At 32.3% G+C, this 72,089-nt stretch overlaps 1 long non-coding RNA gene across 3 annotated transcripts; it reads left to right on the top strand.

The window, feature by feature from the left end:
* Positions 1 to 25,317: 25,317 nt before the first annotated feature.
* On the top strand, positions 25,318 to 48,735 carry LOC140450076 (uncharacterized). Of its 3 annotated transcripts, none has more exons than XR_011951951.1 (4): positions 25,318 to 25,572; positions 40,412 to 40,478; positions 40,532 to 41,471; positions 47,111 to 48,735. It is a non-coding gene; the product is annotated as an uncharacterized lncRNA (long non-coding RNA). The 3 variants fall into 3 exon arrangements; XR_011951950.1 differs by lacking the exon at positions 25,318 to 25,572 and adding an exon at positions 34,883 to 35,047; XR_011951949.1 differs by lacking the exon at positions 25,318 to 25,572 and adding an exon at positions 37,034 to 37,294.
* Positions 48,736 to 72,089: the final 23,354 nt, after the last annotated feature.

Below are 72,089 nucleotides of genomic sequence, written 5' to 3' on the forward strand. Positions count from 1 at the left end.
TATTTCTGGAATTTAAGCTGGGGAGAAAAAAAAGTATTTGTAGATAATACTGTAAAATCGACTGCTATAAATAGACCGAGAGATAGAAAAGACCCAGAAAAATCTAAACGAAAACAATCGTTAATGTATTATCTTCGAAGCAACGACACAGATATTAGAGTATGCCGCAAAATGTATGTAAATACGACAGGTATTGGCAGATGGACATTATTAAATTGGAAAAATAACTTTTCATTACCATTGGAATCCAGTGATTATGCATCTAAGCAAAAGCCCAACGTTTATAGACAAAACAGAAGTCGTAAAAATCCATTTGAAAGCGAACATACGGCATTAACAGATTTTTTTAATTCTCTACCGTGTATGGAGTCACATTATTGTAGATCTTCTACGAGCAAAAAGTATCTTTTACCAGAGTGGTCTTCAAAACAAGACCTATATAAACTTTACGTTAACGATTGGTGTCGTGCAAAGAATATAGCTCCATTATCTATGTTTACGTTCAATAACGTGTTTAATACACAAAATCTGTCTCTTTTCCGGCCTAAAAAGGATGAGTGTGGGCTATGTGCTGCTTACAAGAATAATCATGTTTCTGAAACTGAGTACAACTTACATATTATTAAAAAAAAAGAGGCAAGGATTGAAAAACACAATGATTTCAATAATAAACGTCATGTATATGCAATGGACCTTCAAGCAGTCCTGCTGGCGCCAAAATCTAATATAAGTAGTTTATATTATAAGACCAAATTGTGTGTACAACCTCTGTTTTTTAATCTACAAACAAAAGATGGCTACTGTTATATATGGAATGAGAGTGAGGGAGGATTATCTGCCGAAGAATTTGAATCCTGCTTTCATCATTTTATGGAAAACTATGCAATACCACTTATAAATCCAAGCGAGCAAAATCCAGAAATCATTATGTATAGCGATGGTTGTACATATCAAAACCGTAACGCTGTACTGTCCAACGCAGCTGTGAATTTGGCAAAAATATATAACATAAGTATTATACAGAAATACCTAGAGGTTGGGCACACGCAAATGGAGGTAGATGCAATGCATTCTACCATTGAGCGTTGCGTAAAGAATAAGATAATTAATGTACCTGCAGATTATGCACACTTTTCCAAAATTGCGAGGAAGAAACCTGGACCATACACAGTCGAGTATTTGGATCATTTGTTCTTCAAATCTTTTAAAAAGGTTGAATTAGTTAAAAGTATTAGACCTGGCAAGAGGAAGGGAGACCCTAAAGTAAGTTATATCCTCGCCACTATTTACTTTACATGTTATTTAATATTTTCTATTTTAGGTAACCGATATTCGCAGTCTGAAGTATACTGCAAATGGACTAATTTTTTTTTAAACTGCGCTTTAATGACGAATGGGAGATTCTACCACAGCGTATACCAAAGCCTATGGAGACTTGTTCTTGGCGTGAACTTGATAGTCTGCATGTAAACCGTCTAAAAATAAAAACTAAAAAGTATAAAGATTTACAAGAACTAAAATGTACTTTACCGGTAGACTACCATGAATATTATGACAATATTCCTCACGAATAACGGTAGATGTAGTAACTATTACAATTTTTAGTTTAAATTTTACAAGTTTTGCTTTTTTGTAGTGTCAACTAGTATAAATTTTGTAACGATACTGATTGTTGTATTAAAGCTATGTTATATTCTAGCGTAAATACATAAATAAAAATAAAACCGTTTCTTAACCTTTCATGAAAAATTACTGCCAACTCCAGATGGTGTTCAACATATATTTTCGAAAATCTGCCAACTCCATTTTTTAGTTCCGTAAACTAAATGTACGAACATCATTTGAAGAAAAGTAGTTAAATAACTCATATACTATAGTTAATAAATAGTTGTGACAAAAAAATTTCGACAACATTAGTTTTGGATAAATTAACAGGTTTTTTTTTGTCTCCTGAAAACTTTACCATTCTGGAGTTAACAGGTTAACACTCTTAACCGACGATATATATATATATATATATATATATATATATATATATATATATATATATATATATATATAGGGATGTGTATTTTAGATATTTCCAAAACCATTTTATATGACTTTCATTATAATTATGTGACAAGAAAATTTAAAGATCAAGCAAAATTATTATACACCGATACAGATAGTTTAATATTATATCAGTTTTTTGTTGACGACATATATAATCATATTAAAAAAGATATTGACAAATTTGACACATCAGACTACAAAGAGAATAATGTATATAATATTCCATTAAAGAATAAAAAAGTATTAGGTCTGATGAAAGATGAGAACCAAGGGGAATTGATGACACATTTTATAGGATTACGTTCGAAAATGTACACTATGAAAATTTTAAATAAGCATGCAGAAATTAAAAAAGCTAAAGGAATAAAAAAATCTGCATTAAAGGAACTGTCGTATGATGATTATTATACAAGTTTCTTTAATAAAGTAATAGTAGAAATTTCCCAAAATTCAATAATTTCGAAAAAACATGATGTTTATACCTACAATCTTCTGGGAAAACAAATTGTATGGAACAATACCATGTTTTGATTGTAAGAATTTTTTTTGTTTCTGTGAAAGATCCTTGGAAGATCACAAGCACACTAAACCTACATTGTATTGTTATGAAACTATGCCTGATTCATAAAAATGTACAGTGGTATTCATTATTGATTCATTTTTTTTTTATTTTAGCCCTTAATCCACCTAACTTTACCGGCTTCTGGTATGGGAGTATTAAAAATTAAAGAAGATATTCTGTCTGATGAAGACTTTAATTACACAAGCAACTACAATGCCCAAATAGCAGATGACCATCCACTAGACAGAGATGCATTAATTTGGGCAAGGTATATTGATCAAGTGACGTGGTCGTATTGGATGGTGGTTAAAAGAAACATGGAACGACTTAACTATTTATCAGTATTATTTTTTAAAGACCAAAAACGATTTGTAAACTTAAGATTTAAGACGGAAAAAATCATAATACCTCAAACTCTACCTACAATCTTCTGGGAAAACAAATTGTATGGAACAATACCATGTTTTGATTGTAAGAATTTTTTTTGTTTCTGTGAAAGATCCTTGGAAGATCACAAGGACACTAAACCTACATTGTATTGTTATGAAACTATGCCTGATTCATAAAAAGGTACAGTGGTATTCATTTATTATTGATTCATTTTTTTTTATTTTAGCCCTTAATCCTCCTAACGTTACCGGCTTCTGGTATGAGTATTAAAAATTAAAGAAGATATTCTGTCTGATGAAGACTTTAATTACACAAGCAATTATAATGCCCAAATAGCAGATGACCATCCACTAGACAGAGATGCATTAATTTGGGCAAGGTATATTGATCAAGTGACGTGGTCGTATTGGATGGTGGTTAAAAGAAACATGGAACGACTTAACTATTTATCAGTATTATTTTTTAAAGACCAAAAACGATTTGTAAACTTAAGATTTAAGACGGAAAAAATCATAATACCTCAAACTCTACCTACAATCTTCTGGGAAAACAAATTGTATGGAACAATACCATGTTTTGATTGTAAGAATTTTTTTGTTTCTGTGAAAGATCCTTGGAAGATCACAAGGACACTAAACCTACATTGTATTGTTATGAAACTATGCCTGATTCATAAAAAGGTACAGTGGTATTCATTTATTATTGATTCATTTTTTTTTTATTTTAGCCCTTAATCCTCCTAACGTTACCGGCTTCTGGTATGGGAGTATTAAAAATTAAAGAAGATATTCTGTCTGATGAAGACTTTAATTACACAAGCAATTACAATGCCCAAAACTGTTTGATTTAGTACTTTGTTTTTTCTTTAAGCTCCTTAAATAAATGTAAAACATGTAGAGATAATATTGTTCTGAAGCTATTTTCTTGTGGCATTTTAAATTAATTAATATTTAAATGGGAATAAGCCACAATTAAAGGTTAAAATACATTTATTGACGTTTCAATTTCCACTTCGGAAATCGTTCTCAAAATACAAACATTAGTAAATTCTTATTAAACAATCAATTTACTAATGTTTGTATTTTGAGAATGATTTCCGAAGTGGAAATTGAAACGTCAATAAATGTATTTTAACCTTTAATTGTGGCTTATTCCCATTTAAATATTAATTAATGTAGAGATAAATATGAAATGATACAACACTTTGAAAAATATATAGCTAAATGAAACCTGTCGGATTACAATTTCTACATGTTTCAAGAGTAAAAATAAGATCGGCTAAATAAGATTAAAAGGCTAGACAGATATGTCTAAGCTAGTCCTTACAATTTATTTTTTGACTCGCCAATACAAAACAAATTTTCAAACCTCAATACACATTTATTTCGATCACCCTGTACAAATTTAACGAAAAGAAGAGGAGATGAAGCGATGAGTTTTGCACTCGACATACAAGGTGGTCCACTCAAAGACACCCCCTCTGGTCATTATCGACCGCTTCTTTTACTGCTTCAGGACAGGTAAGACAAAGAAGAGACAAGTGAGACAGGTGTAAAACATACAGGTAACGTAGGTGACAATTCTTCGGCTGAGAAGAAGAGATCAAGAGATAAGCAGCCACTTCTTACGACCCTCTGATCATTGTCGATCACTTCTTCGGGAAAGAAGAAGAAGAGATCAAGCGATAAGCGACCACTTCTTACAACCCTCTGGTCATTGTCGATCACTTCTTGTACTTCTTGTACATCCCCAAGGTCAAACTAGGCCATCGATACGTTCCATCGGAGACCCTGATCACCAGGTTACCAAAGTGAGTTTGAACCCCGCTTGCTCTACTACTATGGTGTTTCAAAAAGGTATGTCATAAATTAAATCACGCATTCCGAGGACACAAATAAATTGATTAAATCCAACTTACCTTAGTACAAAAGTGTACACAAAAAAAGTTAGTTCTTTGAACTTACAAAATAAAAATTGTTTTTTTGCATTATCTCCTAAACTACTTGACATTTTGTAAGGTAGTTTTGTAATAAATGGACAACAAATACTAAGCGCACAGAAAAATTTTAAGTTTAAAAACTAGTTTTTTTCCGAGTTGGTCATAAAATTACAATTAGTTTCTACGGATACAATAATTACAAGCAGTTACATCAATAATAGTCAATAATTTGAAGCTATCATTTATTATGTGAATAAGATTAATATTAAAAATTTTGATATTACAATGGCCTACACATTTCAGGAAATGGCAGATATGCATTTAACTTTGGGTAAGTTGGATCAGATTAAATTATGATTTCAATAAACTATCGGGAATATCGTAGGTGAATGTCAAGGAAATAGTGCATCCGTCGCAAAGCGTTATGCAGTAAAATACCCCAATCGAAGTACACCCGATAGACGATTATTTCGGACCATTTATCGTAGTTTACGGGATACGGGTACATTCCAACCGCAAGTTGCTGGCAATAGTGGTCGTCCAATAATGGATGCAACTGATCAAGGCATTTTAGAAATCATAATAATATATATAGTAATAGCTACTCAACTAAATGTTCCTCACGTAAGGGTTTGGAGGCGTTTGAAGGATCAGCTGCTTAAACCCTATCACTTAACAACGGTTCAAGAGTTATTGGTTGAAGATTATCCTAAAAGGATTGGATTTTGCGATTGGTTGTTAATGGAAAACACTCGAAATGTTAATTTTATTATAAATAGTTTGTTTACCGACGTGGCTACCTTCAGTGGAAATGGAATAACAAACCATCATAACGAGCACATTTGGGCCGACGAAAATCCTCACGCCAAAACAACGACTCATCACCAAAGGACTTTCAAAGTTAATGTTTGGGCAGGAATTGTGGATAACAATCTAATTGGCCGAGTATTTCGTACCAACAATTTAAATGGTGATAATCGTTTGCAGTTCTTGGCCAACGATTTACAAGACTGTTTGGAAGAAGTGAATATTACAATAAGGCAAAATATGTGGTTTCTACAAGATGGCACTACACCGCATTACAGTAATTAAGTCCGGGAATACCTTTGCAGGCAGTATCCTGGTCGGTGGATTGGAAGGGGTCGTGACGCACCTATTTCTTGGCCACCCAGAAGTCCAGGTCTTAACCCGAAGGACTTTTGCTTTTGGGGGTTTATGAAAGAGAAAGTGTATTCTGTAACAATAGAGGACGAACAATAATTGAGGGTTAGAATAATTGAAGCTGCAAATCAATTTCGCCAGAAAAATCTGATTTTTCAACGCATTCGGTTTATTTATTAAAACGATACCGAATGTGTATTGAAGAACATGGGAGTCATTTTGAACATTTATTGTAATATCATATTTATAGAGGTTATAGACATTTTTTGTACTTGTTAATTCATTTAAGCCATTTATTTAGTTGCACGTAATTTTTTAAAGGTTTAATAAAAAGGGCTGTAAAAAACTGTTTTGTGAAAAAAGTGATAAGAGGCAAAATTTTTTTAAAAATGTGTTAAACTAATGATGCCACAAAATTCATTTGATTTGAACGTACTCAAAAGTTTGGGGGATTTATTGCTGCACACCCCCCTTAAAATTGTTATGTGCTCTTAGATTTAGTTGTTTCTTTTTTATGAACAATGCTTTCAGAACAAGAAAGTAACGTGTCCATTTTTATTACAAAATGTCAAGTAGTTTAGGAGGTAATGCAAAGTAACTTCAAAGGTCTGTAACTTTTTTTGTATACAGGTTTGTACTAAGGTAAGTTGCATTCAATCAATTTATTTTTGTCCCCGGAATGCGTGATTTAATTTATAACATAACTTTTTGAAACGCCCTGTATACAATCTAATTTAAATACCCTTATATGAAAATCCTATTAACCTCGTTTTATATACAATATATTTTGCATTCCCTAATGTACTAGAAAAGTACGAACTTCTGGTTACACTTCAAAGGATCCTCTACCCAAGTCTATTGACTGGGATGGACTTTTAAAATGAAGTCTTCTGGTATCTCGCCTTGAGAAAGACAAGATACTTCTTATATAACAAATAAAACTATCCGAAGAAATAAGGACAAGACTCAGAAGCATCACCGAAGACAAATGGCACAACAACATCAGGAAAGCACAAGAAAACCACGAAAACGTATCGAATATGCTAAAATCCAAGAAGAGGACAAAACAGAAAATGCCATCCATATTCGACGAGGAAGGAACACACTACGAAACCCAACATAAAGTGAATGAAATCAAGAAAAAAGGGCAGCAACATACAGCAAAATCAAAATATGTCGGACGAAGCAACCAAACAAGAAGTCAACAACGAATTTTTAGTAGAGGAAGAAGACCACCTAAACCCAACAGAAGTTGCTAAAATCATCAGAAGATTAAAAAGAAACAGGGCACCAGGAAATGCGAAGTCGGTAAAAAAAAGCCAATTATGAAACAAAGAAAAGGTGTTTTCTTTTTCATTGTGTAACATTTTTTTATATAATATAAATATTAATTATTTTTATTCCTTTTACCCCCGTGATGATACGCTCATGTTCGGTTTACCGTCTTCAAAATTTTATTGAATGCCCGGAATTTCCCTGCGTCCGAAAGGTTTTTAATCCTTTCCGTCTTAATCCGGGGTATGAAAGGAACTAATGCTTTTCGGTGAAGGCCGGGTTCCTTTATGATAAAGTTGTTAGATATCGTCGGGGCACGTAGAAATGGCACGTAGAAATGTTTTTCTATAATAACCTAATGCAAGGGATTTTATATTTCATCACGATTGTAGGTAGAAGGATACCGTTATGTTCAATGTTAGTTAGAACTTTTTACCTTCTTAGAAATAGATACAGGCTGGCCTATCATTTTTGGGAGGGGGGAGATACCCTCATCTTTTCTTGGATAGTTTGGTAAAATTTTAGAGGAACCAAGTCACTTCTCGGTGGGCACTCGTAGAGAAAACAAGTTACTTTTGGTGGGACAGCCCTTGTGTAAGGACTAGATCTTACTGTATCTCTATTATCGTACCGTTATCTGTGCATTTTCTTTATAAGTGTGTATACACTTGTTTATTTGAGTTTTTTTAAATCTTACACTATATTAGATTAAATATAGTCATAAAGCACCTTTAAGGTTAATTAAATTCAGTGTTTAATACAGTATAGTATTAACTTCAGTGACTTAATGCAGCAGTCGTCAGGAATTACCGTAAGTTAGCATAATCTTAGTTCTCCACTTATCTGGGCGAGTAATATGGTATGGTATCATATCATCTTCCATTATCTGGACGTATCTAAAATTCATACATGTCTTCAAATGTAGTTGAGAGCAACTAATAAATTTTGCATTAAATTTAAAGAACAGTCAATATTTTGTTACGAACCAAATTCCATCAACTCAGTTTATCATTACATAATAGTGCGAGATAGCTAATCGACTTAACCAAGTGCGGTTTGGTTAAATTTTTATGTTTTGATTTCAGTAACCTTTCTGTATTTCTGTAAACTTAGATTTTATTAATTTTTGTTATCTTTTGTGTTTGTTATAATTTGTATTCAATTTTTTTTTTTGCTGTAATATCTCGAGATACGCCAAAACTTTATTTGTGCATGATTGTATTTTATATCTTTGTAGAGGTATTTTCTAATTATATTTCTGCTTATTTTTATATGTATACCACCATTTCATAGTTGTTGGTGTATTTTTATTACTTGTGTTGCATTCAGAAGCGTCATAATTTTGTTGTTGAATATATTGTTATTGTTTTATGTATGTATTTTATTTGTCGACTCCTAACAAAGTTCCCTGATATAACCATAACTCTGAATATTTGCTTTTTATCTTTAAATATAACTATACCTTTGACCAGTAGACAGATCAGGCTGATTAAGTTTCGTAGGTAAGTAAGTGTAATACCTGATATATTTATTTTTTGTTTGTTTATGTACAGTGTTGACCAAATTTATTTAGTAATTAACTGTGATATGTTTTCTTGGGTTTGATCTCTGAACCTAAATATCTTTCCTTATCTCTTTTCTTTTCTAAGGTTTCTTAATTTTCTCCGTAAACCCCAAAAAATTAAGTGGCGCCCTGTTCCCTATCTTATCTTATGGGTAATTTTACCCATCTATCTATTTGGTTATTTCTGTATCTTTTCCAATATCTCTTATCGTATCTTTACTTATTTTGTCCGTTGGACCCATTCCTAGTTCCAAAAGCTAGGTTCGAACCCAAGACTCGCTCTCCACCAACCATCTGGCTGCCGTCCGTAGTGTCTCCATTGGTGACCTTTCTAGCACCATCCAAAAACGGTTTCCGAGGTTACAATGGTTGACACTTTTTTTAAGTTGAGCGCAGATGTCGAAAGTTAAAACTAAACATTACTTGCTGACAGAACGAACCAATTGATTTTTAAACGTCCTGCGCGATCTCTTGGTAAGAGGAAAAGGTTCTGCGCCACCGTTTAATTCAATCGAACTATTTTTGGTCCCAGAATGTGATTTAATGTATGACTTTCCTTTTTGTTACACCTTGGTACACCCTTATCATAAATGATATAAATCATAAATGATATAAATAGTATGCACCCTTCGGCTCCAATTATTGTAACCGCAGCTGAGGTCGAAATATTATCAGAAATGTGTGACATTCTGATCCTCAAGCCATTACATACATCAACTGAGAAAATAAGTGGAGAAATTGTAGCACTTTCTTTTATAATTAAAATGGTAAATAATTTTTAATCAATTTACCCCTGTTGCTGATACACCCATGGCCGTATCATTAAATTAAATTAAATTTAATTAAATAGCATTTAACACCAAAAAATTGCACACACATTTAGTTTGCCATGTACCGTTGACCTGAGGATGCATAGAAAACTATAGAATGCGAATTCGATCGTCGGTGATGGTATAAATTGATTGCGAGTAAGTCTTATTCTTATTTCTGTTTACCTAAATTGTCTTGGACCCAGATAGGCAAAATATTCAATATTTAAAGAAATGTTTATTTTCAATACTCTAATACTTGTATATAAGAATTTTTCACATTACGTTATTTAGGGTAATGAATTTGTATATTTAGAGCAAATCTAGCTTATTTATAAAATAGATAATATGTTGTTAAATTTACTATTCTCTAGATTTGCCGTATTTGGAGGACAAAGCTGATAACATTGAACCAGAAAGTGATGACGAAAATATTGAGATAGATCCAAAGAGTGTAGCGGGAGTGACTGAAGTACAGACAACGAAAAGACAAATCGCAAGAAAAGGTTAGTTACACTTTGAAGAATTGAATTAATATTACGGCCTATCATTAAGTAATATTCTGTATATATGGTTACATGAAATTTTCCTGCTATTTTGGGACATACAGTATGCGTTTAAATTGTTTTCATTAATAAAGGTAATAATACTAATACTAAATCCAAAATTATATTTCAGTGTCACCTATAAGGAAGAATAGAAAAGAAAAGATGAATTGGTCAAAGGAGGAAAAGTCCGCAGTCCTCATATTTTTCAGAGTGAATCTAAAAAAAGGAATTGTTCCCAATAAAGAACAGTGTATGTAATGTATTGTCGAAAATAAAGCTATATTGGAAAGAATATTAAAGATTGCATCTATAATGAAATTAAAGCTTGTAAAAGGAAAAAACATTAAATTTTATATTATATCAACTGTCAATAAAAAGTACAAAATATGTTCTTTTTACTATGCGTAGAAGTAAATATCACACTATCGTGAACTAAGTAAAAAAAATCGAACCGCAGAAAGTATTATATGCACAACAGGTAAACTCCAATTTTGGAAAGTCGATACTATTTATTGGAATTGGAGGAAAACATAGTCTTTCTACCGTAACGTGTAACAAAATATTATTACTCCTATGTACAGTACTTGATTGACAAAAAATATTCATTATTCTTCGAAGTAGCAGTAGCTTGTGGAGTCAACAAGTCATAGAAAATTAGATTAAAAGTGAGTGATTTTTCTTGTTTTGTTTCTATTTTTTGTAGCCTACCAACATAAATACGTAATTAAACAGTCTGATGATCTGCTTCACATTATTAAAATGCTTCGTAAAATATTTTTTGATAAATTCACTGATAGTGAACGTAAAGTTTGGACAAGACGTTTAAATAATCAAATTTGGAGATTCATTAAAGTAATTAAAAACAATAAACTGCCCATTGGGACAGTTAGAAAATTGTTCTATTTCTAACATAGGTCATTTTAAGCATTTTAGGCAAATTATTTTAAATTTCAATAATAATAAGCATGTTGGGTTCGGGCTTAGTTCAAAATTACACAATAGAGTTAAATGGGAAAATGCCATATCGTGTTTTGCCAGTCGAATTAAAACCGGGGTAATAATAAATTTGATGCATACGGATGTAGGAAAATTTTTGAACGATGCATATACTGTGTTTTCAGAAAAAATACAAAATATTTTGAAAACCAATAGAATATTTAAAATCAATCCTGTATTTTGCGCTGAGTTCATTAAAAAATCGAGTGATAACGAAAGTTTGGATTTAAAATATAATACGAAAAATTCTATTATAGACACATCGACCGATTTACATCTTTGTCCGACCGATTTCATCAATATTAACAAAATGTAAAGGCTGGTCATACAGTATATAAGATCTGACAAGATATTACGATAACGAGTCAAGCGTTTGTGGATGGTTTATCAACAGGGTTACGAGGACCAACGGGTAAAGGGCAACGACTGATTGTCGCCCATATAGGTAGTGAGAGTGGCTTTTTAGACGATAGTGCACTAATTTTTTATCTAAGAAAACGGGGGATTATCATGAAGACATGGACGCCCAACGTTTCTAAAAATGATTTGAATCCCTTCTTTCACGAGTCGAGCCAAATTCGATAATGGTGATGGATAACGCTTCTTATTACAGCCGATTAGAACATCTGCCAACTATGGCTACCAGAAAAGCAGATATGCAGAGTTGGTTAGGACAAAAAGGAATTTCATTTTTTGAGGACATGGTTAAGGCTGAGCTTATAAGTGAAATTAGACAGTATCGTGACAGATATCGCCAGCATGTTGTAGATACAATGGCTTGTGCTAAAGGCATCACTATTTTGAGACTTCCTCTTTACCATTGCGAGTTAAAGCCGATAGAATTATTCTGGGGTCAAATAAAGGGTTACATAGCTCGTGAAAACGTGACATAAAATTTCTGATGTTCACAGTTTGTTAGAACTAGCAATGGAACGCATACGGAAAGAAGATTGGGCTAATATCGTAGCTCATGTGATCAAGGAAGAAGAGAAAATATGGACGGGATGGTAGACACTGTTTCCGACAAAATAATAATAAACTTCAGTGTGACTGAAGATTCCTCATCGGACGAGTCGCTGGATTCCGAAATTTCATAAGCATAACTTAGGTAATTATTTCTTTGCTTTGTAGTCATCTTTCTATATAAATGAAATATAATATTTATTTTGCAAAGTTTTCGGTTTTTTGAAGTATTGCATTAGGCACCCTATAGTAACAATAAAATTTTACTTAATTTTGTTAGACAGCTATAAGATAAAGTTAAAGCGACATACAAAGACAGCTTTGCCATTTAATGCTGATAACTTTATTATTAGTCGAACAAGTAAGAGAAGATACCTTTTACAACATCTTTATGTATAACATTTTACTGCTCTGTTGTGTCAATCGGACCTGCTTAACAGGTTATCGATTTATTTTATTGAAATAGGACGTACGGAATATATCGTATTCATACAGTGAATTTGTTATTTATTTATTTTTATTTTAATGATTTTTGTTAATTTTTGTGACGTATAATGTAAGTTTACCAACTAAACAAAGTTATGCATTTGCAAGAACATATTATTAAAAAAATAAGGTTCCATCCACACATATCATTGAAAAATGATTTATGTTATTGGATAAAGAAATATGTGCTACAGCAGCGATATCTGTGAATATCGTATTACCATCAAATTCGTATTTGTCATCATATATTACATTTTTGTTAATAGCTAAAAATGAAATGATCACTTGGATCTAGGGATCCCACCTTAAATTTTTACCTTTACCATGCGAGCTGCGCGATGCTCCATTACGCATATTATGATTTTAAAATTTTGACTTTTTTGTTCCTCCTAACCTATATCTTTTACCGGTTAAAAAAGAAGATCGATGAAAGTAGTTATGTCAACTTGACAACTTCATAATACATACTCATCATAGACTTATACACGATATTGTACGTATATTATCCTCCTACATAAAATAAATTATTTTCATTGTTATTGTCGTGGATTAAGATCTGCTGCTAAATTATTTAAATGGTTCAGTGCAATGAGCGCAAGAAAAACTTTTCCAACGATTATAATTTGAGAGCTCATGTAAAAAGAAAACATCCAGGTAAATGATTGATTAGATATTTATGTATTGATAATTTTGATAGGCCTATACTTACCACCCTCTTATCTATGGACCTATATTATTTGTTTTTAGATAAATTAGACATTATATGTCCAAGGAAAAGAAATCCCTTGGCCAGGTGTTAATGATTGCAAAGAGTCCATAAATTTTACCTGACTTGATAATTTGAGATCCCACATTAAACACAAACATTCAGGTGAGTTTGTTTTTATTATGTTTAATGTCAACTAAGTACACTAGTTCTTAATAATAGGTCGTTCGTTTGTTCGTGATTAGTTTTATGTACTAAGTTACTGTGTATACCCTTTTTCTAAGTACAACACTTGCACGTCACGATTTATACAAAATGACGTCACTTGTATTTTAAATTTCCAGAACATCAATCTTAGAATTCAACTTTTCCTAACACAGATAATAATAATACGACACCCATACGGAACTGCTCGATCTTTCATAGACGCCAACATGGTATTCTAATAAGAAAAATGTAACCGTGATTACATTCAGAATTTTAGAATTAAATTGAATAAATATACAAAAACATTTCTTATTATCAATAATTTAAATTTTATGCAACAATTGTTTGAAGTTAAATTATCAAAAAAAATCATATTAATTAAATATATTACACAATCGTACGCCATTGATGCGAAAATACTTCATTTTTCAATAATATAAAGGTGCATTGACAAGCATGAGACAGTCACAATGCAGTGTTGTCACTACTTTATAACCTTATACTAAGTCTGTTTTTGTTTACCTTTTTCTGTTTTGATCAATTTGGTACGCAAAAAATATATAACTTTAATAAATCGTCGGTTAAGAGTGTAAATCTAAAAATCTAAAATTTATTAATTCAAAATAGCGTTCGTTGGTGTAAAATACTGAAACGTGAGTATTTCTTTCATAAAATAAAATAATATGAATATTACTATGATTTGTTTTCTGTTATTTTACTGGTTTTGAACCACACGTGTTTGTGCATGGACTTGGCAGCTTTTATTATTTGTTAATTTCTCATGATCAGAAAATGCATGGACTTCGATAGTTCGTTTTCTATCTACTAGCTATACATTTTTTTTGAGTGAATCATAATAATATTGTTATAATAGTTTTAAAATAAATAAACAGAGTTTTCTTTTGGTTATAGATGTCTCGTGGAAAAAAATGGTCGATTTGGTTACTGCTCTTCAAAATGATATTGACATCAATGAAGAATTTTAAGCTCATTCTCCTCTATTGTCAAATTCTACATTTACTGTCGTAGAAAATGTTGTAATAGAAGAAGTTTGTAATGAGTTTTTAACTGCAAAATCGAGTAATGGCGAGGAGTTTTCTGACGAGACCTCAATAATAGAAGAAAACACATTAGTAGCTGATTCTAATGTTATCGGCAGTGACACGAGTTCATCGCATCAGGATACAACTGAGATTGAGAAAAACTTACGTATCAGTAACAGTGAAGATGAAAGTCCATTAAAACTGGTTCCATATTCAGATAGTTCTGATAGTGATTGCGTATTTGAAGGATATCCAACAAAAAGCCAAAAGAGAAGAAAAAGGTAGGTTTCAAGTAGATAAAGAAAATTGGGTTTCACAACAAAATCTTAAACTTACGGAACATGGATCTCCATACCTAGGTCGAAGTCTTAAAAACGGTAAATGGACGAAAGAGAACCACGTACCATGAAACCGAGGTGCTCCTGTAAAAAAAGTACTGGCCAAATGAAGTGCACATTAATTTCAGAAACAGCTCGAAGAAGTATTTTTGATCATTTCTGGAGTTTGGAATGGGGAGCCAAACACTAATTGATAGTGTTGTGTCATTTTTACCAATCAACAGACCAAGAAATAGAAAAAATCGTGACACTTCCAAAAGATCTCAATCAATTCAATATCATTTAAGAATCGATGACAATAACCTAAGAGTATGCAGGACCATCTTCCTTAACACTCACTCAATTGGTAGAATGACCATATTAAAATGGAAAAAGAAATCAAAAGAAGCTAAAGAAAACAGAGGAAAAACAGAAAGAAACGAAAAAAGTAAGCCATTTGAACAGGAGCGGTCAGCGCTAAAAAGTTTTATAGATTCAATTCCTAACATGGAATCTCATTATTGTAGATCAACTAGCACTAAACAATACCTTTTAGCAGAGTGGCAGTCTAAAACAAATTTATACAAATTTTATGTTGATGACTGGTGTAAAACAAAATCTATCAAACCACTTTCTATTACAACTTTCAATGAAGCATTAGATTCCGAAAAGATTTCTTTATTCCGACCAAAAAAAGACCAGTGCCAAAAATGCGCCGCATTCAAAGTAGGGCATATATCTGAGGACGAATACAATTTACATCATATTAAAAAGAATGAGGCACGTCAAGAAAAGGATCGTGATAAAGCTAATGAAACTCTTGTTTTCACTGTTGACTTACAAGCTGTACTAAATCAAGGCTCCTAAATCAAACGTTTCGAGCCTTTACTATAAAACAAAATTGTGTGTACACAATCTTTGTTTCTATAACTTAAGGGATAAAGATGGATTTTGTTACATTTGGAATGAGACGGAAGGTAATGTTTCTGCAGAAGAGTTTGCCACCATCTTTTCCGACTTTATCACCAACAAAATTTTGCCTACACTTGATCGAACTACTGATTACAGAGACACAAAAATAATTTTGTATAGCGATGGCTGTAACTACCAAAATAGAAACGTAACTGTTTCACTGTTAACGCCTTACTAAATACAGCTGTGAAGGAAAACATTACTATTGAGCACAAGTACTTAGAAGTTGGGCACACCCAAAGGAGGCAGACTCCATGCATTCCACAATTGAAAGGTGTTTAAAGAACAAAACAATCAACGTGCCAGCAGATTATTTGGGAATATGTCTATCTGCCCGAAAGATCCCCAAAAAATATAATGTAACTTATTTAAATCATACATTCTTTAAGTCAATGAAGAAACTTGAGTTCCTGAAAAGTATTCGTCCCGGTAAGAAAAAAGGTGACCCAAAAGTAAGTCTTCACAAGTATTTATTTTATGTAAATTCTTATTATGTAATTATTTTAGGTTGTAGATGTGCGTGCGTTAAGATATAATGCAAACGGTCAAATTGATTATAAATTACGGTTTGGCGATGATTGGAAATTATTACCTCAGAGGCTCAGCTCCGGAATTGTACCTTGTTCATTAGTTCAACTAGACCAACTCTATTCTGAAAGACTGAAGATTTCAAGTAGGAAGTATAATGAGCTACAGGATTTAAAACATATTTTACCTAATAACTATCATACTTTCTACGATGATTTACCTCATGAATAATATTATGTAAAACAATAACAACATAATTAAAATGATTTTAAGTCCAAAAGATTTAATATTACATATAAGGAAATTCTGCTAACTCCCAAAAAGTGTAAATAAAAATTAATTGCGTTGATAAAATCGGTTTATGGATGTATACATATATTACTTGGAACTATATTTGATGTTATAAATATTGCTAATTAATAGAACAATGATTTTTCATTGCTGCTACAGTTTTTATGCTCTCCTGTAAAATCAGTTATAATGGACTTAGCAGATTTACACTCTTAACCGACGAAATTGTATTTATAAATACAAAAATTAATATAGCTTGTAAAAACTAATTATTTTTGTGTGTGCCAAAATGCCTAAACCATTTTTAACATTGAATGCTGTGAGGGAGGTAATTTAAAGAATTTAAAATATCTAATTTTGTATTATATCGATACATTTTTGGCAAAGTAACGTAAGTGACATTTTTGGCGAAAATCATGTTTTTCCATTAACCTAACGCTATTATTGTTAAGAAGCTACTGCCAAAGTGTAGTAAGACTAGAATTACTTTAAACCATTGTTTTTGAACTATTTTAAAAACGTATGTCCGGAATTGTTTTAATCATAACCGCAAAAGAAACGCAACTTTAGCACTATTTCCATAATAATAATGTAAGCAAACGTTGTTTACCGCCATAATAACGTAAGTACCGGTCGGTTTCTGTTACTTACGTCAGTTTTTCGCAGTCAGTGTTTGGCTTACGACAGTGACAGATTCATGCTACAATCGACTAAATTATTAATTTGAGGTAAGTTATAACGAAAAACGTGATTTTTTAGTCATATTTAAAAAATATTGAAACCTTAACTAACATTATGTACATATAAAACTCCATTTCATACTTAATTTCGTTTATTTATTACAAATTATTGTGACAACCTAAGAAAAAATTCTGTTCAATTTTTTGTTAAAAATGTTTATGAATTTTAATATAAAATGTAAACTGTTTATGAAACAATAAGTAAAAAATTGTAAAATTATCAATCTGAACTCTTATATCTAGAAAACGGTTGAAGTTAGAGAAATACTGCTTGCATGTTTCTATACTGATTTTCATAGAAGCTATTAGACATTTTAAACATAAATGTTTGGTTACTTTCAGATTATGTCTATGCTTAGTTCAAGAACAAAAAGAATTTTGGCCGCTGTTAACCAAAATGATGAATGGAATAATGTTTATTTTGAGGAAGCAATCCAGTCTATGCCGATATCCATTATTTCAAGTGAGAACCTACATAACTCCGAAAATATTATTATAGAAACTAATTTAGTAAATGGAGACGTAATTCAAATAGATCAATCCATTTTATTGCCTTCTAACAGTTCGAGTCCTTATGAAAATGATCGTAACCATACTACCATGCAAGAAGAAACAAATGTACCAATAAGTAGTGATAGTACAAATGGGACAGTGGGTGTTCAATTCGAACAGGAATGCGGTTTAGAAGAACATTTTCAGCCTTTAATTAATTATTTTAACAATACCGGTACAAAGTTAAACCCTGAGACAAGAATCTGCAATGTTTTTCCAAAACTAGTAGATTATGACTCATATTAATTTAATATTGTTCGATTATACTAACCACCATTGTGTATGAATTGCGAATTATAATGCTTTTTGACTTTTTATCTATCTGGTCTTAAAATGGCATCTAGCACAAAGAAATACATTCCTGGCATGCTGGGAAGATTAAACGACTCAAGAACAATCCCTGCCGGAGGATACGGAGGTAGTGTCAAAAAAGTTAAAACTAAAACGTCTTGATGTTATTTACATCACTGAGACCATACCCTCTAGAGAGCAATCAAATTTAGTGTTTTCATATTTGGATTCTCAAATCTAGAAAATAACGAGCTATTAGGTGCGGTTGTGGGCATAATACTAAACTGCATAGACAAATCAGGAATCCCGAAGTTAACAGAATTAATTTGAAACCTAAAAAAAAAAAGGGGGGTGGTATATGGAGAAGGAGATGATAAATTAGAGAAGAACTAGCAAAGAAGTTATAATAAAAAGAATGGCTTAGCTCAAAAGAACACAGAGACACAAAACCTCAAGCACGAATTCGGGCTAGCCTCACTACACTAGAATTTGGCTTTGAGATAAGGGGAAAAGAGATCTTTTATCCAAAAGAATACAATATAATAATGCACCGGAAAATCTGGAACTATAAAAGGGGTAAGATAAGAGAATATACGGAGATGCCTAGGAAAATACTGAAATGGGCGCCAGCTAATTTCTGAAGGAAATTAACGAAAAAAATAAATGAAGTTATGAACAACAAGGAATAAAGTACTATTGATTTAATACCCTGTAATAATGTTTAAAAACCGAAAAGACACTATTGACCTTGTTCTGCTATATTATAACTGTAAGCAGGAACTGAAATAAAAGCAAAACTACTTGTAACAAATATATTTATAATATTAACAACTAACAAAACTCACCTATATCTATATATAGAAAATATAATTACAGTAGTGGGGCTACGGTATGCGAGGACCAAAAAGCCACGACAAAATGAAGGACCCCCAGTACTGGGCCAAACAAAAAGGTGTATTAGTAAATATATAATCTTTAAAAAAAAACCTGATACATAAATTTCTTCCCTTCCCTTTTAAAACCCGCTATACAAAAATCATGAACCCCTTCCCTATCAATGAATCTAGTTTAATTAATTAATAACTATTTACCTAACTTTTTATAGCTGATACAAAAACTGTAATAAGTACTAACCTTGGTATATGCATACACAAAGTTGTAAATTACAAGAAAAACCTTATTCCTGAGAAACTTGTTGTTAATGTCTGTCACAACACTACAGCTGTCCTGGTTAGGTCCCCTTAAGACTCTAACGGTCCTTGAGGCTCCGAAAAAAACGAATGACGAAGAACGCTGTGGTTCTGGAGACAATCGGTTCCTGGTTACCAATGGGTTGAAGTAGGTGTTTGGTTAAACTACTTCTAATATTAAACGTTATCCTAATCGGGTGAAATCTACAAAAAATAACATTTGGAGAAACATCAAGGCACCCAAAGATGACTGTCAACACATACTCTTACATCGAATTACCACAATAAACAAACATTTTATTTTATCAGCTGACTGTCATCCTGTCTATTTATTGCGTCTGCGCATTTAAAGAATATCTAGTAAATTAGGCATGAAAGTTTTTATACCGAGTAGGTATACAAAAAAACAGAAAAAACTAATTAGGTGTCCGATAAATTTATGATCTAGGCTCAAGGCCACATGATACATATGAGAAAACTCGGATTTTACACTTTTAATATTTCAAAAGACAATGAAAATATCAATAAAATGATAGGCCTATATAACTAAATGATTTAATTGCTCACCTGGGTTTTAAATAATTATTTCAGTAGATTTGGAAGCCGGGTTTTAAATATTCATTTCTGCAGATTTGGAAGCCGGTTTTTTTCAATCAAGATTTTTATCATTTGTTCCAATTTCTCCCTTGATGTTCGGGGAAAACATTAAATCCAATCCCAGATTTTCTACCCGATTTTAAGACAAAAAAAAATGCCGGTTAAGGCTTGGAGAACTACACCTCTCTGTGTGAGTTGTTGGCCAAAACTGCCTTTAGCCGAGCACCTCTTGATCACTTTAGTTTGCGCATCGTCTCGTCTATTGCCCATAAACGTTTCATAAACGGGATTCTGAGGGGTTTTAGGATTTTAATAATAAATTATATTAATTAATTATATGTTAGCAGTTGTGACTGCTACAAATTGAAGCTTTTAAGTTGGCTAATATCCATCTGGTATTACGTACAATGTCGTTCGCAGATTTCAATGATGAGATTATAGAGAAGGATGCAAGGGCTATCAACTTTCTTGACCTCTGGGATAAAGACATCACATTTATCATTGAAAAATCGCAACTGATGCTTGCGTTGTCGTGCGTAATCCTGGTTGCTATGGTCAAAAACCTAACAGAGGCTAATTATGACAAATGGTTCCAAGCTAGAATTAACGCCTTCTCTAAGGTCCTTGCAGACAACTGGGCCCCGGATTAAATCACTAAACCTAAGTACCCAGAAAGAACACTGTTACAAGGTTTACATTAGCCATCACTGCCAATTATAATATTACAAAACAACTCTTCAAGATGATTGTGAGTATCGGGAAGAGGGAGGACGGTTTTTTCTCTGCAGCACTAAGAGAAGTCTTCAATTTATTCAAAGGTCTAGAAATGCACCATCTAGTCATGATCGATAAATTTATTATGACTGAGTACCCCGAGTTTAAAAGATGCATCTATTTGAATGGGTTAGAAGAGAGATTCGCACAGGCTATTGCTTCCATCGAGATGCTTTCTCCATCTGAAATGATGTATGCACGTTTTTTGTTATCCAAGGATGAAGCACAAGCATTAAACCGAAACAATTTCACAGCAGCAATAGTGATAACAACGCAGATAGCCAAAAAAATATCCTCCACGTACGACAATTATTATGAGAGTGACAATGCCACACACATTGAGATGAGAAGACTGGTAGACGAATATTTTGACATAAGGTCACGGACCTCACTCATTGGACTAGGAGACAACAGAAGGACTAATCTGTCAGAAGGTGAGAAAGCAGAGTATATGAGACAGGCCATGGCAAGGATAGAAACAAGACTTGAAGAGAAGGATGTACGGGATGAATTAGAGGATCTCATAACATTACCTGTTGGAGAGATAAGAGGCATAACCATTTAATACATTTTTGTGTAGTTTATATCAATAACTCTCTTTTAACTATTAGGTTTTATGGTTAACTTTAGATCAACTAAAGAAAAAAAAATGAAAGCCAGTGGACTGTATAAAACTCTATTTTAAAAAGAGGTGAAATTAAACATAAATATACATAACCCAATATACAATTATAACTAAAGAAGGATATAAACTTAAATATTAGTTAATATGAAACAACACCAAAAAGATAACCATTTACAAACCAAAACAAAGATGTTGATGAATAGGTTTTAAGAACACATTAACAACAAAGAAATTTTAGATTTCGATTGCTATGGTTGAGTATGATCAGAAATAAAGCATAAATTGATATTAAACGTTAACGAGTGAAAAATATGAGCACATATAATAATATACTTAATCCGTGGTAAAATGAATAAACCTTGTTAATAAAGTTACACAAAATGCAATCAAACATAACATATGAATTATATTAAACTTAAATACAAATATTAATAAACTCAATTCAAAGTATAATCGGTAATGACAAAATACGAAAAAATAAGAATACAGTAAATATTATATAAAACAAAACAAATGCAAAACGTCCAATTGACAAAGTTCAATCGAGATCGCGGCACAAATGCGATAAAGTTCCAAACAAATATCAAATAAATATACCAAATGCACGTACTTGATATATGCAGCAATGTAATTTTGGCAACAAATATTATAAGGTGTACTTTACCCCATGAAAAGATAGCATCACAGCTATCGCAAATCGTCTTCAGCGACGCACAGAAACCACACAAAATTGATAATGCAACCTTACTGCATTTTTACGACTTTCTCGTTCAAAGGACCGATGCCAAGTGTCTCAGGTACCTTTAACCCAAACGCCCATACACATGTGTGTGGTTTGAGAGATAAAACTCGACTATGATTGTGTATGAAATACATCCCCTATGGTGATATTTCGCAGATGACTGGTCTTGCAAATTAGTAGTTTTTAACACAGTTGCACCCTTGTACATAGAATCTTGATATACGGGGAGAATCAAAACTACCACAAAAAGTTTTAATATTTAATAAATGTTTATACACAGTTGCGAAACTGCAACAATGACTCGACATCTTCGGAAAATGAGGATACATTTGAACTAATTGAAAAAAATGACGAATTGAGAAAGCAAAATAAAACAAAACATATTAATTGGAAAAGGCATGGCAAACAAATTCAGTTCGGAAAATTCATTTCATAATGACCCTGATTTCTATTCGTCATCTAATTGGGACACAGATACAAGCCACCCAGATCAAGCTGTCTCTTTAGTTGGAAAATCAGGAATGAGGAAAAAGAAAAAGCTCAACAAAAGAGAAACTAAAAAATGCGAGTACAACTTTGGCAAAGGTAGATCAGTAAAAGAAAATCCCTGTAAAAAAAAAATGTCAGCATAACTGCTCGGCTAAAATATCTGAGATTACACGGCATAACATCCACTATTTTTATTGGGGGCTTGGTAATTATGAAAAACAGAGAAATTCGTTAATATCATGTGTCAAAAAGGTAGACATATTGCGAAGAAAAACAGAAGCAGAGTATAGCAGACGACAAAATTCATATAAGTACTTTATCAGTTGGGACGATAAAATACTTGAAGTGTGCCAGCAGTTTTTGTTACAGACCCTAGATATTTCGCAAACAGTTATGCGATATGCAATAAAACATGCTGTACAAAATACATGCAAAAGTGATCAGAGAGGCAAGCACGAACCTGTTAACAAAACAAGTTCAGACATGATCATTAAAATACACGATTTTATTAAGCAATTATACCATCCCACTACTGTCGAAATCGAAGTAGCAGAATATACTTGCCACAAGAATTGCGAAATGTTAGTTTCTTATACAGGATGTTTATTAAACATGAGGAGATAAATGGAAGAAGCAAGAAAGATTGTGTTTCACTCAAAGTTTTAGGAACGTTTTTAACAAAGATTTTAACCTTGGGTTCCACTTACCTAAAAAAGATAAGTGTTCTTTGTGTGAGGTACGAAAAGATAAAGAATTTCAAGAAAACACTACGTCAAAAGAGACATACGATAAACATTTAAAAGAAAAGGAAGAAAGTACAGAACTCTTTTTAGAAGATCAAAAGAAAGTTAAAGAAGTCTCAGATTCAGTTTGTTCCAGTTTTGATTTACAGCAAGTATTAAATACTCCCCATGGGGATAATATGTTATTGTACTATTCTAGAAAATATTCATTTTATAACGAAAGCATATACGAAATGCCATCGCAAGATGGATACTGCTTTTTGTGGGGTGAATCCGATGGCAATCGTGGGTGCAACGAAATATGCACCATTATTTACACTTACTTAAAAATGTTAGAAGAGAGAGATATTAGACATATTATTTTGTACTGCGACAGAGCAATGTTGGTTATGATCCACTCATTCTTGCAAAACTCCAGAAATATTGAAACCGTTAAAATTGTATTTCTTTTACCGGGGCATACCTACATGCCTGTTGATTCGATACACGCAGTTATCGAAAGCCTTCAGAATGGAGCACTATTATAGGAAATTGCAGAGTTAACCCGAGGCCATATAAAGTTATAAAACTTGAGTTCTCGGAGTTCAAAAATTGGAAGAAGCTAGGGAACGATCAGCTGGTCCTTACAAAAATTGAATTAAAAATGAAAAATGTAAGACAGGCGCTTTTTTCCAAAAAGGATCATCGGAAGTTGCGGTCAAATATAATTTTGGTAGAAGTCCTGAATACGATCTGAGCTTTAAGTTAAACTACAATAAGGGTAATAAGTTGATCTATTAACGACTTTATTATATACAGAATTTTCTATAGTTCTACATTCTATAGTTTTCTATAGTGTATACACGGATCGAGTGTCAGTAAGGTAGGTATAAATGACAAAAAATTACATCAAGTTACAATCAAGTTGCATTTTGACATTCTCGGATTCGCTCCTACTTGGTCTGAAATTAAGATTTTTAAAAATTTAGACAAATCAAATGAGATAGGTTTACTAAAAATTGTTAAGAGTAATGTACCTTTGTTATAAAAGATATTGGAAAAGTTTATTAAGAAGAGTTGTTTAGAACTAAATTTTACTTACCATCTATTTATACCTTACCGACACTCAATCAGTGCGTAGATAATTTAAAGCCAAACTGTTAATGATGTAATGAAACGACACTATTTCGGTTACGCCAATGTCCTTATTTAACTAATCAGCACAGAGCAACTTTTCCTATCATCATTTAAATTAAACATTACTATTATTAAAGAATAAACAATAACAAATTTCCTTTGTTAAGGGAATATAATCATTTTATATCTCATTAGGAAATTACAGTCAAAATATTTTTTATTTAACTGCAAATAATTTCTTGTTTAAACTTCAATAGAAAAGTAAATAACCTTTGGATGCTTACTGAACTTTGCTCATTAAAATAATAGAAAATATAAATTCTGGTAGTAACGTCAATGATCCAACAAATAATATGAAATCTCAGTCAAGTAATAGAAATAGATATAGATAAAAAGGTTCTGAATAGATAGTTAGTAGAAAAAAAGTCAGTTAACCAGTCCACGCGTTTTATCACACCTCCTCTCTAAAATCGATGTAAGTTGAAATGAAATAAATAATAGTCAAAATTCTCGGAGTGTTTAAATTAGTGCTACAAATCTCTTCCCGATCCATTACATAAAATTTTTGGTGTCAGAAGTGGGATATATAAGGTCAAAAATACTGAAAAAAGAGTATACCTAGAGTTCCCTTAGGTCCAGAAGAAGCATCACTAATTCTGAACCTCCAGAGCATCCAGAAATCAAACCAGAGCATCCCAAAGCATCCAGAAATCAAAAGCAAAGCATCCCAGAACATCCAGAACTCCAGAGCATCCAGAACTCAAACCAGAGCATCCAGAAATCAAAGCAAAGCATCCCAGAACATCCAGAACTCCAGAGCATCTAAAAATCACACCAGAGCATCCCAGAGCATCTAGAACCTCCAAAACTACATCTGCAAGAAAATGAAAACTCTCATACTGTAAGTCGAAATTATTTTTATTGAATTGTACGATTTTGGTTACCATATAATTTTCATATTTTCTTTTATTTTCTTTTTGCTTTCATTTTCTTCACTACTTATATTCATACCGTTACTATATTTTATATCTTTTATTTTCCAATTCAAATCCAAAAATGCCTAATTCAGTAGAGACAACTAGTAATTATATCTCATTAGAGATGGCAGAAAAAATGTTAATAAAATACGATGGCGATCGAAACAAAGTTCACGAATTCATTGATAATTGCACTATGGCTTTGTCTTTAGTAGACCAAAGCAACAAAAATCTTTTATTTATAATAATTAAATCTAAAATATGTGGTAAAGCAAGAATGCTAATTAAAAATAGAGATTTTCAAAATTGGATTAGATTAAAGAATCATCTTTTAGACGGATATACCGACAAAACAACTGAAGGACAATGGCAACTCGAACTACATTCATGTAGGCAGAATCAAACTGAATCTGTTATGTCCTTTGCAAATCGAGTAGAAGACTGCTATGTTAAGCTACTCAGTACCATTAGCGAACCAGATGAACTAAAACGAACGGTACATACAGAAATTCTGCAAAATCAAGCGCTTAATGTATTCCTATTAGGCCTTAACAAGGAAATAGCACTAGTAGTAAAAGCCAGAAAACCAACTACGTTAGAAAATGCAATTAGTATTGCTTTAACAGAAGAACAGGAATTGAAATCGAAATCAGAAATTTTCAAGTACCAGAACATAGGTAATTCTAATCCCAAGTACTGTCACAATTGCAACAAGAACGGACATACTTCTCAACATTGTAGATTAAAAATCCAATCTTCTAGTTCCAGTTCCAATAGTAACAATCGATATCAAAATAAATATTCTTTCCAATCTCAGCCCAGTACCTCATATCAGAGCCAAAATTTCCAGAGACAAAGTATTCGTTATACAGACTATACTCCTAATACCAAAATTTGCAACTACTGTAAAAAATTGGGTCACTTAATTCATGAATGTCGTAAAAAACAATATAATAATCAAGCTAGGCAAAATAATAATCAACCACGAGACACTAATTCAACTGACAAACGGACCCCAAAAAACTTTTCAGTTCCTTGTCAAGAAACGGCCACAACAAGGAACACCAATATAATTCAGGCCGCATCTCTACCCTAAATTTTCAGGGTATCACAACATATTTATTTCTCGACATACCAGAACTAAAATCTAAATGCAAATTCTTATTGGACACAGGTGCCACTATTTCTTTAATTAAACTTGAAAATTTAAAAACTGACACTCCTTGTTATGAAGATGCACCCATAACACTTAAAGGGATTGATTGTAATTCTGATAGTAATATTAAAACTATCTGCTATTCTCATTTTACATTACCTTTTCTTCAAAACCAAACGTTTACTTTTCATGCAGTTCCTAATAACTTTCCTATAACCTTCGATGGCATAATTGGCAACGACTTTCTGAGAACATTTTCTAAAAATCTTAGTTACGAGGAAGATTATTTGATCTTGACTAATAATTTTAGAATACCTCTTTATCATATCTACTCATCTACCACTAACCAACCATTAGGAAGTAATTCCGATCCCAATACAACTGACCATAATAACCTAGATAATTTAGGGACTAATCCTAAATGGCCTAACTCTCAGTTTCCTATCATTATATCCCCAAGATGCGAACAAGTTATTAAAATTAACGTACTTAACACCCCGAAAACTCGACAAGGTATTATTCCCAAATTAGAAATATTGGAAGGAGTTTACCTCTGCGAAAGTTTAGTTTCCGTAAACAATCATAATCAAGCTTTAACGTCCATTTTGAATACTACCGAAAAATCCATTAAAATCTCAGATATGCAATTAAATCTTGAACCTTTCGAATCCAACTCTAATTCTCAGAGTATAGCAATATGCTCTCCTGAATCTTCTAACTGTAATTCCAATCGACTTAATCTACTTACCCAAAACCTCAAAATAGAGCATCTAAATTCTGAAGAAAAAACATCTCTTATCGAAATATGTTCCGAATATAATGACATTTTCTTTTTAGAAGGAGATACACTAACATGTACTGACGCTATCATGCATCAAATTCCTACCACTTCCAATACTCCTATTAATGTAAAAACTTATAGGTATCCCGAGATACATAAGGCTGAAGTTAACAAACAAATTAAATCAATGCTTAATCACGATATTATCGAACCTTCTACTTCCGCTTGGAATTCACCTGTATGGATTGTCCCAAAGAAAATTTCCGCCTCCGGCGAAAAAAAATGGCGACTCGTAATAGACTACAGAAAATTGAACGAAATTAGCGTAGGAGACTCATATCCTCTTCCTAATATAATTGATATTTTAGATCAGTTAGGACATTCTAAGTATTTTTCAACCCTAGATCTAGCATCAGGTTTCCATCAGATTAAAATGGACCCTGATGATGCTCCAAAAACAGGATTTTCCGTCCCTTCAGGACATTATCAATTTAAGAGACTTCCATTTGGTCTAAAAAATTCCCCTGCTACTTTTCAAAGGCTAATGAACACGGTTCTCGCTGGTATCCAAAACTACCGTTGCTTTGTGTACCTTGACGATATAGTCATACATGCGGGAGATTTGGAGACACATAATCGACGATTACGTGAGGTTTTTAAAAGACTCTCTGAGTTTAACCTGAAACTCCAACCGGAAAAATGTGAATTCCTTCGGAAAGAAGTTATGTATTTAGGCCATTCTATAACCACAGACGGTGTTCAACCCGACCCTGGGAAAATTAGTGCCGTATTAAATTACCCTACTCCTAAGAATGTGAAAGATATCCGTTCTATCCTTGGATTTGTTGGCTATTACCGTCGATTCATCCCGAATTTTAGCAAAGTATCTCAACCTCTAACAAATTTACTAAAAAAGGATACGATTTTTAATTGGACCAGTTCACAACAAGATGCTTTCGAGAAATTAAAATTGGCACTAACCTCGAAGCCTATACTTCAATATCCTGATTTCGAAAAACCTTTCATCTTGACAACAGATGCAAGCAACTATGCTATAGGAGCAGTTCTTTCTCAAGGTAATCCTAAGGAAGATAAACCAATTTCTTTTGCTAGCAGAACTCTAAATAGGGCCGAATCAAACTACAGCACCACTGAAAAAGAATGTTTGGCAATAATATGGGCCGTTAAACATTTTCGGACTTATCTGTACGGAAGAAAATTCAAAATTTATACTGATCATCGTCCCCTAACATGGCTTTTTAACGCTAAAGATCCAAGCTCTCGTATTGTCCGATGGCGATTACTATTAGAGGAATACGATTATGAGATCATGTATACAACCGGTAAATCCAATAAGGTAGCCGATGCCCTTAGTCGAATTAAACCACCTGAAGAAGCTACTGACATTCATATAATAAAAAACGATCCAGAGCCTTCACAAACTTATAGTGACTTTTTAAACGCTTTTCAGTCTAGTCTAATTCTTAATAACAATCTATATGAACATAGCACGTCCTTCTAAGATACAGGTACCACTAATAATCACGTAATTCTTCTATCCCGTGATTTAGAATTCACAGGAAAACCTCTGTTGTTACAGAAATCTTTTAATCCCAAACCAGAACTCTTAAGCTCTAACTTGCAAATAGGAGATATAAAAATAATGGAAACCAATAATCAGAAAGTTTTCTATCTAATTCATAAAGAATTTCATTGGGAAAAGGCTGACTATGAGATAACCTTTAACTTACTGATGACATTAAAAGATATTCTAATCAATGACAACATCAAATCCTTTAATATACCAAGAAGCAGTTCAAGTTTCGACCAATTAAACTTCAAAAAGTTGAGGACAATGTTAAGATTCATTTTTAAAGAAACTTTAATCGAAATGCATATACACCATGACGTCTTGATTAAACCGAATACGGATATCATACCAAAAATACTTCAGGAGTGCCATGCAAATCCTACCTCAGGTCACTCAGGATTTCACAAAGCATACAGTCGGATAAAACAAACTTACAAATGGGAAAAGATGAAGGAAGATATAAAAACTTATATAAAAAATTGTGAATCATGTCAGAAAAATAAGCTAATCCGCAAAAAAAAATAAAGAGCCTATGCAAATTACAACTACCTCAGAAAAACCATTCGAACGTATATCATTAGATATCGTGGGTCCTCTTCCTATGTCTATGTCAGGCAATAGATTTATTCTTACCTTACAAGATGACCTTACGAAATTCTCTCAGATTTATCCTATTCCAAATCACGAAGCCGTAACTATAGCCAATATACTTGTCCATCGATTTATTTGTAATTTCGGAATTCCAGAAGCTATACTAACCGATCAAGGACGCGATTTCACATCCCAACTCTTCCACGAGGTATCTAAGTTATTTAAAATAAAAAATCTTACCACCACAGCTTATCACCCTCAAACCAACGGAGCTTTAGAAAGATCACATGCTATTCTAGCAGATTATTTAAAACATTACGTCAATCAAGATCAAACTGATTGGGATGATTGGTTAGATTTTGCAACATTTTCGTATAATTCTTCTACTCATACCTCTACAAAGTTCTCTCCATACGAATTAGTTTTCGGAACTAAACCCAATATTCCTTCGGAACTTAATAAAACCCCAGAATTCAAGTACTCATATGATGATTACCTATACGACTTAAGAATAAAATTACAAAGAAGTAACCAAATCGCTCGAGAAAATTTAATTAAATCAAAGGAAGTTAACAAATCCTACTATGATAAGAAATGTAAAAATGTAACCTTTCAAATAAATGACATGGTTTATTTAGAAAACAACCGGTCATACACAAACCGTTCAAAAAAATTATCACAACGATATACGGGACCTTATAAAATAATCGAAATAAATTCTCCAGTAAATTCTACACTGCTCATAAAAAACAAGAGAGTAAAAGTACACAATGACAGAATAAAACCTGCACATTCAAACTGAACCAATCAAATTATCTTTGTTTTAGGATTGCATACTTTAATGTATTATTATTTATTTTTTATTATATTTATTATTTATTACTTATTTATTATTTAAATAAGAATTTATGCAAGCCATGGAAACAATCAATTAAAGGCTCCCCCAAACCAACGCGGAAAATTCGCATTACCTGCGGAATTCCGTACCGCATACGATTCGCATTGAATTGTTTCCACTGTATACAAGTTCAGACAAGTACGATTTTCGTCGTTCGGGCATGCGTTTTGTCTGCGTATTTATTCGTCCGGAATCTTAGTTCGCACTAGACAGCGTTTTTATCAGTTTCGCAGTGGTTTTGCATGTGAAAAAATTGAAAATGGAGAGAATTATTGAGTTGGTTCGAAAGTATCCTATTCTCTATGACCTTTCTCATGAAGATTATAAAAATGTAAGGAAAAAGGACAAGATTTGGACTAGAATAGGAGAAGAAATAGGCGAAAATGGTGAGTAGTTTTAAGATTTGTATTGGTTTATTTTTCTACATCTAAGACTAAAGAAAAGCAGAGGCCTAAACAATACTATATTTACTGCAAGAAGAGTCCATTATTTTCATCGTGAACAATCTATTCATAGTCCTGAATTAAAATACGTGGCAAATTTATAATTTTCCTTGAAAATATCTGTTCTGCTTTGACTGTATGGAAAGGGCCTCAACAAGTATGGTTTTAGTGCAAAGGCTTCGTCTCCAATTAAGACATGGGGGGAAAGTTCATTCTGGCCTGGGAGATTTTTCGGCTCAGGTACACCCATCTGATTTGTTTCAAATCTTCTTCCCATGTTGGAAGCTTCGAATATTCCACCGTCGCTGTTTTTACCAAAACCGCCAATATCAACTGAAATGAATCTATAATCTGGGCCAACAATAGCCATTAATACTGTAGAACACTTATTCAAATAACACCAATAATTAGATCCTGTTTTGTTTGGACACTTGATAGTAACATGCTTGCCATCGATCCTACCAATACAATTTGGGAATCGCCAGGTATTTCTAAAACCTTCTTCAGATTTTTTCCATATTTCTGTAGTTGGTTCGGGCAAGTAAATATGTTGCAAATTTCTACATAAAGCTTCACAAACTTCTACAACTATGGCACTTACAGTCGAAAACCCGACTCTAAAACTATGGCCTATTGTATAAAATGTATCTCCGGTAGCCAGATACCTAAAAAAGAGTATTTTGTTTCATGGGATGAGATTAAAAAAAAAAATGGAGGAATCTGCGCGATACGTACTCTAAGTACATAAGAACTAATAAAACTAGAACTGGACAAGCGGCAAGCGATAAAAAAAATGGATATGGGCAGATCATATGGAATCGTTCAAACCGTTCCTAAATTTTGCTAAGACTGCATCCAATGTCACAGATGTTGATACACAAGAATCTGAAGCATTCCCAAATATAGAATCACCCGAAAATATATTAACGGATGAAAATTCCGCAGTACAGAAACCAACGTGTAGTAAAAATCTACTAACAACTCAGACAGATGATTCCCAGAATAAGATTCAACCCTCCTCATCGAAACCTACTCGAAATGAAGCTCCTAGGGTTACTCTTTCAAATGAAACTCCTTCTACAGGCAGAACAAACAGAAAACGCAATTCTGAGCCATCCACATCTGTGAAAGATATGATCAGTTATTTTGAGAGCAAAAAGAGAGTAGTGCATGATGCTACCCATCAACTGTTTTTGGCTCATGCTTCTACGGTAAAATCTTTCTCTCCTAGAAGGCAAATTGAAACAAAAATGAAGATTGCGCAAGTTATCATGGAGCAGCAGTTGCTTCAATTGGAGGAAAGTTCTTTGAATAGCCATCAATCTAGAGCTGAAAGTACAGACACCTATCAAAACCCCTCTTCCGTCGGAAGTATTTAGGTTGTATCCGTACCTTCACCAAATGACACTGCATTACCTAAACAATCGAATACTTCTGGGTTCTATGAAGTGAATTGTGAAAATAATTATGTTACACTACACAACTTGGCGCAGAGTTTCAACCAAGCAGCTTCTCATAATCCATCAGTTTCCAACTATGTCAATTCCTTTGACCCTTACAATACATAAAGTATATTTTAGAGTTATTTTGATCCTTATTCTCTTTTACTGTAGTAAATTAATGATATAAATAATGCCTGCAGTTTTTTTTTCATTTTCTTACTTTAATGTTATGGCCAACCGTTCTTCGGGAGAAATAGCTTCTCGGTAATTCGTGTCTGATTTTCTAATATCATTTTCTACAAGGTGCAACAGTTCATCGAAACAATCTATTGTCATTCTAAAATAAATGTAGCATCTTTTATCGTCTTTTCGTAATTGAGGCATCAGCGTGTGATATTCCCCACATTTCAGTCTTTCTAGATTGATATCATGAACCCATTTTCTTCTTTTCCTAAGATTAAATTCATAATATAGTCCATATTGTTGTTTTAGGATAACTATAGATAATAATTTTACCTTGAATTGTCGTCCTCCATTGCTAACATTACAAGAGCTTCTTCATCTGATGATGTATACATTTTTGTGAAGAATTGAGATCACTGAGTAGTATTCTTGGTTTTTCGTTGTCACCAACTTTTCTCAATACTAGACACATACGAGTATGACGCGAATATATTCGCTTCAATATGAAGTTCTTTACGAATTCCGTCAGGAATTCGACTGCGAACTTTCCGTCACGAATCCGCTGCGAATAATTCGCGTTGGTTTGGGGGAGCCTTAATAGATATCAAAGAAATAGAACCATCACCTGGAATATACTACTTTTATGAATCATCTTGGAAATTGGTAACTTATTTAAATTTAGATTCTTTTAAGAATAAGCTAAAATTAATTGATAGTAATTTAAGAAAAACTAAAGAAATATGTATGCATAACTCCCTTAATTCACTTTCTTTATGTAACACATCGCTCTTAGTTATTGAACAACTTGCACCTGCTATTCATGAAAAGGACAAAGTTCTTCAAGACTTAGCCCATACCACGCGAGTCAAAAGAGGCATCATCGATGGCATTGGAACTGTTTTTAAAACCTTATTCGGTACCCTAGATCATAATGATGCCGAATATTACGATGCTGCCATTAACAAAGTAGAGTCAAACGACAAACACTTGATTACTGTCCTCAAAGATCAAATTCAAATCGTACAGACCACGATTTCTAACTTTAATTCTTCTATTACGAATGTTGAACGTAATAATAACATATTTGACAAAAACTTCAGAACAATCCAGAAGCTAACGCAAGATAACTCCAAAAATATCTTTCAATTAAACCTAAAACAAGTGATTGACGAACACTTATCCCTAATCACTCTCCTAATTAGCGAAGTCAATAACGAATATAGCAACATTATTAACGCTATTCTTTTCTCTAAGACAAACCAACTTCATCCTATTATCTTAAGTCCTCAGCAATATTTATTAGAATTAACCAAGACTTTACCTCAAATACCTCCTTCTACAGCTTACCCTTTACCGCTGGAAAAGCAGAATATCTTAGAACTCTTAAGCTTAGTTTATGTTCAACATTACTTTTCCTATACGAAAGTAATTTTTATTGTAAAAATGCCTCTCGTGAGTCAACTACCTTTCCAACTTTTTAAACTCATTCCACTTCCTACAGTTAATAATGCACTACAACATGTATTCATTCTACCTCGATTTAATTATCTCGCAATATCAGAATCAAAATCAACATACTCTAATCTAAGAGACAACTTGGTTAAGAAGCAGATGTTTGATGGTTCCACTACATCATTATGAAGGGTATTAACCCTTTCAATGCGGAAAGCGCACCGGTGCGCTTTGTTCAATTTTAATAAAATGCGAACGGCGCACCGGTGCGCTCTCGACACACATACTTTTATATGCTTATTTAAAAACGTCGCAGTTATCAGAAGTATTTTAAATATGTTTCGCACTTACATAAATATATGTAATGCTGATATGTGAAATCCGTTTTTCAGGGTTTCACATAGGTAGCTAGTAATGGATTTTCTAATATAACCTGTTTATTTATCGTTTAAACGTTAGTCAGTGAGTGACTTATTTGTTTTATTTTTACTATAATGGCAGAATTATGTGAAGCTGGTCCCTCCGGGATAAAAAAAAGTAAAATTATTCAAGTTAGAAATCCAAAATAGTAACGGAGGAGGAACTGATGCAATTTTTATATAATTCAGACACTGAAAGCGATTATGAATTGGACGATTGTAAGTAAATAAATTTCTAAAATTTGTAACTTTGACAAAATTTATTTTTTAAGCTTTTGATGAAGATTATTCAGAGAGGGAATCATCGGAAAGTGAAACTGAAGACAATGTGCAAGAGGAATTGGCAAATACTTTGGAAAATAACATTCAGAATAATAATCTTAAAGAAAATACTGAATTACGTCTCAGGATCAATCACGATACATGGACAGAAACTAGTGAAGGTATGACTCAAATTCCTTTTAACAAAGTAAATCAATTACTAGTAGATTCTCCTGGCCAAGAAACTTACGAGTGGTTTAGGTTATTAGTGGACGATTCACTGTTAAATATGATAGTATTGCAGACTAATAATTATGCCCTAGAAGTACTCTCTGTTAGTAGTGGACAACGTTCAAGAATTTCTGCGTGGAAACCGCTAACTGTATCGGAATTACTTATTTTTATAGCATTAACTCTAGACACGGGAACCATAAAATTGCCTCGTATAAACGACTACTGGAAAAAGCATAGGCTATTTTCAAATTGTTTTCCTAGGTATATGAGTAGAGACCGATATTTTTTAATAATGAGGTGTTTACATTTTTGTGAAAATGTACCAGCTACTGAGCTACCTCCTGCAGATCGCCTGTATAAAGTACGACCTTTGATGAACCATTTTAATATGAAAATGCAGACATTATATTATCCTGGGAAGCATTTGTCTTTGGACGAGTCAATGGTACTTTGGAAAGACAAACTTGCTTTTAGACAATATCTTCCAAAAAAAAAGCATAGATATGGTGTAAAACTCTATATGTTAACGGAGACAGATGGAACTGTGTTGGATTTTACTATATATGCCGGTGCAAACGATACTTTAAGTGGTAAAAATCATACAGAAAAAGTTGTGCTGTTCTGGATGAGGAATTTTTTGAATAGTGGGCATTCCCTATACATGGATAATTATTATAATAGTGTTACCCTAGCCAAAGAGTTGTTAAATCAAAATACCTTTTGTACAGGAACCATTCGTAAGGATAGGATCGGTAATCCATCTGAAGTCATAAAAGCAAACTTAAAAAAAGGAGAATCCAAAGGTATGTACTGCAAAAAAGTTGTATGTGGTGTATATTTCAACCGAATACGAGAATATAATGAAAACTACAACAAATAGAAGGGGAAATGAAGTAGAAAAACCTTTGCCTGTACTTATGTATAACAGACATATGGGAGGAATAGATCACAGACATCAGATGTGTGCTTATTATCCAATGCTACGTAAAACTTTAAGATGGTACAAGAAAATTGGCATTCATATGTTTCAATTATATTTGCAAAACTCTCATAGCATTTTCAATAAGTACTCTGGTAAAAAATTATCTCTGTATCAGTTTCGTCTAGAAATTTTAGAAAAACTGTTACCAGATCAGCCGCAACAAATAAAGGTACATCAAAACTTAGAACATTTACCTACAAAAATGACAGTTCGAAATGATAGAACAGAATTGCTGAAAGTTGCTTCCAGAAATATCACGATAACTAATAAGTTTTTTTAATTCACGCTATATATGTTTTTGCCAAAGGATGTTGCTGATTTGAAATAATATTGATATTTTTTTTGTAACATTTGTATTTGTTTACTTAAAAATTTTGTTAATTCTGTTGTAACACTTTTCGCTGTTATGTTTCGTAATATCTTTATGAAATAAAAATTTATTTAAAAGTAAAAGAAATAAAAAAATAAATGAAACTACTGCAAAACTTGAGTACTACTGTCACCGATCAGGATAATATAAAGCTAGAGGAGAAAACATTCGTCATTTAAAGAGACAAGGGACAAATAAGATTAATGGGTATTGCCCAGCTAACCTTAAAGTTACCATAAAAAATGGAAAATATTTTGTTAACTACTGTGGAATGCATGTGGGATATAAACAAAAGACTTAGGGCAGCTTTTTCTAACAAAAAACGAAATCAAATTGCAGCAAAAATAGCTTCAAAAGTGCCAAAGCAAGTGATTTTCAAAGACATTAGAGATTCAGTCTCCCAATGTCAACTCCAAAGAATGCACCTTTTAACGAAAAAAGATCTTTTTAACATTGAAATGCCATATAATTCGTCATTGGTAAGGCATGAAAATGATGCCATTAGTGTGGAAGCATAGGTTAATGAGTTACGTTTAAATAGCTGAGTCTCATTTTACAAACGGCAAGATAGTCTTTCTGAGGAATATCCAGAACTTAAAAAAGAACACTTCACTTTAATTATAATGACAGATGGTCAAAAAGAATTACTTACAAAGTTTGGAAATGACTGTATATGCATAGATGGCACCCATGGATTAAATCGATATGAATCAATGAATCAATTTTTTTTGAATGTATCGAAAAAAAAATACGATATAAAATCCTAGCAAAAGTGTTTATCTCAGATATGGCTGAGGATTATTATAAGGCTTGGTTGGAAGTAATGTACCCTCCTAACTTTAGGTAAATATAAATTCTATGGAGGGCGGTACAATGGTCACAAGTCACTAAATTACTGTATTGTTTATAACATACAGAACACACCGCAATATTTTTTTCTACCGATTGGTATAAAACACATAAGTCAATGCACTCTCATAAGAATTTTAGAGCAATGGTTAAAAGGTACTAACTGGGAAATCATTGAATAGGGGGCGGTAAAAAAGTATTAAGTCTGACTTATGACTTTTATACCGTTCGATTTATGAACGGTTTAGGTCATTGCCACTGGGTTTAATCGGTACAAAGGACATGAGTCAGTGACTCGGTTTAAAAAGATTAGGTATTCCAAGTATTGTTAAGACATTCCAATGCTTGTCTAATGCAATACAATTCCGGGAACTTGGGTTTCGTTTATTTATATATTCCAAGAAGATTTAACAAGTAAGTATTGTTAAGACATTCCAATGCTTGTCTAATGCAATACAATTCCGGGAACTTGGGTTTCGTTTATTTCATTCTTAGTCGCTTGACACACCATACTTGGGGTGTAATTATGTATAACTATTGTGCAGTTAGATACACAACAATGACTAATTAAAACTTTTAATAATTTTTCTATAATAAAAGAAATTTATTGTAATAAAGAAATGGGATTTGTTTTATTGTTGGGGGTCAAACTACTAACCAATAATAGTTAATCGCCACTGGCAACGTACCGAGAATGAAATTGTTTTAATAACCCTCAGAAAGTTTGGGAATTGACAACAATATTACGCAGTTCTCTGTTAACAGTGTGTAAGTAAAGAAGTGCAGTTATGGGAAGCAGAGGTAAAAAGTTGATAGACATGGTGTTGAGGGAGACGAGTCAATCGAGATATTTACCTGATACATCACAAAATCACGAATCTGATACAGTACATTCTTCACCAGCTCCCTCCGTTGATCCCGAATTAATGGGCATTTTTGATGAATTCAGTGACAGTGATACAAGCTATGTTCCTGACGGAGATTCTGACAGTGAAGAATCACACCCAATACCAACAGCTAAGGCTTGTTCGTCTACAGAAGTGAGCTACTGTTCTACCAGTATATTAGAAAGTCCATTTATGGAAGTGGATGACTGCGTCCAGAGCTCAAGTCAAACGGACAATGATATTCATGCGGATACAATGCCATCGATCCATTCCAACGCAGAAAAAATTATCAAACCATTTGCTAGAAAAGTGCGAAAAAATAGAAAAGAATGTCTGCATAGCGGTAAATAATTTATAACTGCAAAAGGCAAGAAAGTAAAAGCAAGGAAAATGCTAGAGTTGAAGGAATGTCGAAATAAGTGTTATCTGAAATTGAGTCCAGAAATTCGAAGTTCACTTTTCCAAGAATACTGGAGTTTGGGCTCTTATGATAGAAGAGTTACCTACATTGCGGCTCTCATCAATAGTGCACCAAAAAAAACTATTCGTTCGAGAAATTTGGATAATCCCAAAAAACGTGAAGTGACACATCAATATTTTTTTGAAATAAGTGGAAGCAGAATTTCTGTATGCAAAGCATGTTTTTGTGCAACTCTAGATGAGAAACCAAGATTTATACGTACTGATATAAACAAAAAAAAGTCAAGTGTATCATGCATTCCAAGCTCTGACGCAAGAGGACACAACCCACCACCACATACAAAGACGCCAGAAGAGATGGAAGGTGTTAAAAAGCATATACTTTCATTCCCATCGTACGAAAGTCATTACACTAGACGTACTAACGACAAGAAATACTTGCAATCTCATCTTAACCTACGAATTATGTACGACCTATACTGCCAAGACAAGGAAAATCCAGTTAGTCGAAAAATTTATGAGAAAACTTTCCGATCACTAAATTTATCCTTTAAAAAACCTAAACAGGTACATGCTACACATGCGATTTATTGACCATGAAAATGAAGACGGCAGTTAGTGATTCTGACAAAGCTGCCCTTACAATTCAACGCGAAGAGCATCACTCCAGTGCAGATAAGGCATATAACATGAAAAAATTCGACAAAGAAGAATCAAAAACAAGTGACGAAAAAGCATGTTATACGTTTGACCTACAGCAATGTTTACCAACACCTTTTCTTGGATCTTCTGTTGTGTTTTATAAAAGGCAGTTGTGGACATACAATCTCACTATTCATGATGGAGCTTCAGGGAAATCCAAACATTACATGTGGCATGAATGCATAGATCGTCACGAAGGAAATGAGATAGCGTCGTGCCTATATCACTTCTTAAAAAATCATCTATCACCTACAGTAAAGTTTGTAACGTTTTATTCCGACACCTGTGGTGGTCAGAACAAAAATTCTCATGTGTCGGCGATGTTTTTGAAATTTATAGAGGAATCCACCACTCTACAGACTATAAACCACAAGTTCTTAGTTCCGGGGCACACACATATGGAGTGTGACATAGACCATGCCCTAATAGAAAAACAAAAGAAAAAAAGTGAAATTCCAATATATCATCCACATGACTGGTTTCAGCTTGTTCGATCTACGGGGAGAAAGAACAAATTTGATTTCAATTATTAATTTGATACCGCCTATTTTCCACGAATTTTATAATAATATATTGGCATGTGACAATATTGCAGATGAAGACCCTGATCTTCAAGATGAAACAGATGAACTTTAGTGACATGTGCGTGTGTGTTTTAGTTTTATAATTTAGTTTATCTACTTATTTCAACTATATGTAAGTACCTATAAATTTCAAATTTTTATGTTTTACTTCTAAATGGTTTTTAATAAATGTGTATTTCTTGACTTAGTGCTTTATTACCAAGCTATACAATACAACTTTGACCGGTAGAAAAGTCACAAGTCACAAAAATGTCTAAAATATTAAAATTTATCTAGGTTACATACTAGAGTTTCACAAACATACATAAATTAATAACAATCCGCATCATTTAAAGATCATAGACAAAAAAATCGATTTAGGAAAAAATAAACAAACTTTAAAGGTCTCTCCTGTAAAAGTTACATTTTGGACTTGTGTCTATTGTATCGCCCTCCATAGAATTACTATCTCTCAATAATAAATTTTATCAAACATTTTCTCTTTTTATTAGTATTATAATTATTGTTGTTTCTTACAGATTATTTTGTGCTTGGCACGTAGACCGTGCATGGAGAAAAAACTTAAACAAATTGACAGAAAAAAAGGTTACTAGTCATATTTTTGTTTTATTTTTACGTTTACAGATATTATTTTGTAGGTACAGGTTTACAAAATTTGAAGATTACTTATACAAGAAAGAGAGCTTTTTCAAAATACAGGAGAAATTTTTATTATTTTTAAACGAGAGTGTGGAGACATTCGAGTTTGCTCAATATTATAAGGAATACTATACTTCCGTGATAACGAAAAACGCCTTAACTGCATTTTTTTTGTAACACCGTAATTTTGGTACCATATATGATTAAGGAAGCAATTTTGCTCATAAAACGTTAAGAAAATACACCTCATCATTTAGTTTTAAAACTAAGCCTTAAAATAACTTTACCTTAACCCTCGAGCGGGCGCGCCTGTGTATTTTGTACACGTCCAATAGAAAAAGTCGTCTAAAAATAGAAGTGTCGTCAATCTGGCGATATCGTCGCGTTTATTCGTCCAGTAGAGATCTGTCGTTCGAATAGTTGAGTAATATTTTTTGTTGCAGCTGAGTTTTGTGAGAATTCTTAGAAATACGAGAGTGTGACTGTTTTGTGTACATAATACACGGCGCGCCTTCTAGTGTAAGTATTTTATCGATTAATTATTTTACTTTATAAAAAGTTGTAATTCGAAATTAAAGTCAAATTAACTTTAGTTTTACTTTATTTTAGGTTGAACAGGATATTGTAACATAATTGAGAAGGAATATAACGGCTACGCTGAGAGAATATCATGTAAGAATTTAGTTGCATTGTTATATTATTTGTGTGTTACTTTTTTTATTTTTGCAGGGCTAGAAAGAAGTTTTTAACTGAGGCGGAGTTATATAAAATTCTTGATGAAGACCCAGAAACAGAAACTAGTGAAATAGAATATTCCGATGAATCTGAGACAGATGAAGAAATAATACACCATGATGACCACAATTCTGAAGCAAATCCTAGGCACTAAAAAGGCTAACCATACTAACGCACTTGAACTTTGGACATCTGATGGAACAGGTATATAAATTCTTAGAGCTGTAATGTGTTACAAAAGATTTTTATTTTTGTTACGTTCAATGCGCTTTATGACAAAACCACAAGACATGAACGGAAAATATATGACAAACTTGCACCAATTAGAAAAATATTGGACGCATTTGTTAGTAACTGTAAAAATTCCTATAATCTTGGTGAATTTGTTACAATAGACGAAAAACTAGAGGGATTCAGAGGACGTTGTAGTTTCATCCAGTATTTACCAAAAAAACTAGCAAAATACGGTATCAAGCTGTTCATTTTGGGCGATGCACAAACTTACTTTGTTGGAAATTTAGAGGTTTATTGTGGACGGCAACCTGAGGGGCCTTATGCTGTATCAAACTCTCCCAGTGATATTGTAGATAGGCTTATTGATTATATAAAAGGTTCAAATTGCAATTTGACAACCGATAATTGGTATACCAGTTATCCTTTAGCTATTTCCCTTTAAAAAATAGCAATACTGATGGAAATACACTTATTCCATTGAATAAATAACATTTTTATCTGTTTCCGAATGCCACGAAGTACGAAAATTCTTAGCATGTTGCAACCAATTCGATTAAATATGCCTTCGGGAAGTACAGTTGTGGATAATGGAATCCAAGAAGAGAGCTCCAATAAAATAATTAAATTATCAACTCAACCCATGAATGAGAGTGTTGATAATCATTTATGTGAAAACGGTATTCATGATATTTTACCTTAAGGAAATGCAGTTCTTAATGCCATAATTGAAGATGGGAGCGTCGAATCCATTGATTTAGTGCCCCAACCAGTTATCGCTCTTATTGATAAAGATTCTGTAACGAGTCCGTTACTTTAATTGCCGTTGATTTATAAGCCACTTCTAGTCGGTAAGTTGATGCAATTATAAATAAAAAGTGTAAAAACCATCAGCCATTTTAACTTCTATAATATCGTCATTTTTCCTTCGATAGTGAAATATGTATCTGTCATTTCTCGCATTATTTCATTAAGAAACATTCTGGATTTAGATATAGTAATGTAATAATCATATCAATTTTCTATTCTATTTCCCAGCCTTAAAAACATATAATTATCCATCGTTAAAATTATCTATTATCTATTAAGACTATCTGTAAAAATATTCTGCGTCATACCGTTCTTTTATATTCAAAAATATATCCGTAGCAAGCTTTTCGTTAAAATTATCTATTTGATCAATTTATTTTACATCAAATATTGTCAGACCATGCGAAGGTCACATTATCTACAAAATCATTACAGCTTTTTTCTTTGATACGAGCTTCCCAGCAACTTTTTGTAATATTTTTCAAGTTATTTCATTTGTTAATAAACCTTGTATTTTTCCCTTCTTTTTATTAAGCGTAAGGAGGAACTGTAACACAATTGTTCTTTTTAGCCTACCCCAAGAAGTTATATCCAGGATCGAGGATTTTTTTGTTTTTTTCCCCTTTATTTTTGGGAATTTTTTACAAGGAGGAAAAGAATTTACGTTTTTGAATTTGCCCATTTGCCCGTCTGTTCCATCAGAGCTCTCTCAGACTACTCGCGGACCACTTCAGGATACCAGCCCGAAAGACCTCCCTTATTTAGAGTGTGGAACATTGTTCATTTTTTTATATTTTTTTTTATTCATTAATTGTTAATAATTTTGTTTATATTTTTTTTCCAATCTTAAATCACACAATTTTGTTACAATTCGTTCCCAAAAGTAATTATTTATGAAGTATTAACGTTAACCAATCTGAGTAATGGCATTCAATATGAGAATTTTAGCGATGGTCCTATTTGTTTAATATCACTACCGACTACGAAAGCCACCAATGTAGACAACCCAATTGAAGATGATAACTTACATACAGTAGACTCCCTCTAGTTCGGCCTCGGTTGGATCGGCCGCCGGATGGTCCGGCCGGTCTTAAGAGGGTGAGTCATATCCGTTCGCGCGCTGCGGGCGAATGACCTTCGACAGGATCTATCTTGAATGTTCAGTTTCCGGCCGTCGAAGTAAACTATTTTCAGTGTGTCAGTTTAGTTTACGGGTGAACTTGTAATTGGTCGGTCGCACCTAACCTGTGACAAACGGTTTTGCCATAGCGTACAGTTTCATTTGATCTGCAGATGCATTCGTGTGTGTCTGTATTTGCTGTTTAGTGCAGTATACGACTGTTTTCGTAGTGAACATTTGTGAGCATTGGTATTGCAAGTGTAAGTTGTGCGTGTGCGTGTTTGCTTTGAGAAAAATGTTTTCTAAAATGAGTGAAAAACGTAAACATACGTTTGTAACAATGGAACAAAAACTCAGTATCCTAGAACGTCTAGACAAAGGAGAATCGGTCCAAAGTATTTGCAGAGAATTTAACGTCGGTAAGAGTACTGTAAATGACTGGCGCCGCAACCGGAAATCTATTGAGACTTTTTGTACCCAAATTGAGGCTGAAAAAGTGCTGTCTACTCGATGTACCTTAAAAAAACCTAAACTTGAACACGTTGATGATGCTTTGTGGCTCTGGTTTATGCAGGAGCGCAGGCGAGGCACTCCTTTAAATGGTCCAATTTGAAAGGAAAAGGCAATCATTCTTCACGCAAAACTTGGAGGAAAAGATATATTCACGGCAAGTGATGGCTGGTTGTCAAGGTGGAAAAAACGCCATGGAGTACATTTTATCAGCGTATGTGGCGAAAAAATGTCAACAGATCAACAGGCAGCAAGTGACTTTACTGAAAAATTAAAGAGTATTATTGCCAGTGAAAAATATAGTCCAGAGCAAATTTACAATATTGATGAACAGGTCTAAACTTTAAACTGTTGCCTCGGAAAACATTTGCCACAGCACAAGAAACGTCAGCCCCAGGGTTTAAAATAAACAAAGAGAGAATTACTGTTGCTTTGTGTTCGAACGCGTCAGGGTCACATAAGCTGCCTCTGTTTGTAATTGGAAAATCGGTAAAACCTAGAGCTTTCAAAAACTTGAATATGAGTTGTCTACCAGTGTACTACAGGGCACAGAAATCCGCCTGGATGGAGACTTACTTGTTCAAAGAATGGTTCGTTGCCGAGTTTGTGCCTAAAGTAAAACAACATTTGACATCTTTGAAGTTGCCGATTAAGGCGCTTCTTGTGCTTGACAATGCACCTACACATCCTGAAGAGGACCTAGAATGTGAAGGTGACAGTGGCATTAAGCTATTGTATATGCCACCTAACGTGACAAGCATATCCCAACCAATGGACCAAGGGGTGATCGAGTGTTTCAAAAGAAAATACCGCAGAAAACTACTCTCTGAAATCCTAGGCAAATTAGATAGTGAGGAGGGTGGCACAAGCTTAATTCAGGCCCTTAAGTCAATAAACTTGAAAGATGTTATTTATATGGCGGCTAAAGCATATGATGAAATTCCATCATCCACCTTTACAAAGTCTTAGAGAAAAGTTTAGCCAGATGTGGAAGAGATCGTTGTTAAAGCCCAACAAGAAAATCCAAAAACGAATGAAACCACTATTCAGGTGTTGGAACCAGATGACAACCTATCAATTTTATCAGTTCTTCAACAACTGCCAGATATTGAACTTACAGAGAGTGATGTTACAGAATGGATTATAAGCAACGATGATGAGCTTGGCAATGAACTATTAAATGACGATGAAATTTTTCAAGCTGTAATAAATCAAGAAGCTAATGACAAGGATGAGGAAGAGGATGGGGAAGAAGGAAGTAGTGAGGGAAATTTAAGCCATGAAGAGGGAAGGGCCGCACTTCGTGCGACGATGTACGTAGAGCAACAATCCACTGCAACAATTGTCGACGTGATGTTTCTGAGAAAGTGGCGTGACTATGCTTTTAAAAATACTCTTAATCAGAAAAAGCAAAAGAAAACTACAGACTTCTTTTAATTTTATAGGTTATGTGAAAAGTCATACGTGTACAGTAATATCCTTAAATACATTTCTAGTTTGTTTTTACAGTTCGTAATGTGTTTGCTATTTAATTATATCCTTCGAACCGTATCGGTATTTACTTTTAATACGTGTAATAACTCATTTTCTAGTGGCACAATATGATAACTCAACAAAGCCACGTCAAAATCTTCTCTTTGGTAAGTACATAATGTTGTCAACACTTTAAAAAAAAGAATTTTGTTGATTTTTAAGCATAGTTAATGGATTTAATGGCGTTATTTTAAATTTTGAAAGTAAATCCGGATAGTCCGGCCGGGGGTTCGGTCCCGAGGCGGCCGAACTAGAGGGAGTCTACTGTAATGATATGAGTCTAATTACGCCCCAACCATCAGATACTAATGTTGAATCAAAATCCGGTTCACTATCACGTATTATAAATTTACTGAATAGCGACGAAATTGTATATATATATATATATATATATATATATATATATATATATATATATATATACCGGTATTTAGGCGCCTCGCCCTTCCGGTAGGGATCTATGGAGGAGTATCACTGAGCCGCAAGCCCTTATCTCTTGCCGTACTCCTCCACCATAGGCCGATCAGACACCAGAATATTCTAGTCTAAGCCGCAGACTCATTTGGAATTTTAAACTGCTGCGTTAGCCTTTTTATTTTCTGTACACCGAGCTGGGGATCGAACCACTCGCAGTGAAGCGAGTGAGAACCGGCCGCCCAGCCCGTTTGGCTATCTGACCGACGAGTTAGAAATTAGATTACGGCAGTAATTAGTGAATATATTATTGAAGACAAACCAGTAGATGAAGTTTCAGTAAAATTTAATGATGCGCAAGATTTAGTACCATGTGGGGAAGGGAAGGATACTCAAAATGAAGATCCTGACGAAAATAAGTTCAATGAGGGGCCATTCAAAGATAGAGAATCAAATACTGAAGTAAATATAGATATATAGGGTAAGGAAAGGTATATTGGTGATACAAGTAATTTGGCGATAACTTTTAATCAGATTACCACACAGTTTCCTATGCAAGCACATTCATGACACAGCGCTAGTAAGTTGCTACGAGTGTAAGCAGGACAAACATATATTCCGAGTTAGCGATGCGCACACCTGCGTTTAGTAATCATACCGTTTTGACCATTGTGCGATAGTGGAGTCATTTCTTATTGAATGTGAAAGACTGTTACATATTTGGTTATATTTTTATTGGAATAATTGCTGTTTTCTTTATAAAACTTTATAAAACCATTCAATAAACTAATTATCGATAAAAAAAGCTGCATTGAATTGGTGATTTAGCCAAGGTAATTTTTTATTCCTTAAATTGCGGTTGTTGTTTCTTAGTGTTTTTGCACACAATTTTCAAGAACTTTTGAGACGTTATAAAACTTTATAAAACTATTCAATAAACCAATTATCGATAAAAAAAAGCTGCATTGAATTGGTGATTTAGCCAAGGTAATTTTTTATTCCTTAAATTGCGGTTGTTGTTTCTTAGCGTTTTTGCACACATTTTTCAAGAACTTTTGAGACGTTGACTTTGGATATATTTTGTTCTTTTATTTAAAATAAAATAGAGAAGTGTAGTACACCATGCAAAAAGTAGTGTTTTGAGGAATCCGTAAATGTATTTTATTTTTAAAAGCTGTTAACTTTTTTTTTATCACCAAATAACCTATGTAATTTTTACTTTTAGATTGACAATGGCAAAAGAGGGTAAATATAGAAAATATAATCAACAGCAACTTCAAAACGCTGTCAGATTAGTAAGAAATGAAGGTAAGACTATATATAAAGCTGCAAAGGAAGTAGAAGTCCCATGGAGCACTTTGAAACGTTACCTAGCGAATGAAGAGGATTCGGTAAGAAAACTGGGGAGGCCTTTTACATTGTCATGTGATTTAGAGTTGAGACTTTACAATTATATTATAGAAATGCAAGAATTGGGTTTTGGACTAACCGTGTATCAAATTAGAAAATATGCTTATGATCTTGCTAAAGTGGATGGTCGGGAGACATTCTTGCCGTCAACTAACTGCATTGCAAGCAAATGGTGGTGGAATAGTTTTAAAAGTAGGTACAACTTGTGCCTTCGTGTGCCAGAAAATCTTTCGGCCTACAGAGCTTCCATGGCTAATGAATTTATGATCAAAGATTTTTTTTCGAAACTGAATGATGTTCTTACGAAACTCAATATAAAAAACAAACAGAATTTAATTTGAAATTGCGATGAGACTGGATTATCGTATGTAGTGAAACCTTCCAAAGTTGTTACCGGCATTGGTAAAAAGTATGTTTATAAAAGATCCTCCGCTGAACGAGGTCAAACTCAAACTATGTTAGCATGCATTTGTGCTGATGGAACATGGATTCCTTCTATGGTTATCTTTAAAGGTGTTAGATGGAATGATACACTTAAAAATGATGCCCTTCCCAACGCACTAATAAAATTATCTCCTAAAGGATGGATCAATTCTGAATTGCTTTTGGAATGGTTAAATTTTTTATCACTACGATACCGCCTGAACGTCCTGTAGTCATGTTGATGAATTCTCATTCTGCCCACATTGGAGCTGAAGTTTTGAAAATAGCGAAAGATATTCAAGTTTACCTATTTACTTTCTCAGCTCATTGCACTCATTTATTGCAACCACTTGACGTGGGACTATTCAAGTCAGTTAAGACTTACTTGCGCGATAGCATGAATCGTTATATGAGCAATAACCCTACGGATGCTCCAAATCGTAGCAACTTCCATTCCATTACAGTTTACATAAGCGTCTTTACAAAAAAAATATTGAAAATGCTTTTAAAAAAACAGGCATATGTCCTTAAAACGGAGATGTTATTCCAAAAGAAGCATTACGGCCTTCATCTTTAACTGACAGCTCATGCTTCTCCAGTTTCAACTAACGCAGCACCTGAAACTTCTATTTTAAATCCTAAAGCCACAGTCGATCATATTTTGAAAACACCAACAGCTTCAAAACGTTCAGAGAGGTCAAGAAAAAGGGACTTAAGTGCGAAATGCTTAACACCAACAAATGAAAACACTTCAGTAACAGAAAATCTTCAGCAACAGCCCTCGACTTCATACAAATCTGTCCAAAAAGCAAAAAAAAAGTAAAATAGATGATTGGGAGTGTGGCTTATGTGGAGTCCTGTATTCAACTGATGTTAAGAAAAGAAATGGAGCCCATTGGATTCAGTGCTCATCTTGTTTGACACCATACCACGAGATTTGCATATCTATCGAAGATACTGACACCGATGAAAAACTTTATTGTAGATGTGATCGTTGTATGGAATAAAATTTTTAAATATCTGGTTAAATATACAATTTCCATAATATCACCAATATACCTTACCGTGTCACCAACTTACCTAACATAAGTTTGTATGTCAATTTGAGATTTACTATCATTATTAATCATTTTTTTGTTAAATTAACTCTTCTAAACATTTACTTCAAATAATAAGCAACGTAATAAAGCAAAACTTATTTCTTGCTTAGTTTTCGAATTCCTATATTATTAGTATTTTTCATTTTTATCACCAATATACCTTTCCTTACCCTATTGTATACCAAGAAGGGAGAACTTCGAAAAAGAAAAAAATTTAACGAATCAAGAATGGAGAAGCAACAAAAAATAATTGAAAAGGTGCGCCGTGCCCACCACGTTTTACCTCCATGTACATCAGCATGTAAGAAAAAGTATACTATAAAAATAGACCAAAATAGAAGACAAGAGCTTAACGAACAATATTGGAACCTATCATGGAAAGAAAGTCATTTATTTATAAATGGGAACGTCGAACGTACTGCTGTAAAACGTAGGACTATTGATGTTTCTTCTGAAGACAGCAAAGTTAAAAGAAACACACCAAACATTTTCCTACTAAAAGGTAGTAATGGGTCATTAATTTCTGTCTGTCGAACATTTTTCCTTACAACTCTTGGATACACCAAAAATAATAATACTATTATCAAAACATCCACATCTTCTGAAACTGCATCCACAATTATCGATCGCAGAGGGAAACATTCAAATAGAGTAACAGTGGACCGAGCATTACTAGAAAAAAAAAACGTAAAATCATTTCAACCCTGCATCTCACATTATCGTAGGGAGCATGCTCCACAAAGAAAATATCTTCCATCTGATATTAGTTTAATACAATTGCACAACGATTTTACCGAAAAACATATAAATATTAAGTGCTCATATTACACATACAGGGCCTTCGTAAAAGACGTCATGAAGATATCATTCACAAAGCTTGGTCACGAAGAACGTGAGCAATGTGAAATTTTTAACCAACACAACAATGCTCATTCAAAAAATAACATTGACTTTGACTATTGTGTTACTTGCGTAAAATGGAACACTCATATTAAAAAAGCTAAAGAAGCCAGGAGGAGATATAAGGAGGATGCAGATTCTACAGAATGGACAGCCAAGAAGATATGCCTATCAGCCGACCTTCAAAAAGTAATCATGCTGCCTCGCATCGATACATTCAAGCAGGTAATTTATTAACTTATATTAGGTAGTGGTGACATTGATATTGTCGTTTTTAATGAAAGCTTTGTTGTGGTGGGAAAAAATCAGAAACTTTTAGGTCCTACAGTTGTAATATGACATGAGGGGGTAGCTGGTCGGAAAAAAGGAAACATTTGTAGCACATTTAATAAGTACTTACTCAGCCAACGAGATGCCACATACATTAAGATCTGACTTGACAATTGTGCTGGACAAAATAAAAATTGGACCTTGTTTTCCCTTTTTATACATATTATTAATTCACCAGAAATTTCTGCAGATGTCATAGACGTTTACTATTTTGAGCCAGGTCATTCATTTATGTCAGCTGATTGTTTCCACTCCAGGTGGAACAATCGCTGAATTCATATGGCTCGACTTATGGAGGTGGCGGAAAAGTATATGACTTTAATGACTTCCAAACGGCAATCGAGCAAGTTAAAATGAAAAATGTAAAGATTCTAAACATGGACATTACTGACTTTAAAGATTGGAAAGATCATTCTTCACTGGCAAAGATTAAAAAACATTCACCAAGACCATACCTTAGTAATATTGTTAAAGTAAAATTTATTCGAGGAAGTTTTAATATGTCACATTCATACGAATATGATTCGCCATACAAGGAGCTGCATTTTCTAACCGCGAAATACCTGAAAAACAAAAGTGAAACAATTTCGACACCGCTTTGCAGAGACATAAGTAAAACAGAGTCTATTTTAAAAAAGTTATGTCCTTTGATGCCTGCCAATCAGAGCCATTTTTGGATCAGAGCTATTTCTGATGATGCAGTGGGCTTGTGTTAAAATCTTGATTATTAAGTTGTGTTGTTGTAGTTTCAATAAAAGTTATGTTTTTAAAACGTAAAGTTTTGCTGTAATGTAGGTACTGTAATAAAATTATCTTATTGTGCGACTTACTCACCTTCATCATTACCTTAATTAAAATTACACTATAGATATTTAAAATATAAAGTTACGTCTTAAAGCATCTAATTATAAAATACCCCTGTAAGTAATTTTGAGAGTTTGTTAGACGAAAATGCCTAAAATGTAGATGAGACGTTTTTAAGTTATATATGCAAGTGTCTATCTACATTTTTAATTGCAAATGAATAAATATAAACAAAAAACCTCTAGATAAACTCATTTTAAATAAAATTTAAAAATAATATGTTAAAACCATATAACGATTTACTATGCAACGATTATGCTATGCACTGCAAAGTTATTCGGCCGTTACGAAAACTTTGCTTCTACGCAGATGAGGCCTTTCTCTCTAACACGGCAGTATATGTCAAAACCGGAGTTTTGGGCATATTGTTTTCGACTCAATAGTGGTATAAACACTAACATGCAGATTGAGCGTATGCATCGCACTATCAAGCACATTTACCTACATGGTAAATTTGTGAAGAGACTTGACAAAGCTATTGATTGAATAATCAAATTTGTTAGAGACAAGCGTTTTAAAAGAGTAATAATACTGTACAAAGGTAAAGCTTCCACCAAGTGAATTGTGATTTAAGTGATTAGTGATGTGATTTAAGTGTTGATATTTGATTCCAATAAGTGATTTAAGACACAGGCATAAATTAAGTGAAACAAGGGACATTGTTGATAACTCCATTAAATGGAATATGTGCATACATTTGGTTTGCAGATATATAAACCAGTTGCCAATAGCTGTTAGGATTATTGAAGAAGAATAATTTTTTGGTAAGTTCTTGCATATTAATTTCGTGTTCAAATATGTGGTGTAAAAATCAGTTTATCAATTAATTATTTGTTAATTTCCACAGAAGCTCTGGAAATATATAAATAAATAAGATGAGTTTGTTAAAATACTTTATGTATAAGTACATTGGTGGGCTTGATTGTAGTTGTTGTGGTTGGAATAAGTTACGGTTTTAATTATATATGGACATTAAAGAGAAGCCAAAATTGTGAGAATTATTTTGTAATTGATTGATCAGAAGATCAAAGAAATTAACTTTTTGTTTCGCATTTTTCATCTTTATATATTATAGGATAGAAAAATCTAACAAAATTGGCAAAAATTTGAAAGAACTAATGCAAAGTTTTATAAGCTTTTTAAAGTTTTGGTAGTTTCAGATATCAAAAGTAAAACGTAATGTTCATGTTTGTCTTCATTTCGAAACGAGCCATATAACTGTATAAAAGTGACAATTATGACATCTTTATACACGGCCTGCTAAAATAAAACAATAAATATCTTACCTTTTTTATCTATCGTCGGCTAGTTTTTCTCCATGTTTATTGTTGGTGTTTAGTTAATATTGATATTTGGAGTTTCATAATATTTTAAATTTTGAAATTTTGTTGTATTTTTTGTTTATTTTTGACTTGTATAACATTTTTTATCAATTAATATAAACAATGTTTCAATTTTAAGATGATTGAAGGAGACCAAGAGTCCAAGGTCCAAGAGGGCGCTAAAAATTAATAATTTACAAAAATTTATTAATCATTCGATTTCAAAAAAAAGTATGTTGATGGCAGTTAATTAAGCTTCAATTTTAGTATTTATATAGTATATTTAGTATTTAGGTATTACTTACATACTTAAAAATAAAGAAATACATTGCATTAATAACCTGTTCCTTTAAATTTGCCGATATATATATATATATATATATATATATATATATATATATATATACAAACAAACAGTAATCCAGTAATTCTTGTATATATATATATATATATATATATATATATATATATATTATATATATATATATATATATTATATATATATTATATATATATATATATATATATATATATATATATATATATATATATATAGACTAAGAAAAGGACATAGAAATCAACACGACATGTCTTCTGGAGTAAAAAATGAGTTACTTTGCTAAAGTGATGCTTAACTGAATGAAGCCGGACCGGGTGAAGCGATGAAGGTTTGGTTTATTTACTCTCAACATAGTGCGTATTTCACTAGCAAAGCAGTGTTGCCTTTTGTGTTCTAGACTGATGGAATGAAGCTCGTATAATTATGATTGAACTTCCTCAGTCAACTCAGGACAGTCCTCAAAGGCAGATTAAAGTACTAGTGGTAAACATCAGCGTAGATTGGGGTTGCCAGAAGTTACAAGAAGTGAACCGAGAAAGCAAGACCACATGGTTTTAGGATATATATATATATATATATATATATATATATATATATATATATATATATATATATATATATATATATATATATATATATATATATATATATATAGATCCTACAGACATTGATGCGTCCTTACATTTATGTTTTTGCATGTAATGCTGCATCCACCGCATTGTTGCGTCAATATACGGACGCAGGATTACAATCGCTTATATTTCAAAAATGGTCGTTACCAATTTCTCCTAACTGATATCAGGGGACACTCGTAATCCAAACAACGGATGTGGCGAATTTGCATATAGTTCTGAGTTATAGCAACAAATTTATTAAGGATTTTAAGTGACGCAACAATGGTGTTAGCATGAAATTTTTGTGGATATATTAGTTCATGGTATCTCCTGCAGGAGGCGTATGAAACAATGGAGTATACTTCATTGGTGTATATTATTTTCATTTTCTCGATTATTCTGCGTCATTTCAATTTGGCAACATTGCTAACCGTCTGAAATACCATTAAATATATAGATGTTTTGCAGTAACATGTAGGTAATAGAGTTTAAGTTGTAAATATGTATATTATTTTTACAATATTACTTTGATGACATTTCATATTTAAGCTTTTTACTAAAATCGCATCCTTTGAAAATGTTTACAGCAACCTTCATCTAGAAGCTGTGGTACTTTACTCTTGTACTTTTGTTTTTTGTGATTTTTTAAGAATGTATATTTCCGATATATGAAAAGCTGGTCTTGCGAACAACTTTTATTTGAAAAGCCTTTCGATATTGTAAAAGAACAAATTCAGATTCGGGGTGGTTAATTAGTGATAAATTTAAATACAGGGACAGACTTTTAGACGTTTTTCAAAAACTAGATAAAATATATTTTTGTGCATGATAAACCTGATAACGAAAGTCGCATAACCCACCCACCTTGAAACGATGTCAGGTACGTGACGGGTCAACATCAGATTTTTTAACATTTTAATAGATAGGTGTTAGAAGTTAGCCTTTATTTTATGAGTAGAAAATTGAAAAAGGTACGATAGTTAAACAATCCCTTCGGAACAAAATTAAATACTTCCAAAATGTGTATTTTTATACAATTAGTTATATTTAATTTAAACACGAATGCACAAGTTTAAATGGATGTACTTACGTTACTTAATTTAACACAAAGATTGTTTTATTGAGTTTGCTTTATACAGTATCAATTAATCTATAGGCTAAAAACTGAACCTGTCAAGAAGTCAGAGAATTTTCAATCTGCTAAAAGATGAATGGTCCATACCAAATCATGAAATCACTAAAGGGACATATCTGAAGAACAAAATGTTAGATTGGTGTAAACTCAGGATTACTACTGATGCAGTAATAATAGCACAGCCACACAAAATAAAAAGAAAAGTGTCTACTACGCACTATGCTAGTGTAGGTATTCCGATGTATTTTTGTGCATATTTGTTAAATATTTACGAGTAGATCCTCAGTTACGGAAAGTTTCTTTAGTGGCAAAGAAAGATTTATTGATTTGTAGCAACTGATCTAAAAATTTTCAAAAATTATTTATTGAAGAAAGCAGATGAATCTATTCAACATTTAAAGAATAATAAAAATAGTAAAATAAGCTACAAGTTAATTATATAATACATAAAATTAATGGAAATAATTTTCTGCCGTTTGATTTTATTGAATCGTGAAAGAGTTGGCGAAACGGAGCGCATGCCAATTCACGTTTATTCTGAAACAAGTACTCATCAAACATGAAGAGTTTTGAGAAGCCATAACACGTACTGAAAAAATATTGCTAACTAAATTCAAAAGAGTTGTAATTCGTGACAAAGGAAGGGGTATTCCGGTGCTCTTCAGCATTGACCTACAAGAACACACAGGTGTTTTGACAAATTGAAGAAAAAACTTTGTTGAGGATTCAAATATATATTTGTTCCCGAAAATCGGTACAAATAATCCGACGACCGGTTATAAAGTTAAGGAAAAACATGTCAAAATGAGTGGAGTAAAAAATCCTGGTGCCATTACATCAACGAGATTATGCAAATATTTAGCCAGCCAAATCTTCAACATGTAGCCGAATGATATCGAACAACTAACAACTTTTATGGGTCACATTAATGACGTACATAAACAGGTGTATAGATTGCCTGATGACTTATGATACATGTGATGTAGTATAAGCAAATGATGCAGAATTAGATGGTAGTGAGTTAGTTTGTCGAACCTGAAAATGTCCCTACTATCAACAAAAAAAGTCATACTCTGGTGCCATGTACTTTAGACCAAAAAGAAATTGCAAAAAAATTCTTTACAGATCACATAAGAAACAAGACACCACCGAAAAAAGGAGAGTGTGAAGAACTTAAATCCAGCAATACAAATATTTTTGGCAATAAAACATAGCTCCAAATTAAGGTTTTTATACGAAATATTTACCGATTGAGTTAATTTGTGATGCAATTTGACACTGGGCTGACAATCACGAGATACATTAATGCCTGCCGCTAGTTGATGGTTTATTCTTACTTCTGTGCTTATAGCACATTCGAAGTAATTTTTTGAGTTCAGTGTATTTTATTCAATAGAATGTAGTATTTTGTATTAGTTTACTATAGTTTTAAATTTCTACTCAAGTTCTTTATTAAAACGAAAATGATTATTGATTTGTGTTATTTTAAATGTTTCACTTCATTCCTATAGTCAACTTTGTATCTCTTTGGAGATAATACTCTTTTTAATCTAAGAGGGGATGAGAAAAGAGAAAATTTTCACGTTTATTGAAAAAAGTTTTTGAACAAAAATTATTAACCATCTTTAGTTTCAGAGCTTACTCTTTTATTAATAATATGTAGTCTTTAGTTTAGTTTAGTTTTTTAAATTTTTGGTCTTATCAAAAATTGTTAAAAAAAAATAATCAACACAGTTACAACTGTTTGTTACTTATAATATTTTTTGAGATATTCACCTACTTTGAAGTAATCCTTAAAACGAAAAAACTTTCAACTGCATTTTTCTCAAAAATTATCTTGTGTGATTTATATTTAATATTAGTCTGGGTATATAAATAATACGCTTTTTCGAATTTTGTTACAAAAAATGGAATTTGTTGATGTCGATACCGTTATAAGCACCATTTTCTATCATCCAAAAAAAGGAAATTAAGTGTTTTTTCGTATTATACGATTTTTTAATATCTAAAAAATTTCAAATGTAATAAATATTTATATATAATAAAAGTTATAACATTAATTATGCCTGATACATTATATTTAAGATATTTTTTAAAGTTACAAATAGTTAAAAAATATGTTTTTGAAACAGTACGATTACTTCAAAACTAATTAATATTAAAAAAAATGTGATTTATAAACAATTCAGTTCTGAATGTAGCTCATAACTTTTGTCCGCAACTTTTCTCGGTAAACACGAACGTTTCTATTCTCTCACTTTTTATTTTTGATACTTTACTGGTATTTCAAAAGTGTTTGAAATACCAGTACAGTGATACCAGTGATACCAGTAAAGTATCAAAAGTGTTCAAAAACACTGATAATTGTTAATAACTTTTATTAAAAAGGTTTTCCGATGCAACATAATTTACATTATATCTTTTTTGAGAAATATGAGTATTTTGGAATTTCTATAATAAAGTTATTAGTTTTGACATTATTATTAAAATATTCGTATATCATGTAATACTGAAATGTGCTTAGAAAATTATGAACATTCTGTATAGTGCCTTAGTATTTGCGGCATATTTTGATTAACTTTTTGACTTTTTCTTTTTCTTTAATTCTTACTTTATTATCTTTAATTCTCATTTTATATTAGTGATATTCCTGTGAGTCAATAATTTTCATTAATAACACTATATCAGTTTTTCCTGATTTACAATTTCTTTTCGTTTTGTCGTTATGGCTTCATTTATAAAAAAATGCTACTCATTATCTAGCAGACAACCTTGAGAATATAAGATGGCATTTTCTACGCAGACATATTTTCTAACAGAGTACAGATAGTATTTAGGATGACATCAAAATGAATGATAAACTGAACCGAGGTATTTGATAATGGCAACGTTGCGGATGCAGAAACAGCTTTAGTATGAACAAAAATACCCGTTGCGGACACAGAAATGTCGGCTTGCTGTAATATGGTATATTGGGACGTTCCAACGATGGCAAAATATGTGGATGCAAAATTGCTATCGAAGTGAAAGTAAAAAATCATCTTCTTTATTCTTAAAGTATATAGAAAACTGAGTTGACACTGAAGTAGCCATGGTTGCGGGATAGTCAACAACAGTCTAAAATTTAGATATATTTCAATTTTTCGAGTGGACGCACAAACATACCTATAATAAAATGATGCAGCAATAATGGTAAGATTTATATATATATATATATATATATATATATATATATATATATATATATATATATATATATATATGGCTGATTCTACCAATAAGGGATATTTCGCGTAACCGTAAGTTTTTTTAAAAACATTCAAATATCTTCCTATAAAATTTTTGTTGTAACTTCGGCAAGAACGAGATCTATTAGTTTCATATAAAATTTTATTTAAACATTAGTTATTTAATGTAAAACAAAACAAAAAAAAAAACACCGATTTCTCATTAACGTGGATGCAACTGGGTGCCAATTTTTACGGATATTTTTACTTTCATAGTATTTGCCTTTATTTGGAATTGTTTTGAGTTCCTAAACTAAATGAGTAATAATAAAGCAATAACTGAGTGAATATAGTTTACTATAAATATTATCTATACTTGCTGAGACCATCAGCAAGACCATCACCACTTGCTCAGACACAAACAAACAGCGTCAAATTGCCTTCAATAGTTTGAAATTAGATATTGAATTGATGGCAACAGTGTCATCAAATAGAACAACCGTTGGTATTTTTATGATCAGACGCCTAAAAGCACGATCAGTCTTGGTTCAGTTGTGAGAGTGTTCAGTTGTGCTAGGGTCAAGTGCGTATGTTTATCAACATTCATTAACATGGTTGTAATATATCCGGTAGTAATGAATATACAGATTTAATTTTACTGGGGTTTTATCGGTAATTACAAAGATTTTCATGTGTAGCAGTAACTTAAAAATCGGCAAGTGTATAAAGGTATACAGGGTATTTGATTTTAAATTCTCATTAACGTGGACGTTTTGAAAACTCATTTACGTGGATAGATTTTAACCATGTTAATGATAAGTATCCACGCAAATGAACAAATATGCTAGTTTTTTTTTTATTTTACACAGAACAACAGTAGAAACGAAAATGTCTCGAAGAAAAGGAATGTCTGAGGAAGAAAGACTGCAAAGAAAAAGAGAATGTGAAAAAAGGTGCAGACAAAAAATTAAAAATGATCCTGTCAGGCTAGGGGTCCATAAAGAAACATAACATGAGAGATACGAAAGGAATAAGGTGAATGGAACAATAAAACTAATCAATCAAATTTCGTTGAGAGAAAAAATTGGAGGAAGAACTCTAAACGATATCAAGCAAAGAAAAAGTTATTGAAAAAAATTATGAATGAAACACCAAAGAGTGTGATGGATCTAACTTATCGTACTTCGACACCACTTCAATTTTTAAGAGTTGAAAATCACAATGAAAGTGAAACTACGACTAATAGTGTCGAAGTTAGTCGACAAAAATTACAAGGTCGAAAAGTCCTTAGAAAGGACAGAGCAAAATGCTACAGAAGTCGATAAGATGTTAAAGGGTTATAAAGTTACAGAAGAAATAAGAAGAAACATTTTATTTGGAAAAGTCCTTACAAAGGAACTTAGTGAAAATTTGAATGAAATAAGAGGTAGAAAGTCGAAACAGATATTTTCGAAAGTAATCAAAGGTAAACTATTAAAAAAATATAAATTACTTAAATATGTAAACAGTTTCCTTTCATACAAAATGAGTACCACTGCTTTAAAGAAGTCAGGATTGACAGAATACACCCGTAAAAAAGTTGATAAATTTGGATTAATAAGGCGCACTGTGCATATATTTTTCACTGATGACGAAGTTTCAAGACAGTGCCCTGGTAAAAACGAAACTATTATCAAGAACGGCAATAAAAAGCAAATACGTTATTTAAATGATACATTGAAGGTATTATATGAGCGTTTTAAAGAAAAACATAACATTACAATCTCATACCCAGCTTTTTGTAAGATGCGTCCCTTTTGGGTTGTTCCACCAAAGGTATCGAAGAGGGACACATGCCTTTTTATGACATGACATGCCATGTAAATTTTAGTTTTCTTATAAAAACTTTAAACAAAAATCGTATTTTAAAACAAAGAAATTTAGATGAAGTGTTAAGAACATTGTGTTGTAACAAATACTCTGAAAAGTGTTTAATGCGAAGTTGTGCAAGATGTATTACACAAAAATTAGAGTTTAATGTTGGGAAACAGAGATATTTTATTATCAATGGGTAGTAAAAAAGGAAAATAGAATTAGTAGTAAAACAAAGGAAATTACTGTTCAACTAACAGCAAAGGAAACAATTTCGTCAACTATTTTAGGCACAATTGTTTTATTGAACAAAAACCTGCCGAAAATATTAAACCATTGTTTAAATATTACTCACCAATACTCTTGCTTGAGATCTCTGAAAAATAAATTGTCTAAAGAAGAAATAGTATCCCATATAGATTTTGCAGAGAATTATAACTGTAAATATGGAAATAAAGAAATAAAGAAAAATAAATATGAAGAATTATTTGTAATTTATTTCTGGAAATTAAAAGATTAATCACGACCTTAAAATATTATTCTATATTATCTCGAGCTGCTAAAAAAAGACAAAATATCTTACAAAGTTGAACTAGAAAGAAAAAAAAAATTTTTGTTAACTCACCAAATAAAATTAGTTTGGTTAATAAAATTGCTGCAAATACATTTCAAAAAGAATTAACCCATTATTACCTAGCGTGCCATATATGATACAGAAAATTTTACGGTATTTAAAAATTTATTTTAGATTCTCTGAAAGGTTTAGATGTTTGCAACCACCATAACACATTAGTATTTTATGTTGCCAAGACAAAATTGTAAGAATAAATATGGCCAGTTCTCGACCGTAAGTAAATAATTTCTATATTTTTCAATACTAACGTTTTATTTTCATTACGAGTACCAAATGAGGTATAAAGAATGGTATGATAACTGCAGTTTAGTTCAATTATATTTTGTAATTATTTTATAAGCCTTTGTTTATTAGCATACCATATATGACACACTAGGCTAAACGGGTCTGTCTTTTTTTTTTTAGTTTGACTCTTAAAGAACTTACGGACATCATTGAATCTGACGAATGGTGGGAAGACGATGATGTTTCTAAAATATATATAGCCCCACCGGACGAACACAATGTGTCAGATGAAGATTCAGCTAATGAAGACTCTGGAGGTTTGTCAGACAATTTGTCAAGTCATCAGTTACAAGCACAAGCCGAAGCTGTTTCCGTAAGCGGTAGAAGGATAAGTTATGAACAGCATGAAGAAAATTTACCAACTACTTCTCACATTAAACAGAATAAAGAAAATAAAATATATAATTGGGCAAAAGATACAGATTTGGCATGTACCCTGAGAAACAACAATTTTCCAGAACAGAATTATACACAATATCCAGATAAGACTGCTGTGGATATTTTTGAACAATTTTTTGATGAAGTTATAGAATATTTAGTGAACGAAAGTAATAAATATGCGTTATTCATAAATTGTCCGAATCCAAAGATTACCTTGGGCGAAATGAGATGTTTTCTTGGTATACTCATTGTTTCTGGATATTGTGTCTTCCTTCTAGAAGAATGTTTTGGGATTCAGGTGAGGATGTAAGAAACAATATGGTCTATCAAGCTATGAGACGTGACCGTTTTGATCAAATTATGAGATTCTTGCACTGCGGTGACAATACAAACCTACATAAAGATGACAAAATGTGTAAACTTGGACCTTTGATGAATTTATTAAAAGACAAATTTATGAAATATTTTGTTCCCGAAAGAGAAATTGACTATGATAAGTCAATGATTAAATATTTTGGTCGCCACGGATGCAAACAATATATCCGTGGCAAACCAATACGTTTTGGGTACAAAGTTTGGTCTCTCAACCCTTAAAAAAGATTATTTGATCAATTTTGAAGTGTACCAAGGATCCACTTCAAATGCCAATGCGGATGATCAAAAACGGTATGGTAATCCAACAGCACCTCTCATATCACTTATAAATGATCTAGATATTGAAGTCAGAGAGCTACCGTTTTAATTACGGTGGAACTGGAACAATTAGAGAAAATCGCGTTCCTAAGACTTGCCCTTTGAAATCGGTAAAAGAAATGAAGAAGAAGATAGATAGGGAAACATACGACTACAGCGTATCAAAAAATGACTCAATTGCCATTGTACGATGGAAAGACAATTCCGTTGTCACTGTGGCATCTAATGTTCATGGGGTATTTCCTCTAACCTCAGCTAACAGATATTGTGCTTCTCAAAAGAAAAAAATAGCAATTCCACGACCTGACGCTATAACCCAATATAAGAACTACATGGGAGGCACTGATCAGATGGATGCTAATGTCAATGTGTATCGGATTGGAATTGGAGGGAAAGAATGGTGGTTTTTCATCTTCACATGGTTATTGGATGTCAGCATTCAGAACGCGTGGGTTTTAGCCAGAAGTACTGGGAAAAAAATTTGCCAACTTCAGTTTAGAAGGGAAATAGTTCAATGCTACTTATCAAAATACAAAAATCCACCTAAAGGAGCCGGTCGTCCTTCAACATCTGCTGGGATCTCTAGAGTTCACGAAAATATTCAGTTTGATCGTTTTGATCATTACATTGAATACGTGCCTAATTCCAAACGAAGACGTTGTGCAGGGACTAATCATGTAGGCAGTGCCGTACGAACGCAGTGCCAAAAATGTGATATTGGGTTATGCATTACTTGTTTTGCTTCCTTTCATTGAAAAAAATAGTTTATACTTATTTGTCTATTGTCTAAAAGTTTAGTTTTCTTACGTTTAATTTTCTTTTTTAATAAATTTTCGAAAAAAAAAATGTTGTAAACATACCTTAAAATCCTAGCGTTCCATATAAGGCACGGCCTCTAACTCAAAAAATATTTAAACAAATGAGCTTGTTTAAGTTATAAATTGCTTAGAATACGTGTCTCATGTGTTTATCTAAAATTTACTACTGTAACTTAAAAAAAATAATAATTCAGGCATTAATGGGTTAATACTAAAATGCCCTTATCTAATAAATTCTTCCCTGAAATTTTAATCATTTTGAAAACATTTTCTTAACAAAAATAATTGAATTTATAAATAGTTTAAAGTAGCAACCAATTACAAATAAGCCTCAATGTCATAAATGCCAACTTAAAATTTTTACTTTTGACAATTATATTTCAAAAATAAAATTTTGTTTAAAAATTCTTTTTTGTTTAGTAACAAAAAAGAATGTTTATTCACCATCGATAGATGTCTGAAAAAATGTAACAGATATATGAAAAATTAAATAAAAATGTGATATTTTTCAAGTTTCATATATAAATTATAAAGAAATAATATAATTATAAATTTTGCTTAGATTTTGAATTTCTTATCTTTTGTTTAAATTATTATCACTTTTGCTAATACAAACCATTTCCAAAAAAGTCCTTTTGAATTTATTACTTTCACTACATAAAATTTTAGTGTTATCAAAATCCATAATGTGGTCTTTATCGATTACATGCTCTGCCAAAGCACAAGATGGTTTTTTAATTCTGCAATCACTTTTGTGAGAAATAATGCGATTTGAAAGATTTCTTCCGGTCTCACCAACATAGTCAGCTTCACACTGAGTACAACTAATGCTGTATACTACATTCGTTTTTTCAAATTTGTCTATAGGATATTTAGTTTTGGAATATAAAGATGAAATAGTTTTGATGTTCTTTGTTGCTATTTTTATATTGTCAATAACCTTTAGTGTTTATATTAATTTAGGTGTTAATGATGGTATAAAAGGTAGTGAATGATAATAGATGTTCTGATTGTTAGATACAATTTTTGAGATTTAGCAAAAAATGGTGTTAAGTTATTTATATTAACAATATTAGAAAAAAGCATCCTATGTAGCATACCTGGAGGATAAGAGTTTTCAATGAAAATATTTTTTAACAATTGAAGATTTTCATGTAGATAATCTGGATGAGAAAGCCAGATTATATCATAAAAAAAATAAAAACTTTATTGCCATATATACCGCCCCTATATCACCATTATTATGAATCCCTTCAGCCTGACCAAAACAAAGAAGATGAAGCAGAATTGTTGGAGTAACATATTCTAGTTGGTTCATAATATATCAAAAATTGTTTGTTTTTCTTTATACATGATTCTGTGGCTTATCATTATATAACAATAATTCCTTCATATATAATATGTAATATAGGCTAAGACATAAGGCATAGGCTAAGAAAAGGACATAGAAATCAAGACATGTCTTCTGGAGTAAAAAAAGAGTTACTTTGCTAAAGTGACGCTTAACTATTAGATACTAATTATATGATACAAATGCTTTCAAATAATTTTTATATCTACAAATGAATATGAGTATCTCATTCCACGACACATGAAGCTCATGTTGAAGTGCAGCCAGTGTTTGAAGAGCATGTTGTAAATTGAATACCTTTCTAACTATTATCCTTGACATATGTTCGATCATGGATAAATCAAAAGCTATGATATAAGATAACTTTCATCTAACTCGATAATTGGACAATTAAGTTAAATTTTTTTGTCGACATAACTGTATAGACCGTTTTGGCAGTTGAAACGTCTAGTATGATACATTACAAAAAGACTCTTATCTAGTGATTCGTCAATTTTTTAGTAGAAATATTATTCTCAAATAAACAATCAAAACATCAAACTTAATATTTTGTTCGCAACTTACAAATTTATTTAGAGATTTGACATCAACAGACAACTATTTTTGGAAAAAAGTTCTCATAAAATGAGATCTGCTAAATTAAAATCAGTTAACAAACAAAAAAGTTATTGCAAATGAACAACAAAATCGCTGTTTTTGAATATTGTATATACTGAAGAGATTGGACAAAAGCAACAAAAGATTCATAGATGTTCAAAGACCAGAGGTCATTGCATTGTACAATAAATATATAGGTGGTGTAGACTTGTTGGCTCAGCTTTTGTCATATTACAGAGTATTTATCTGTCATCGAGTGCATTTGTCTGTGGACTAGTACGCACTCCGATGCGCATCGCCTCGTCTCGAATTTTCCCGTTGGCTATTGACCTGGAAATCCCTATTTATCGCTCGAACAGCACATATAAATATAGGTGATTTTCAGGTCAGCCAGGTCAGTCCCTCACGAGCTCTCCTAGAGCTTGGTGCTCTAGGGGCTCTGCTTCCTACTTGTTTTCCATACTCTGTGGCTGAGAGCTTATTCTACTGCAACCTGGTATTTTTATTTCGACTTAATATTTGCCATGTAAGAAATATCTTGTCTTTCTCGACAAGATACCATAACAAAACTTTTTCAAGTCCATACTCTGGAAATGGATTTGGACAGAGGAGCTCTCAACAGTATATTCGAAGTCCTCCACGGAGCGTCCGAGGATCTAAAGGTGTTTAAGACCCATGCAATTCATCCCGAGACGACATAGCAAATAAAAAAAATGGACTTTACGAATGATCTTTCATGCATTTGACCTTGCTTGTGTGAATAGTTGGCTAGAATATAAAACCTTTATGCAAACACAGAAGGCTAACGCTAAAGATATCCTTGATCTACTGCATTTCAAGATGAAAATTGGTGAAGATTTAGTTGTTATGGGTAAACCTGTAAACAAAAGAGATCCTGCCGTCCACGTGGAGAGAATTCTCCTCGACAGTCTACAATTCTTAATATGCCAAAAAGAAAAAAATCAGAAATACGACCAGCAAGAGATTCGGAGGGATTTAGTAGACCACTGCCCCGAGTATGACGATAAAAAAGAAGCTACTCGATGTAAAAATCTGAACTGTCATGAAAGAACACATGTTTTTTGTGAAAAATGTGATGTTCATCTATGTTTCGTAAAAGGAAGAAACTGTTTCAAAAACTTTCACGCAATGTAAACTCACCCAATCTAAACTTTAAGTTAAACTCACAAAATAAATATTTTTGTTAATATGCAACGTTTTTTAACTTAATACCAATGTATATTACAATGTACATTGTTCAAATGTCATATAGACATGTATAAAAATATACATGGATATATACGAAGTTATCGAAATCACAAAAACAGGAGCCAGAACAGGCTCCTGTGAGGACAAAAAAGCCGCCTGTAATAAAAGTACAGCCAATTAATGAAACCGGAGCAATAAAAGAATAAATATCTTACCTTTTTTTATCTATTGTCGGCTAGTTTACTCTTTTTTCCCACGTTTATTATTGGTGTTTAATTATTATTGATATTTGGAGTTTCGTTATGTTTTATAAATTTTCAAATTTTGTTGTATTTTTTGTTTGTTTTTGACTTTTTTATCAAATAATATAAACAATGTTTCAATTTTAGGATAGTTGAAAAAGACATGAAGGTCCAAGAGGGCTCTAAAAATTAATAATTTACAAAAATTTATGAATAATTCCTATAAAAAAATATGGTGATGACAGTTAATTAAGCTTCAATTTTAGTATTTATATAGTATATTTAGTATTTAGGTATTACTTACATACTTAAAAATAAAGAAATACATTGCATTAATAACCTGTTCCTTTAAATTTGCCGGTATATATGAGGAGCTTTTTTACAAAACTGCATAAATCCACTTTTCAAAAATTTTCAGGAGACGTAAAAACGTGCTGCAGCTGTTGTACTAAAATTTTCGAAATTTCAGAGAACATAATCAAATTGAGGTTAGACTTAGAGAAATAAAACGTTAATTAACATTATTTTTATTGATTTGCATATACCAATGAAGATCAGGAATCTCTTTCCAATTTTGTCCAAAGTGGGTTTGCAATAAGTGAAGGACATCTTTTTTTTTCTCTTCAGTCACGGAATGAGATAGTGGGATTTGGGGAAGAGCCTGAAGAAAATCATTTTTATTTTTTTTTACAATGCTTCTAAAAGGTTCTGTTCCACTATCGAACCTATAGTTGGCGCAGCATTTTATTTTGGTTGAAGTATGCCGGTCCCTTGTTTTGATTTTCTTAATAATGAGGCGTTTGGTTTGGCTGATTCCTTTTATTTTTTGATAAATCATTTCAAGGCTTTTGATATCGTATATCACCCAGTCTTGTCCCAGTTTCTGTACAGAACCAAACTCCTCGTAAATAGAAGCATACTCTTCGCTCGAGATGATGGTATCAGTTTTTTTCAAGCGCTTCTCCACATGGCCAAAAGCTCGATCAGCTGGAAGAAAACTGTGGCCACGAGTCGGAAAGGTGACATGAATTTTCTGTACATTCTCTGGAGCCTCATTTTTAAGCCAATGGCACAAAAGATGAACAATATGCGCATTTTTATTTTGGCCAGCGCAACCTTCACAAAACAACGATACTGCAGAAAAAGACGAAAGATCTTGCCTTCTTAAGTGATGGATGAGTGCAGATCCGATTTCATTTGCTCCTCTGCTTCCCTGCGTTTCATTCCACGTATAAAATGTTGGTGCCTTTGAGTCAATAGGCACACAGCAAAATGCATAGATGCAATTTGTCGGCGATAAAAGGCATCGCCGATTGGAGTTTTAGGGAGTGGATGCACTTGTTGCAAATCAAAAACAAAACTATAAGTATCACTGGGAACTTCCTTCATTAGTTTGTAAAACGCATCCGCTCTCAGCTTGTGAATACGAAGTTCAGTCATTGGACTAATTCTTTCAACTGAACCGCGAGCGTTTTGTTGAATAAGAAATTTAAGACGAGTGCACGTAGCGCATGCGTCTGTAGCTGGAGAGGAAAATCCAATGTTAAAATCGGTTACAAAAATACGGTGAAAACATGAATAACTCACGTGAAAATCGGCAGTGTAAGCATCCTTAAACATTTTATATAACTTATTTACACTTAACTCTGCTGAAAGGTAAACTCTTTTACTTTTTCCTCTTCCATAATGAGATTCGACACAATTTAGTTTACCAAGAAATTGATGGACTGCTTCCTTTTTGGCTCTGAAAAAAGCTTCTCGTCGATAACCACCTCTATTTTCTTTGGGCAGCAGACCTTGATTGACGACCTTTCCAATCCGCAGTAGTCGAGAGGCAGGTACACTCATTGAAAAAGCAAAAAACTTTTTACACACAGGAATCATGCGTTTCTGTTTCTGACTATTGAGAAAAAATTTCACAGAAACCGTTCTTGTGTGAGTTGCAGAGACAGGCGTACCACTTCCCCTTCTTCTTTGGGGCTCGAAAGCAGAGATATATTTCATCAAAACAAGATCTTGTTTCTCTTTACCCTCTGCCATGTAGACTGCTTGTCGATTAAGTTTTATATCATCGTAGGATACCGTAGCACAACGAAGATTTTTCGAATTATGGGCACATGGTCTGGTCTTCTGTTTTAGAAACACTAAATGAGGATCACTATCGTTGTACTTCATTATTTTTGAACGCCCTCTCTCACTTGTTTTGATGGATCGTCTTTTTTTAGATCCCACCGATAAATTAGTAACAGTATCCATCTCAAAATAACACGCAAAACACAGAAAACAACGTTGACATACAACGAATTCACAACATCCCGTCTCATCGAACGGAAAAGTACTGATAATCTCATACAGCGTGGCCACGCGTGGCATGGCCTGGCTACGCTACACACTGTCAGTGCGACCCGTGGGTAGTTTTAGAACTAACGAATATTATATTTTGTTTCACGAATCAACATCTAATTCTAGAGGATGCTTTTAAATCCAAACAAAATAGTAGAGGGATAGATCTGCAGGCCGGAGGATTTATGCAGTTTTGTAAAATAAAAATTAATTTTAATGGTTGGCTAAAGAAGGAGATGTTAAGTTTTGTATAAAAAAAGAGTGAACATGGGGTAAAGGTTTTTGAGTGGATTAATTAAGTTTTGTGGAAGAAACGTGATTTTGAGGCTCCTTTTAAATGGGAAATATTAACTTTTAACACATGAGACTTATACACAAGATCTAAGGCAGATCAAACTCTCGAAATTCAACAAAAAATGTATTTTAGCCGGAAATGGATTTATGCAGTTTTGTAAAAAAGCTCTTCATATATATATATATATATATATATATATATATATATATATATATATATATATACATATTATAGACTAAGAAAAGGACATAGAAATCAACACGACATGTCTTCTGGAGTAAAAAATGAGTTACTTTGCTAAAGTATAAATATTGATATTTGGAGTTTCGTTATGTTTTAAATTTTCAAATTTTGTTGTATTTTTTGTTTGTTTTTGACTTTTTTATCAAATAATATAAACAATGTTTCAATTTTAGGATAGTTGAAAAAGACATGAAGGTCCAAGAGGGCTCTAAAAATTAATAATTTACAAAAATTTATGAATAATTCCTATAAAAAAATATGTTTATGTTAATTTTGGGTTTTAATATTACCCTCCTCTATAAACACATTGCAAAATAATTTTTTGTAACCAAATTGAAATTCAGGTCTGAAAGGGTTAAGGAGGATGTTAAAAGAAAAGAACGAAGAAATATCGACACTTCGTCAAAAAGTTACGCAGCTCCAGGATTTAATGCTGAAATCACAGCAAAAGATAATACGACATATCGACTCTAAATTCGAGGAGCTCAAACCAAAACAAGGCCAACAATACCCGGAGTAGGCGAAACCACAAAGCATACCGCAAAAGGCACAATGAGCAATCCCTAAGGACACAAAGACCCCTCAGCCCCCCCCCCCCAAACTAAAGCCTGAGGAAAAAAGTCAGAGAAAAACAAATTAAGCAAATAGACGACGACACGGAAGCCTTGCCACGTTCTGAATCACTGTCAGAGCAAAACATGGATATATACGAAGTTATCGAAATCACAAAAACAGGAGCCAGAACAGGCTCCTGTGAGGACAAAAAAGCCGCCTGTAATAAAAGTACAGCCAATTAATGAAACCAGAGCAATAAAAGAATAAATATCTTACCTTTTTTTTATCTATTGTCGGCTAGTTTACTCTTTTTTCCCACGTTTATTATTGGTGTTTAATTAATATTGATATTTGGAGTTTCGTTATGTTTTATAAATTTTCAAATTTTGTTGTATTTTTTGTTTGTTTTTGACTTTTTTATCAAATAATATAAACAATGTTTCAATTTTAGGATAGTTGAAAAAGACATGAAGGTCCAAGAGGGCTCTAAAAATTAATAATTTATAAAAATTTATGAATAATTCGTATAAAAAAATATGGTGATGACAGTTAATTAAGCTTCAATTTTAGTATTTATATAGTATATTTAGTATTTAGGTATTACTTACATACTTAAAAATAAAGAAATACATTGCATTAATAACCTGTTCCTTTAAATTTGCCGGTATATATATATATATATATATATATATATATATATATATATATATTATATATATATATATATATATATATATATATATATATATATATATATATATATATATATTGTTATGATGTGTTTTTTGTTTGAATGATGAGCAATGAGTAATTTTAATAATATATAGGGTTTTTATCGCGGTTCTCAAAGAATTAGTTTGTAAGTACTTTTTTAAATTATCTTTATTATAACTATTATGGAACACACATATATATCTAACCTAGCCAATGTAAATTTAAAATAAACTATCTTTAAATTGATACTCTTATAAAACTAATTAAATTCTATAGACAATGTAAAATTTAAACAAACTATCTTCAAAATTGAAATTGTTATGACATTAACTAAATTATATTAACAAAATTTTGTACCTTTCTTTCCTTGAATGCCTAAATGAACTGTTTTCCACTATATAGATTCTAATGACCACTGAATGTCTTCGTACTTCGGTTATCCTTGTTTTTGTGAAATTACTTTTTCCAATTATCAGCTTCTACCAATTTAAGATATAGTTTTCTTCACCAGCATTTATACACCACCAGCAAACACCATTTATATTTATTCTTCTTTTCAATATACCAATATCCAATTATTATAAGTTGATTTATACTAATCTCCAATCATAATATAATTTTAATTCCTTCCAATGTCCATCCAATATTCTTCTAATATACTTTTTTAATCTTCAATAATTATTTGTGTATAATTATAAATGTGCATTAAATATATGCATAATTTTTAATCTTCATTTAACTCACTATATTAAACAATTGGACTATCTCCAACTAACTTTTATATTTCTTATTAAACTGCTTGACTGACTTACTAAAACTGTGAAAAATTGACTTCACTAACTAATCTACTAACTTTCATAATAAACTGCTTGACTTCTGACTAAAAACTGCTCTCTTGAATCCAAATCACGGGTATTTATATCTTTTTGGATATTCTAGAACCATCTGGTAAGAGATCATGTTCCAATTTGTTCCATTATTTCTATATAGATGTTCTCGAAAAAATATCTGTTCCATCCACCGACATAATCATTATTCCAGAATGTTCGACCGTAAACAATGGTCACACTCTGCACTCTGGAGAATTCGTTAATGTTCCATTGATAATTTTGTTGACATTTAGGCTTTTCACATCAGAATAAACATTCAAATTAGTAACTAACACTCTAATTTAATAAAATACACAATTCAAACAATATATTATTATAACCCCACTTTATATTCCCAATTATTTCCTAAAATGTCAACTTGGAGACAGAGTTTGTATAGTTGGTTGCCTAGTCACATGGCTCACTTAAATGTATCTACCACATTATAATTACTAAAATACAACTTTTTACAATTATTATATGCTAATTTCTTAAAATGCCCTCACATAAATATATTTTTATAAATTTCTCTAGTATATAACTTATAAATTATTTTCTATAAACAATATCATTTCAATATATATATATATATATATATATATATATATATATATATATATATATATATATATATATATATATACATATATATATTTATATATATATATATATATATATATATATATATATATATATATATTTATATATATATATATATATATATATATATATATATATATTGTTATGATGTGTTTTTTTTGTTTTGAATGATGAGCAATGAGTATTTTTAATAATATAATATATAGGGTTTTTATCGCGGTTCTCAAAGAATTAGCTTGTAAGTACTTTTTTAAATTATCTTTATTATAACTATTATGAAACACACATATATATCTAACCTAGTCAATGTAAATTTAAAATAAACTATCTTTAAATTGATATTCTTATAAAACTAATTAAATTCTATAGACAATCTAAAATTTAAACAAAACTATCTTCAAAATTGAAATTGTTATGACACTAACTAAATTATATTAACAAAATGTTGTACCTTTCTTTCACTGAATGCCTAAATGAACTATTTTCCACTAAGTATATAGATTCTAATCACCACTGAATGTCTTCGTACTTCAGTTATCATTGTTTTTTGTGAAATTACTTTTTTCAATTATCAGCTTCTACCAATTTAAGATATATTTTTCTTCACCAGCATCTATACACCACCAACCAAACCAGCAAACAGCATTTATATTTATTCTTCTTTTCAATATACCAATATCCACTTATTATAAGTTGATTTATACTAATCTCCAACCATAATATAATTTAATTTCTTCCAATATACCTTTTTTTATCTTCAATAATTATTTGTGTATAATTATAAATGTGCATTGAATTATATGCATAATTTTTAATCTTCATTTAACTCACTATATTAAACATTTTGACTATTTGTACT

The sequence above is a fragment of the Diabrotica undecimpunctata genome, chromosome 9 (genome assembly GCF_040954645.1).
Source record: "Diabrotica undecimpunctata isolate CICGRU chromosome 9, icDiaUnde3, whole genome shotgun sequence".
In the NCBI taxonomy this organism is placed as follows: Eukaryota; Metazoa; Arthropoda; class Insecta; order Coleoptera; family Chrysomelidae; genus Diabrotica; species Diabrotica undecimpunctata.